Source organism: Coregonus lavaretus, assembly GCF_964263955.1.
Source record: "Coregonus lavaretus genome assembly, chromosome: 25".
In the NCBI taxonomy this organism is placed as follows: Eukaryota; Metazoa; Chordata; class Actinopteri; order Salmoniformes; family Salmonidae; genus Coregonus; species Coregonus lavaretus.
In genome coordinates this window covers 5,462,687-5,534,775 of record NC_140012.1, presented here as the reverse complement: position 1 = coordinate 5,534,775, position 72,089 = coordinate 5,462,687, and the positions used below count along the sequence as shown (strand labels likewise).

At 42.7% G+C, this 72,089-nt stretch overlaps 2 protein-coding genes across 3 annotated transcripts; both read right to left on the bottom strand.

Annotated features, from left to right (window-relative positions):
* Positions 1-31,663: 31,663 nt before the first annotated feature.
* Positions 31,664-32,452, bottom strand: LOC311100514 (C-reactive protein-like; the record flags this gene model as incomplete). Its single annotated transcript, XM_084141434.1, has 2 exons — positions 31,664-32,274; positions 32,398-32,452. The coding sequence occupies 2 exons, from the start codon at positions 32,450-32,452 to the stop codon at positions 31,664-31,666; spliced, it is 666 nt and encodes a 221-aa protein (XP_083997560.1).
* Positions 32,453-44,944: 12,492 nt separating this feature from the next.
* On the bottom strand, positions 44,945-66,053 carry LOC311101139 (E3 ubiquitin-protein ligase CHIP-like). Of its 2 annotated transcripts, none has more exons than XM_084142207.1 (9): positions 65,750-66,053; positions 64,952-65,089; positions 63,861-64,091; positions 63,421-63,619; positions 58,169-58,334; positions 53,271-53,349; positions 53,027-53,083; positions 46,443-46,559; positions 44,945-46,088 (listed from the first exon to the last, which is right to left on the bottom strand). In XM_084142207.1, exons 3-9 carry the CDS (start codon positions 63,972-63,974, stop codon positions 45,963-45,965), a joined length of 858 nt encoding a protein of 285 aa, XP_083998333.1. In that variant the 5' UTR covers positions 63,975-64,091; positions 64,952-65,089; positions 65,750-66,053; the 3' UTR covers positions 44,945-45,962. The 2 variants fall into 2 exon arrangements, with proteins under 2 accessions (XP_083998333.1, XP_083998332.1); XM_084142206.1 differs by lacking the exon at positions 65,750-66,053 and adding an exon at positions 65,225-65,619.
* Positions 66,054-72,089: the final 6,036 nt, after the last annotated feature.

Here is a 72,089-nt window from a genome sequence, read left to right as displayed (position 1 = left end):
CCATGCTCATGAAAAGAAAGTGTCCTCCCTCATCTTAAAAGGCACTGACTGCCACTGGTGTCTACAGTACATTATCATACCAAGTTGCCTTTTAGACTCACACAGGGAGCAGATAATACTAAATACTTTTTTCTTACTTGAGCAATTATTGGAAGGCTTGTATCTCTGTATACAGGCCTACTAGGGTAGCACTCCCTATTGCTGGTAAATCTACAGTACCATCATGAAAACATGTCAGCTCATCTATTTCACCTCCAAGGGCCTGAAAGTTGCCCTAGACATGCCATGCTTCTTGAGGTAACAAGCATATTCCATTTATTTCACTTGGCCCTTACAGCCACACTTGAGGGCTTGGTTTTAAGGGAGTTATGGGACGAAGTGGAAGTCCCAGCACTGAGCTAATTGGCACAGCTATTTCGTAAATCTATACAGTGTTGCCACAGTGAGGGAAAATATGACTCCTGCAGAGCTTGGGAACATTGCCATTATGTTGAGTGTGGCTCTTGTTGCGTGACATAATTTGTCTTCAAGGAAGCTCTACTGGTGTTGCAACTAGTGTTCTGACTGCTGTGTTTTCAGTGGCTGCTCGAGCTATAGGATGTTTTCAAGTTGAACCTTATGTCTATATGTTAACAAGGGCTATCGCAGACATTATGGGAGGGTTGATGGAGCACTGAGGTGCTACTGTGCGTCGAGTGTGTGTACGACTCCAGCGGCATCTCTGTTTTGGAGAGGGCCTCCTCTGCACTCCTTTCTGTCCCTGTGTGTTGCTGAGACGGAGAGGCTAATGCACAGTGGCAGCTCCCCCCTCGCAGCCACGGGCCTGCCCAGAGCCACTGCAGATGATAGTTTTAATTGCTTTCAATCTTTCTGGCTAGTCCCTGCCTACTGGTGTAGAGTGCTTGTGTGTTTTTGTGTGTATTGATTGTGTGTGTTGATTGTGTGTGTGTTTGTAAATCTATTATCCTAATAGGAATGAGTGGATATGTGTGCATTGTATTGGCAGCGAAATAAAGAGAAAGAAAACCATCCAGATGTTTGTAAACAATATTGTCAGGATATCATGTATAATGTGCTGATCAAAGTTCATTATAGCCATTACAGTTGATTTTGCGATAACACATTGATGACACTCAAACTCAATGAATGTAATATCATACTGAATAAACAATTAAATGCAAAACATTTCTCAAAGAAATAATAAGATCATATATTAATATTTTTTCCATTTTCAAAGGCTATGTGTGTTTATAAATAATTCACTCTGTGGTTTTCATGCGAAGACCTCAAAACACACACACGTCCGTAAAAGCATTTCAGGCCCGGCGAACTATACAAAACCAACCCGTAAATAATTCAGTGAGAATGTTGAGCTGACATAACAGCCTGCAATTAAAAGGGACAGTCATTTACTACATGTGCCTGGGAGAGATGTTTTCCTCACGTCGATTCACCCACAGTCAATCATTATGTGTGTTAATCCAAGGGCAAAAATCATTTATTTCAGATCATGCACCTGTTATATTGGATTTACAAATCTTAATAGTTGACAGTATATATATACAGCTGCGGAAAAAAAATAAGAGACTACTGCAAAATTATCAGTTTCTCTGGTTTTACTATTTATAGGTATGTGTTTGGGTAAAAATAACATTTTTGTTTTATTCTATAAACTACTGACAACATTTCTCCCAAATTCCAAATAAGAATATTGTCATTTAGAGCATTTATTTGCAGAAAATGACAACTGGTGCAGTGTTGTCAGACCTCGAATAATGCGAAGAAAATAAGTTCATGTTAATTTTTAAACAAAACACTACTAATGTTTTAACTTAGGAATAGTTCAGAAATCAATATTTGGTGGAATAACCCTGATTTTCAATCACAGCTTTCATGCGTCTTAGCATGCTCTCCACCAGTCTTTCACATTGATGTTGGGTGACTTTATGCCACTCCTGGCGCAAAAATTCAAGCAGCTCGGCTTTGTTTGATGGCTTGTGACCATCCATCTTCCTCTTGATCACATTCCAGAAGTTTTCAATGGGGTTCAGGTCTGGAGATTGGGCTGGCCATGAGAGGATCTGGTGGTCCTCCACCCACACCTTGATTGACCTGGCTGTGTGGCATGGCACATTGTCCTGCTGGAAAAACCAATCCCCAGAGTTGGGGAACAATGTCAGAGCAAAAGGAGGCAAGTTTTCTTCCAGGACAACCTTGTACGTGGCTTGATTCATGCGTCCTTCACGAAGACAAATCTGCCCGATTCCAGCCTTGCTGAAGCACCCCCAGATCATCACTGATCCTCTTCCAAATTTCACAGTGGGTGCGAGACACTGTGGCTTGTAGGCCTCTCCAGGTCTCCATCTAACCATTAGATGACCAGGTGTTGTACAAAGCTGAAATTTGGACTCATCAGAGAAGATGACCTTACTCCAGTCCTCTACGGTCCAATCCTTATGGTCTTTTGCAAACCTCAGCCTGGCTCTTCTTTGCTTCTCATTGATGAAGGGCTTTTTTCTAGCTTTGCACGACTTCAGCCCTGCCCCTAGGAGCCTGTTTTGAACCGTCCTCACCGTGCACTTCACCCCAGCTGCCGTTTGCCATTCTTTTTGTAGGTCACTTGATGTCATCCTACGGTTGTTGAGTGACATTCGAATGAGTTGGCGGTCATCCCGGTCAGTAGAGAGTCGTTTTTCGCCCTCTGCCGGTCTGTAGCTTTGTTGTCCCCAATGTCTGCTGCTTGACCTTGTTCTTATGAACTGCCGTCTTTGAAATTTTAAGGATGGAAGCAACCTGACGCTCACTGTATCCCTTTGCCAGTAAAGCCAGAATTGAACCCTTCTTTTCCTCACTCAAAACTTTCCTTTTCAACTCTTTTGGCATGGTCAATAGTTATTTTTTGATTAATATTACTTTTGAGGTACTATTAGCACTGTTTTTGTCATCCAGCTGGTCCTATTGCAAGAGGATAGTGATGACCACAGCAGTGGTTTTTATACTTTTCCTCGTTAAATAAGATTTGGTTCATGTGATCACCTAATCAGTACCTAATTCAGTAGAAAAAGGTGTGCCTGTGTTGGAATTCAACAGACACTGGAATGGAATGGCTGTCATACATGCAGAGATGCTGATTTAAGAAAAATTTGCAGTGGTCTCTTAATTTTTTTCCACAGCTGTATATAAAGGAGAGAATACAGAAAGACTCTTGACTTTTTAGCATTGAAGGCACATATTCATAGGGTCCCAGCTAACAACAAATGTTCCTACAACTTTAGAGAACGTTCCCTTTAGTCTCATTAGATCATTAACTAACGTTTTCATGATGAATTAACCCAGAATGTGGTTACCATGTTCTCAGAACTTAAGATATTGATGTTCTAGACACATTTCATGGTAACGTTGCAAGAACGTGGTAACCAGTTTTCTGTGGGTTAGGAGAATATTCCATCAACATCCCACCAGACATACACAGAACATGGTTGCCATGTTCTCAGAACATAATACACTATATATACAAAGGTATGTGGACACCCCTTCAAATTAGTGTATTTGGCTATTTCAGCCACACCCGTTGCTGACAGGGGTATAAATTCGAGCACATTGCCATGCAATCTCCATAGACAAACAGTGGCAGTAGAATGGCCATACTGAAGAGCTCAGTGACTTTCAATGTGGCACCGTCATAGGATGCCACCTTTCAAACAAATCAGTATTTCACATTTCTGCCCTGCTAGAGCTGCCCCGGTCAACTGTAAGTGCTGTTATTTTGAAGTCAAGGAGCAACAACAGCTCAGCTGCGAAGTGGTAGGCCACACAAGCTCACAGAACGGGACTGCCAAGTGCTGAAGCGCGTAGCGCATAAAAATCGTCTGTCCTCAGTTGCAACCCTCACTACCGAGTTCCAAACTGCCTATGGAAGCAACGTCAGCACAATAACTGTTAGTTGGGAGCTTCATGAAATGGGTTTCCATGGCTGAGCAGCCGCACACAAGCCTAAGATCACCATGCGCAATGCCAAGTGTTGGCTGGAGTGCTGTAAAGCTCGCCGCCATTGGACTCTGGAGCAGTGGAAACGCGTTCTCTGGAGTGATGAACCATTCTTCACCATCTTGCAGTCCGACGGATTAATCTGGGTTTGGCGGATGCCAGGACAACACTAGCTGCCCGAATGCATAGTGCCAACTGTAAAGTTTGGTGGAGGATGAATAATGGTCTGGGGCTGTTTTTCATGGTTCTGGCTAGGCCCCTTAGCTCCAGTGAAGGGAAATCTTAACACCACAGCATATCATGACATTCTAGACGATTCTGTGCTTCCAACTTTGTGGCAACAGTTTGGGGAAGGCCCTTTCCTGTTTCAGCATGACAATGCCCCCGTGCACAAAGCGAGGTCCATACAGAAATTGTTTGTTTAGATCTGTGTGGAAGAACTTGACTGGCCTGCACAGAGCCCTGACCTCAACTCCAACGAATACCTTTGGGATGAATTGGAACGCCGACTGCGAGCCAGGCCTCATCGCCCAACATCCGTGCCCGACCTCATTAATGCTCTTGTGGCTGAATGGAAGCAAGTCCCCGCAGCAATGTTCCAACATCTAGAAGAAAGCCTTCCCAGAAGAGTAGAGGTTGTTATAGCAGCAAAGGGGAGACCAACTCCATATTAATGCTCATGATTTTGGAACGAGATGTTCGATGAGCAGGTGTCCACATACTTTTGGTCATGTAGTGTATATTAATGTTCTAGTTAAACGATAACGTTGCAAAAACATGTCCAAACATACACAAAACATGGTTGCCATGTTCTCAAAATATAAGATATTATTAATGTTCTAGACACGTTTCATGAGAAAGTTGCAGAAACATTCGGTGTCCAGGTTTCTGAGCGTTAAGTGAATATTCCATTAATGTCCCACCAAACATTCACAGAACTTGGTTGCCATGTTCTCAGAACATAAGATATTAATGTTCTAGACACGTTTCATGGGAACGTTGCAAAAACATTAATGTATCCCTAAAAAAGTAATTACACATCACCTCTTGTTACTGCTGCCGAGCCAATCAAGGCCCTGATTGGTGAACCACTGATCCATTCACCGCTCTTTGTCTGTTGGCAAGGTCAGGGATACTCACACACACAGTGCTTTTAAGATACAGTGTTTTCAACCTACATATTTGACACACATGATTACATTGTGCATGTTCAATCAATAAGTCATTATTTTATCAACATGTCCTCACCTGTGATTTGTACTCACAACCTCTTGGTTCATGAAATTTTAATCTTCCTGCTGCGATGTTCCTGCTACACATGTCTGTGTAAGGTATCAGTTAATATGACTATTCTCTCATCATTGATTTTATTTACTTATTTCAGCAATTTAAAGGCATTCTGTATACAGTGCCTTGCAAAAGTATTAATCCCCCTTGGCGTTTTTCCTATTTTGTTGCATTACAACCTGTAATTTATATGGATTTTTATTTGGATTTCATGTAATGGACATACACAAAATAGTCCAAATTGGTGAAGTGAAATGAAAACAATTCTAAAAAATAAATAACGGAAAAGTGGTGCGTCATATGTGGTGCGCCCTTTGCTATGAAGCCCCTAAATAAGATCTGGTGCAACCAATTACTTTCAGAAGTCACATAAATAGTTAAATAAAGTCCACCTGTGTACAATCTAAGTGTCACATGATCTGTCATATGATCTCAGTATGTATACACCTGTTCTGAAAGGCCCCAGAGTCTGCAACACCACTAGGCAAGGGGCACCACCAAGCAAGCGGCACCATGAAGACCAAGGAGCTCTCCAAACAGGTCAGGGACAAAGTTGTGGAGAAGTACAGATCAGGGTTGGGTTATAAAAAAATATCAGAAACTTTGAACATCCCACGGAGCACCATTAAATCCATTATTAAAAAATGGAAAGAATATGGCACCACAACAAACCTGCCAAGAGAGGACCGCCCACCAAAACTTACGGACCAGGCAAGGAGGGCATTAATCAGAGAGGCAACAAAGAGACCAAAGATAACCCTGAAGGAGCTGCAAAGCTCCACAGCGGAGATTGGAGTATCTGTCCATAGGACCACTTTAAGCCGTACACTCCACAGAGCTGGGCTTTACGGAAGAGTGGCCAGAAAAAAACCATTGCTTAAAGAAAAAAATAAGCAAAGACGTTTGGTGTTCGCCAAAAGCCATGTGGGAGACTCCCCAAACATATGGAAGAAGGTACTCTGGTCAGATGAGACTAAAATAGAGCTTTTTGGCCATCAAGGATGGTGCAAACCCAACACCTCTCATCACCCCGAGAACACCATCCCCACAGTGATGCATGGTGGTGGCAGCATCATGTTGTGGGGATGTTTTTCATCGGCAGGGACTGGGAAACTGGTCAGAATTGAAGGAATGATGGATGGCGCTAAATACAGGGAAATTCTTGAGGGAAACCTGTTTCAGTCTTCCAGACATTTGAGACTGGGATGGAGGTTCATCTTCCAGCAGGGCAATGAGCCTAAGCATACTGCTAAAGCAACACTCAAGTGGTTTAAGAGGAAACATTTAAATGTCTTGGAATGGCCTAGTCAAAGCCCAGACCTCAATCCAATTGAGAATCTGTGGTATGACTTAAATAATAATAATGTGCCATTTAGCAGACGCTTTTATCCAAAGCGACTTACAGTCATGCGTGCATAAATTTTGTGTATGGGTGGTCCCGGGGATCGAACCCACTACCTTGGCGTTACAAGCGCCGTGCTCTACCAGCTGAGCTACAGATTGCTGTACACCAGCGGAACCCATCCAACTTGAAGGAGCTGGAGCAGTTTTGCCTTGAAGAAAAGGCAAAAATCCCAGTGGCTAGATGTGCCAAGCTTATGGAGACATACCCCAAGAAACTTGCAGCTGTAATTGCTGCAAAAGGTGGCTCTACAAAGTATTGACTTTGGGGGGGTGAATAGTTATGCACGCTCAAGTTTTCTGTATTTTTATCTTATTTCTTGTTTGTTTCACAAGAAAAAATATTTTGCATCTTCAAAGTGGTAGGCATGTTGTGTAAATCAAATGATACAAACCCCCCAAAAAATCAATTTTAATTCCAGGTTGTAAGGCAACAAAATAGGAAAAATGCCAAGGGGGGTGAATACTTTCGCAAGTCACTGTAGTTGTCTAATGTTGGTGGGGCATATTAAACTGTTTTAACAATACTTCTGAATCACTATGATCAATAAAATAGTGTTCTTTAAACAAAGTTGAGATTTACTTCAAAGTGCATTCACCCTATTGCTTGTACATATCGAGTTGTTTCAGATTCCTAGGGAGGAGGGGTTAGGGTTTCTTCTGGACAGGGCCTAACTATACTGGCCCAATAAGCACATGCCCTAGAGATATCCCTTATTGGGACAGTGGTTAGGGTGTTCGTCGTTGGTGCTGGTGGCCTGGGGTTGAGACCAGCTAGGGGAGTCACCCTATTGTCACTTTCTTATCAATGTATGTTAATGTTATTATTTGGCAACAGTTGCAACACAATTACAGTGCATTCGGAAAGTATTCAGACCCGTTGACTTTTTCCATATTTGATTACGTTACAGTGTTATTCTAAAATGCATTAAATTACATCAATCTACACACAATACCCCATAATGACAAAGTGAAAACAGGTTTTTAGAAATGTTTGCAAATGTATTTTTTTTTTAAACACTGAAATACCTTATTTAGGTAAGTATACAGACCCTTTGCTATGAGACTCGAAACTGAGCTCAGGTGCATCCTGTTTCCATTGATCATCCTTGAGATGTTTCTACAACTTGATTGGAGTACACCTGTGGTAAATTAAATTGATTGGACATGATTTGGAAAGGCACACACCTGTCTATATGAGGTCCCACAGTTGACAGCGCATGTCAGAGCAAAAGCCAAGCCATGAGGTCGAAGGAATTGTCCGTAGAGCTCCGAGACAGGATTGTGTCAAGGCACAGATCTGGGGAATAGTACATTTGAAGGTCCTCAAGAACACAGTGGCCTCCATCATTCTTAAATGGAAGAAATGTGGAACCACCAAGACTCTTCCTAGAGCTGGCTGCCCAGCCAAACTGAGCAATCGGGGGAGAAGGGCCTTGGTCAGGGAGGTGACCAAGAACCCGATGGTCACTCTGACAGAGCAGAGTTCCTCTGTGGAGATGGGAGAACCTTCCAGAAGGACAACAATCTCTACAGCCCTCCACCAATAAGGCCTTTATGGTAGAGTGGCCAGACGGAAGCCACTCCTCAGCCCACTTGGAGTTTTCCAAAAGGCACCTATAGGACTCAGACCATGAGAAACAAGATTGGCTTCGGGACAAATCTCTGAATGTCCTTGAGTGGCCCAGCCAGAGCCTGGACCTGAACCCAATCAAATATCTCTGGAGAGACCTGAAAATAGCTGTGCAGCGACGCTCACCATCCTACCTGACAGAGCTTAAGAGGATCTGCAGAGAAGAATGGGAGAAACTCCCCAAATACAGGTTTGCCAAGCTTGTAGCGTCATACCCAAGAAGACTCAAAGCTGTAATCGCTGCCAAAGGTGCCTCAACAAAGTACTGAGTAAAGGGTCTGAATACTTATGTAAATGTGATATTTCAGTTTTTTATTTGTAATAAATTCAATGACTATAGTTCATTCTTACATGTTATATGTTTGAGCTGCTTTTGAAAGCAAAAGTCGAATTGAAAACATTACTGGCATTGTTGAATTCAATTTTCATAATATCAAACTAGGACTGATGGTTTGGTTAGCTAAACTAGCAAGTCTGTTTGTTTGGTTACCAAGGCTACTGCTGTCACTATCTAGGAAACTTGCCATCTACTTCATTGGATGTTGAACACATTTCTAGTGCCAAATGAACAAATATGTTAAATTATAGCCATGGTATAAAAGGGATAATCAACTCGTGGCTCTATGCGTTCTGCTGAAAATAAGGCAACTCCGTGGAAGGTGAGTTCCACTCCTCTAGCGAGTCGTGGAACACACCTTCCACGTCATTCATTATTTTCCATAGAAAGCATAGCCTCTTGTTGATTATCCATTACATATTCTGAGAACATTGTAACCACGCTCTAGATAAATTCTGTTTGACATTAAGGGAACGTTCTCCTTACTTTAACACCAAAAATGCTAAAAAGGTTTTGAGAAGGTTTTTGCTAACATAGATAGAATGTTCCCCTAACTAACAGAAAACTGGACACTCAAATATTAGGGGAACGTTACAAAAACGTTCTCTCTCCTTAGAATTGTTAGTTGTGGTTACAGTAGTTCTATAGACCATTTCCTAACTTCAGAACCTATAAGACAACCCAGGTGTCAGGGTTGTAGTCCAATTTAGGCCTATATTAAATCTGGACCGCAGATGATCCACGCTATAGCGCCATTGAAATTTAGAGACAATGTACCCGCATTCGCGGAGACTGCATTCACGGTAAACACTGTATATGTCGGCTCAATCAGAAAATTACCTTACGTTATAACGCGGATCTTCCGTGGTCTGGAATGAATCTAGTCAAATGAGGCAATGATCAGAAAACAGTGATTGAGTCTAGGCATTTTCTTGGTGAATTTGGGGAAGTGAAAACAGATTTAATAGTGAGAGTCATATTCAAGTCCTTATAGGAATGACATTGGATTTTAGGGATGTATTGGAGAGGAGAATACTTTTTAAGACTAGAGACGATTATGAGTGTTCATTGAGAGTCCAGGTTCTAGGACTACTAGGCTTCACTTAATGTAATAAGTGGTGATGTAGTGGCGCTCCCAGCGCCATGCGCCCTGGCATGCCTCATAGAGACTATAAGTTAGTGCCTCTGCCCGTCACCAAAAAAACAGACCTACTTTCCATTACGTGCATATACACCCCCCACCCATGCGTACAACATCCCCCCACCCCTTCACGTCCACACACCACACACACAGTGAGTGTACTCTCCTCTTCTCCTGAGGATGGAGTGGAGTGGAGCGCAGCTCTTCATTCTGACCGGGGGGCATATTAAGCCCCTAACATTGCCACAGAGGCTAATCTCCATCCATTTAGAGGGCTACAATATTTAATCAGGGGCCCTGCCTCGCTCCCAGCGCCACGCGCCCTGGCATGCCTCATATGTTTGTTTACAGGAGAGGGAGGCCAGCCCAGGAGCGAGGGGAATTCACTGCTAAAAGTCCCACACAACGCAGTCGACCACAGAGCTGCTTTGCTGCTTTTCCCTGGGTCCGTCTTCCCGCAGAGGAGATGGAGATGGGAGGAAATTACTGGACTTCGTTAAGATTAGATAACTATCCTTCTAGTAGTGGACGATGCAGTGTCTGAGAGATTTCATACCATAAAAGCTACTTGAAAACTATTAATCGCCCCTAAATGAAAGTTGTCTGTTCGCTTTTTTCGAACTAAAAGCAAAACATGCACTTGTATTATATGTTTACTTCACTTTTAAAGTAAAAGTATGAATGTCAACCTTTAATTCTTGTATGTTTGGAAACAGCCACACAGACATAATTTTGCGACCAAAATTTGTCCTTTACTGTAAAATGGTTGTGATTATTGCGATAACTTCTTACAAATCATATCAACTGCTTAGATACAACCACACCAAAAACCTTCAGAATCAGTATCTAAAGCACTGTTTACCAATCCTGGTCTTGGGGACCTAAACGGGTGCAGTGTCTTTTCTTGAGGTGATGGTCAGGGGGCCGGAACATAATTACAAATCATTTGTAGACTAAATTGACCGCAAAAAGGCCAAACAGATATAATATTTGACTAAAACATAATGATTTCAAACCTTGCTTGCATTTGTATACGATCACGTACAGTGGGCAGCGGTCTAAGGCACTGCAGCTCAGTGCTAGAGGCGTCATTGCAGACCCTGGTTCGATCCAGGGCTGTATCACAACCGGCCGTCATTGGGAGTCACGTAGGGCAGCGCACAATTGGCCCAGCGTCGTCCGGGTTAGGGGAGGCCGGGGTAGGCCGTCATTGTAAATAAGAATTTGTTCTTAGCTGACTTGCCTAGTTAAATAAAGGTTAAATTAAAAATTTAATTAAATAAAAAATTATACAGTGCATTCAGAAAGTATTCAGACCCTTTGACTTTTTCCAAATTTTGTTACGTTACAGCCTTATTCTAAAATGGATTAAATCGTTTTTTCGACCCTCATCATTCTACACACAATACCCCATAATGACAAAGCAAAAAATGAAATATGACATTTACATAAGTATTCAGACCCTTTACTCAGTACTTTGTTGAGGCACCTTTGGCAGCGATTACAGCCTCCATTCTTCTTGGGTATGACGCTACAAGCTTGGCACACCTGTATTTGGGGAGTTTCTCCCATTCTTCTCTGCAGATCCTCTCAAGCTCTGTCATGTTGGATGGTGAGCGTCGCTGCACAGCTATTTTCAGGTCTCTCCAGGGATGTTATATCGGGTTCAAGTCCAGGCTCTGGCTGGGCCACTCAAGGACATTCAGAGACTTCTCCCGAAGCCACTCCTGCGTTGTCTTGGCTGTGTGCGTAGGGTTGTTGTCCTGTTGGAAGGTCTGATGTCCTGAGCGCTCTGGAGCAGGTTTTCATCAAGGATCTCACTGTACTTTGCTCCGTTCATCTTTCCCTCGATCCTGACTAATCTCCCAGACCCTGCCGCTGAAAAACGTCCCCACAGCATGATGCTGCCACCACCATGCTTCACCGTAGGGATGTTATTGGCCAGGTGATGAGCAATGCCTGGTTTCCTCCAGACGTGACGCTTGGCATTCAGGCCAAAGAGTTCAATCTTGGTTTCATCAGAGAATCTTGTCCCTCATGGTCTGAGAGTCCTTTAGGTGCCTTTTGGCAAACTCCAAGAGGGCTGTCATGTGCCTTTTACTGGGGAGTGGCTTCAGTCTGGCCACTCTGCCATAAAAGCCTGATCGGTGGAGTGCTGCAGATATCGTTGTCCTTCTGGATGTTCTCCCATCTCCACAGAGGGACTCTGGAGCTCTGTCAGAGTGACCATCGAGTTCTTGGTCACCTCCCTGACCAAGGCCCTTTTTTCTCGATTGCTCAGTATGGCCGGGCGGCCAGTACTAGGAAGAGTCTTGGTGGCTCCAAACTTTTTCCATTTAAGAATGATGGAGGCCACTGTGTTCTTGGGGACCTTCAATGCTGAATAAATGTTTTGGAACCCTTCCCAGATCTGTGCCTCAACACAATCCTGTCTTCAACCTCATATCTTGGTTTTTGCTCTGACATGCGCTGTCAACTGTGGGACCTTATATAGACAGTTGGGTTTCTTTCTAAATCATGTCCAATCAATTGAATTTACCACAGGTGGACTCCAGTCAAGTTGTAGAAACATCTCAAGGATAATCAATGGAAGCAAGATACACCTGAGCTCAATTTCGAGTCTCATAGCAAAGGGTCTGAATACTTATGTAAATAAGGTATTTCTGTGTTCTATTTTTAATACATTTGCCAAAATTACTAACAACCTGTTTTTGTTTTGTCATTATGGGGTATTGTGTGTAGATTGATGAGGATTTTAATTTTATTTAATCCATTTTAGAGTAAGGCAGTAGCGTAACAAAATGTTTAAATGGTGAAGGGGTCTGAATACTTTCTGAATGCACTTTATATCTCTCTACTATGCGTGGGAATACTATGGAACAGATGGTGTTTTTACAGTCTTCTGTGTCCAGCAATACAAATATTTATTTTTGTAGAACCTTTTTGGGGTTGGTTTGCTCAGAAAACTTGGGGGGCGAAATTAAATCACCAAAGGGCCAAATTCGGTCCGCGGGCCACCAGTTGGGGAAACCTGATGTACAGGCTTAGTACATTATAAATGTACTATACTAATTATACTAATGTACTAAGTATACCTAAAGGTATGTGCTGTGCCTAGCTGCCCTGAAGGTATTCCACTGGATAGCACTTACCCACTCCCTCTCACACTCACACATTCAACTAAAGGTCAGGCTTCACACAAGAAGTGTGAAAAGCCTGGATGGAAAAGGGATGGTGGTGGTGCTGGTGTGTGCGTGCGACACTACTACCCTGATACCAGTGGGGAGAGTGATGAATTCCAGTAAGGCAGTGATTTTGTGTTTTTGAAACATACAATTTGCCATTGCTAAGTCGCAGAGCGGTAAGAGTGCCAGGAGGGCAGTCATAGCAGCGCCTGCTCCCTGATTCAGACTGACTCTAATGGGGAGGTCTGGTGAATTTTCCACACAGCCCAGAGGGGGAGGAAGAGACAGCATACAGCATAATTTTTTTTGGGGGGGGGGGGTTGCCTGATTTGCATGTTATTTTGGCATTAATACGTGTCATATATCAGTTTGCAAACAATGTTAAAAAATAAATCATTGACTTAATAAAACCACATACAAACATGGTCTCTTTTTTGCTTTCTTGAGTAAGGCAGCTCCAAAATGCAGCTGTTTCAGCCTAGCTCAGTGCTTTCTGTGGTGGTGGGGGAGCCAGCGGAAAATACAGAGCGTAGGGGTTGGTAATGTTCTCTAGCTACGCCATGATTGGCTCAGTGTTCTGTCACTCATGGGGACACTACGTCACCGCAAAATCTATGGGGAGAGCTCGAAAATTCAAGCCCCTTGGGTGCTGCCATAGATTCACATTAGAAGTGCCCATCCAAAAAGGCTCAAGGTCATTGGCCACAGATAAAATGACGTCAAATAACATTACATCTACCGTAGCTTTGATTGGACTGATCATGTCAACATTATACTTTCAAAATCTTAGCTAGCAAGCTAGACAAGCTGGCAAATCCTTTTCAATCCTTGTCATATGAAGAGAAATTATAGATAACACTTATCGGTTAAAAGGATAAACATTCACTTGCAACACCATGGGCCAGAAAAGGTTGAATACATTGGCCATGCTGTCAATCCAGCATAACTTCTGCTGCGTTCAAAACAACTGGAAACTCGGAAGTGGGAAATCTCAGACTTCAGTGAGTTCAAGACAACTGGGAACTCAGAAAAAAACGATCTCCAACTGGGAAAATACGTTTTGAACGGTCATACAACTCGGAATTCCAAGTTGGGAACTCAAGCCTCTTTCTAGAGCTCCGACCTGAAGATCACTGACGTCGTGATTCAACATATTATTTTTTCAAAGTTCCCAGTTGTCTTGAAAGCACCATAAAATTTGCCCACAAGAAGGACCGCCGCACTACCTTCCTGTTCAAGTGAGCACAGCACAACAAGGTGAGTCCAAAAATGTATTGTATGCTGCTGCATAAATGATGAAATATGCCAGGGAGATATGTATACTGTAACTAAGAAAGTAATACTAAGTGTATGTTGTGTAGTAAGCTGTTAGTAGCCCCTGTGCCTCACCCTACTAATTGGGCCCTTTTCCCCCTCATAACTTAGCCTACTGTTCTGACTTGGTGGTGCACATGTAGCCAATAGCCTGTTTTATAGACATGTCATCATCAAATGTTGTAAGAGCTTTCATTGTCTGCTTATATGCCCCTTTTATTTATCCTACGGTTCTGAGTTGGTGTACAGGGAGAATACTGTAAGAACGGCCCATGTTCTGAATTCTATCGCTGTACATTTCAAAAGTGTTGAACAAATATTTATATTGACCACGTCCGTCTTAGCTCGCTCATTAATGTCTTAATTGAAATTATGGATGGCGTCTTATCCGCTCATTGTTCCCTTATGCCATAGTTTGTACATCTCAATTTTCAGTAGAAACCACATTTGTTTAAGCAAGTCAGCCATATCAGCTATGTTTTTTAAAAAGGCAGTAAATGAGGCTGAATGAACTGTTTCGCCACAGGTTTCTTGTAAATGTGAAGTTCTGTAAAATTGACCTGACACATACGGTGTTTCAAGTACTTGTGATTTTGGCATGTTGAAGACAAGAATCACTTTAGAGACATAGGTAGTTAACATAGGTAGATTACTGCACTGATCATGTATACAGGGCCAGTCCTGGCCATTCTGAAACTCTAAGCAATACAAAAACATTGCCCCCCCATTCAAGAATAGTCCCAGTAAGGTACTGTGGACCTGGTCATTACCAAGGGGCTTTCTACTGACACATCCTCTGTTGTTGATGTTGCTTTATCTGTGTATATTTTACTACCTTGTTACCCATAGCACAGGGTAATACTGAACACAATATTAAGAAACGCAATCTTACCTCTGAAGTTGCTATAGATTTTATTGAGTGGATGAACAATACTCCATCACCTATTCTGCCTTCCTCTTGTGATGATTTAGTTGATAACTTTAATAGCAAATTAAGGGCAACCATTGATGCCATAGCTCCAGTAAAGTTTAAAAAGGCCACATCCAAATGGATGAATGAGGAAACGAATCAATTTAATAGAAATTGCAGAAAGGCAGAGTGGAAGTGGAGAAAGTCAAAGTTGCAGGTCCATTATGATATTCTGAGAGTGCAACTTGGCATATAAAGTACCAGTCAAAAGTTTGGACACACCTACTCATTCAAGGGTTTTTCTTTATTTGTAAAAAACGTTTACATTGTAGAATAATAGTGAACACATCAAAACTATGTAATAACACATATGGAATCATGTAGTAGCCAAACAACTGTTAAACACCTCCAGGCTGTGTAAGGGCTATGTTACCAAGAAGGAGAGTGATGGAGTGCTGCATCAGATGACCTGGCCTCCACAATCCCCCGACCTCAACCTAATTGAGATGGTTTGGGATGAGTCGGACGGCAGAGTGAAGGAAAAGCAGCCAACAAGGGCTCAGCATATGTGGGAACTCCTTCAAGACTGTTGGAAAAGCATTCCAGGTGAAGCTGGTTGAGAGAATGCCAAAAGTGTGCAAAGCTTTCATCAAGGCAAAGGGTGGCTATTTGAAGAATCTCAAATATAAAATATATTTTGATTTGTTTAACACTTTTTTGGTTACTACATGATTCCATATGTGTTATTTCATAGTTTTGATGTCTTCACTATTATTCTACAATGTAAAACATTTTAAAATTAAAGAAAAACCCTTGAATGAGTAGGTGTGTCCAAACTTTTGACTGATACTGTATAACAAGGCAATTAGAAATGCCAGACGGGCAAATTTTTCTAACTCGATCACTAATAATGCGAATAATTCGAGAGTGCTCTTCTCGACCATTTATGGCCTGATAAATCATACCCCCGCAAACATCTGTGAACTTTCCTCCACATCTAAATGTGATGAGTTTGTGATATTTCAGAGATAAGATAACAAACTTTAGGCTGGGTATCAGTCATGCCAGACCTGATGAAAAGATTGATGATATGTGCCCTAGCCTACCACGCAAAGGCACTATGGATGTATTGTCCCTGGTTGACACAGACATGCTCATTGAAGTCATATCACAACATCAGCCTTCTACCTGCCTTCTCGATCCAATCCCCACCACCTTCTTCAAAACAGTTTTTAACTGCATATCTGAAGAAGTGCAAGCTCTTGTTAATCAATCCTTGTTCAAAGGCACATTCCCCACTGCACTAAAAAGTGCTATGGTGAAACCCCTTCTGAAGAAAAGTAGATTCTAGATTCTTCAGCTCTTAGCAATTTTTGGCCAATCTCCAACTTTCCATTCTTCAGCAAAATTCTGGAGAAATTGGTTTTCAAACAGCTACATTATTTTTTAAGTGCCAACTGTATTTATGTTTTCGTGCCAACCACAGCACAGAGACAGCCTTAGTTAAAGTGGTAAATGATCTTGGAGCCAACACAGATGCCAAACAGCTCTCTGCCCTTGTACTCTTGGATTTAAGTGCTGCATTTGACACTGTTGACCATGATGTCCTTCTGGACAGACTAGAGAGGTGGGTTGGCCTCTCCGGTCCAGTTTTAAATTGGTTTAGGACCTATTTAATCTCTACGGGATCGGTGTCCCGTATACGGGACGGTTGAGCTAACATGTGCTAATGTGATTAGCATGACTGTTGTAAGTAACAGCAAACTTTCCAGAACATAGACATGTCTTATATGGGCAGAAAGCTTACAATCTTGTTAATCTAACTGCACTGTCCAATTTACAGTAGCTATTACAGTGAAAAAATACCATGCTATTGTTTGAGGAGAGTGCACAACAACAAAAAACTTATCACGGCAACTGGTTTGATACATTCACCTCTGAAGGTAAATAATGTACTTACATTCTGTATTCTTGCTATGATTTGTAATCCTAAGGGTCCTAGAGATAAAATGTAGCATAGTTTTGTTTGATAAAATCCATTTTTATATTCAAATGTAGGAACTGGGTTCTACAGTTTGAACCCCTGCTGTCTCTGGCTCCACACCCACCCTGCCCGGCCATCTAGATGTGTGAAAGTTAGTGTATAAGCAAATGATCCATCATGTATGACATTCCTGGGAGTGTGTAAATGTACATTTTGTATTACCATATAATTTTTTTATGTTCTCTGTAGTTATGTACTTAAAAAATATATCAATTGACCAATTCAGCACATTTGGGCAGACTTGATACAAATTAGTCCAGTATTGCAATGCTTCACTGGATCAATCTGAAACTTTGCACACACACTGCTGCCATGTAGTGGCCAAAATCTAAATTGCGCATAAACTGCAATATGATATTGTGGCCTTTCTCTTACATTTTACATTTTTACATTTTAGTCATTTAGCAGACACTCTTATCCAGAGCGACTTGAGTGCATACATTTTTCACACTTGTGGGTACTGCTGTTTTAGTGAGTGCTTGGTGTCTGTCACTGTTGCGACATCAGCACCTATTCTCAGAACCCCCAGTTTTATGACTGTATCTTTGCCCAGGAGTGCTTCTCCATTTCCTTTGATTACAATGAACTCTGCTTGCTCAGTTATGTTGCTGGTTGTGATTTCACCTTTGAATGTACCCTTGACTGATAGTGGTTCACTAGAACAATACGAATACAATTTGTTCTCTGTCATAGGGTCATATGAGTGACACTATTTTATCTAACTTCAGTCTTTACCATGTATTCTCATCTATCACACATTGCTAATTGCATCTGAGTCAATCAACATTCTCATTTCAACTCCCTGTGTCCAAGTTCGGTTTTCACTTTAAAGTTTAAATGTTTGTGAATGATATTGTTACATTGGGACTAAGTATGTTGTCATGTTACTTACTCCCCTTCCGGGGGGGTTGAGCCCCCCTTAATCTGGCAGATAAAACAATAGAGTGTGCGCTCACATTGGGTCTGATCATGGTCCATCTGTGCCTTGATACTGGAGCAAGAGCACCATCACTGTTCTGTACAACAGCACTCTAGTAGTGATGTTAGTAAACTGAGATTATTCGAGAACCCTATATCTGTTGTCGCGTCGTCTAAGCCTCTGGGTGAGTATCTTTTCTACCTTCTATAACGGGACCTGCTAACAGCCTAGCAAACGGCTAGCCATTCACAAAAGTAATAACAGCGAGATAAACATCTACATAAAGCACAACGATATCTCTGAACTCTAAAGAATGCAGAATTCAAATACAAAATCATTTGTTTAGCTTCTATTCTGTGGCTGCATGAAATAGCAAACATAATGTGAAGTCAGCAATTGCATTTATTTACTTCATCTTATTGTGGCTCAAGCCAACTTGTACTCTATGATTTAGCGACGTGGACTTCAGCAAGTGCTCGGCTCGTTCTCGACACTGTGTGCATCACTGAGGTATGTGCACCTGTATGTGAGATTAAATCTGCACTCACCGTGAGGTATTGCACCGCCTACCAGGAGAAATGGCATGAAAAGTGTGTGTCTCATTTCTTCAACCTAGAAGGAAACGAGGCAAATTGGGGTTGCAGGATTTTGGGCAGAACATAACATTTCCCATGTAACCGTGTTTTATTACTGGCAGGCAATGCATAACTTTCTAAATATCTGTATCGCTAGCTAGCACAGGAGCCTCTTTGCACCTCGCGTTGGAGCTTCCAGAACCGACCAGAAGACTTCTCCAGAACTGTGTTTGTTGATGAGAGTTGTACCCAACCATTTCCAGAAGATCATATCACAGTGAGTGAAAACGTGGATGGTAGCTGAAACGCTAACACAGATGAAAGGGGTTACCATAATCTTTGTAACTAGCTAAAGTTAGATAGCTAGCATTACACAGCTAGCTAACGTTAGCGCTTGTGTCTTTCTTAGTTAGCTAGCAAAACAAGCCATACCTATCGGCCGTGTGTAGGACAGGTTATCTACTAGCTAGCTTGCTCACAAGCAGGAAACGAAAAGTTAACTTGATTCCTATTGTTTTAACATTACGTTCCCAGACAGTGAGGTTATGGTGGTAAATCATTGACATAATGATTTGAGCGTGTAGAATAGATTTGTAGTTGTAAAAACAATTTGCAAATGTGTAACTGATGAGTTGTGAACATAAAATAATCTGTAGTTGTAAACACATTTGCAAATGTGTAACTGATGACAAATTTGTTGTTGAAATCGCATTCGCAAACTTGTAACTTAATAATTGGGATCAAAAAGGATGGCTCACCCCTCACAGTTCTGGGTGACTTCAACCTCCCTACGTCTGCCTTTGACTAATTTCTCTCTGCCTCCTTCTTTCCACTCCTCCTCTTTTGACCTCACCCTCTCACCGTCCCCCCCTACTCACAAGGCAGGCAATACGCTTGACCTCATCTTTACTAGATGCTGTTCTTCTACTAATCTCACTGCAACTCCCCTCCAAGTCTCCGACCACTACTTTGTATCCTTTTCTCTCTCGCTCTCCTCCAACACTACTCACTCTGGCCCTACTCAGATGGTAATGCGCCGTCGCAACCTTCGCTCTCTCTCTCCTGCTACTCTCTCCTCTTCCGTCCTATCATCTCTTCCCTCTGCTCAATCCTTCTCCTTCCAATATCCTGATTCTGCCTCCTCAACCCTCCTCTCTTCCCTTTCTGCATCCTTTGACTCTCTATGTCCCCTATCCTCCCGGCCGGCTCGGTCCTCCCCTCCTGCTCCGTGGCTTGACAACTCATTGCGAGCTCACAGAACAGGGCTCCGGGCAGCCGAGCGGAAATGGAGGAAAACTAGACTCCCTGCGGACCTGGCATCTTTTCACTCCCTCCTCTCTACATTTTCTTCATCTGTTTCTGCTGCTAAAGCCACTTTCTACCACTCTAAATTCCAAGCATCTGCCTCTAACCCTAGGCAGCTCTTTGCCACCTTCTCCTCCCAGCTGAATCCTCCTACCCCCCCCCCCCCCCCCCCCCCGCTCACACTGCTTCTTTCTCCCCTCTCTCTCCAGATGAAATCTTGCGACTTGTGACGGCTGGCCGCCCAACAACCTGCCCGCTTGACCCTATCCCCTCCTCTCTTCTCCAGACCATCTCCGGTGACCTTCTCCCTTACCTCACCTCGCTCATCAACTCATCCTTGACCGCTGGCTATGTCCCTTCCATCTTCAAGAGAGCGAGAGTTGCACCCCTTCTCAAAAAACCAACACTCGATCCCTCTGATCTTTCTTTTCTCTCCAAAAATCTTGAGCGTGCCGTCTATAGCCAACTCTCTTGCTATCTCTCTCAGAATGACCTTCTTGATCCAAACCAGTCAGGTTTCAAGACTGGTCATTCAACTGAGACTGCTCTTCTCTGTGTCACGGAGGCTCTCCGCACTGCTAAAGCTAACTCTCTCTCCTCTGCTCTTGTCCTTCTAGACCTGTCTGCTGCCTTTGATACTGTGAACCATCAGATCCTCCTCTCCACCCGCTCCGAGTTGGGCATCTCCGGCGCGGCTCACTCTTGGATTGCGTCCTACCTGACCGGTCGCTCCTACCAAGTGGCGTGGCGAGATTCTGTCTCTGCACCACATACTCTCACCACTGGTGTCCCCCAGGGCTCAGTTCTAGGCCCTCTCCTATTCTCGCTATACACCAAGTCACTTGGCTCTGTCATATCCTCACATGGCCTCTCCTATCATTGCTACGCAGATGACACACAACTAATCTTCTCCTTTCCCCCTTCTGATAACCAGGTGGCGAATCGCATCTCTGCATGTCTGGCAGACATATCAGTGTGGATGACGGATCACCACCTCAAGCTGAACCTCGGCAAGACGGAGCTGCTCTTCCTCCCGGGGAAGGACTGCCCGTTCCATGATCTCGCCATCACGGTTGACAACTCCGTTGTGTCCTCCTCCCAGAGTGCGAAGAGCCTTGGCGTGACCCTGGACAACACCCTGTTGTTCTCCGCTAACATCAAGGCGGTGACCCGATCCTGTAGGTTCATGCTCTACAACGTTCGGAGAGTACGACCCTGCCTTACACAGGAAGCGGCACAGGTCCTAATCCAGGCACTTGTCATCTCCCGTCTGGATTACTGCAACTCGCTGTTGGCTGGGCTCCCTGCCTGTGACATTAAACCCCTACAACTCATCCAGAATGCCGCAGCCCGTCTGGTGTTCAACCTTCCCAAGTTATCTCACGTCACCCCGCTCCTCCGCACACTCCACTGGCTTCCAGTTGAAGCTCGCATCTGCTACAAGACCATGGTGCTTGCCTACGGAGCTGTGAGGGGAACGGCACCTCCGTACCTTCAGGCTCTGATCAGTCCCTACACCCAAACGAGGGCATTGCGTTCATCCACCTCTGGCCTGCTGTCCCCCCTACCTCTGCGGAAGCATAGTTCCCGCTCAGCCCAGTCAAAACTGTTCGCTGCTCTGGCACCCCAATGGTGGAACAAGCTCCCTCACGACGCCAGGACAGCGGAGTCACTCACCACCTTCCGGAGACACTTGAAACCCCACCTCTTTAAGGAATACCTGGGATAGGATAAAGTAATCCTTCTACCCCCCCTTACCCCACCCCAAAGAAAGAAGAAAAAACATATTGTAAAGTGGTTATCCCACTGGCTATCATAAGTTCAATGCACCAATTTGTAAGTCGCCCTGGATAAGAGCGTCTGTTAAATGACGTAAATGTAAATGTAAAAAGTGCATCTGTACACCTACGCAAGTCAATTTCGCGCGCTCAGACGTTTGGCAGTGCTTTGGCGCCCTACCGTGACAAAAATATTTCTACATGCAAATGTTTAGCGAGTACGACTTCCTCCCGATTTGGCCCGTACCTGGCACTATCTAGGGGCCTCTGCCTTGCTAGCACACATGTCCGCCTCCTGAAGCGTCTTACCAGTCGGAGCCACGCGAAAAGCTAGCTATTCACTCACGCAAGTGGGGACACTTCAGGCTGAGGAGTACGTTTCACGCACCCCATGTTGAAGCACATCTCTTGCATTTCAAAGATGATGGAACAAAAAAGAAATAAAAAACGCATGTTTTTTTGTTTGTATTATCTTTTACCAGATCTAATATGTTATATTCTCCTACATTAATTTCACATTTCTACAAACTTCAAACTGTTTCCTTTCAAATGGTATCAAGAATATGCATATCCTTGCTTCAGGTCCTGAGCTACAGGAAGTTAGATTTGGGTATGTCATTTTAGGCGAAAATTGAAAAAAATAGTTAGATCCTATTCGGCTATTTCAGCTACCCCCGTTGCTGACAGGTGTATAAAGTCGAGCACACCGCCATGCAATCTCCATAGACAAACATTGGCAGTAGAATGGCCTTACTGAAGACCTCAGTGACTTTCAACGTGGCACGGTCATAGGATGCCACCTTTCCAACAAGTCAGTTCATCAAATTTCCAAACTGCCTCTGGAAGCAACATCAGCAGAAGAACTGTTCGTCGGGAGCTTCATAAAATGGGTTTCCATGGCCGAGCAACCGCACACAAGCCTAAGATCACCATGCGCAATGTCAAGCATCGGCTGGAGTTGTGTAAAGCTCGCCGCCATTTGACTCTGGAGCAGTGGAAACACGTTCTCTGCAGTGATGAATCACGTTTCACCATCTGGCAGTCCGACGGAATAATCTGGGTTTGGCGGATGCCAGGAGAATGCTACCTGCCCAAATGCATACTTCCAACTGTAAAGTTTGGTGGAGGACGAATAATTGTCTGAGGCTGTTTTACATGGTTCGGGCTAGGCCCTTTAGTTCCAGTGAAGGGAAATCTTAAGGCTACAGCATACAATTACATTTTAGACGATTCTGTGCTTCAAACTTTGTGGCAATAGGTCGGGAAGGCCCTTTCCTGTTTCAGCGTGACAATGCCTCCATGCACAAAGCAAGGTCCATACATAAATGGTTTGTCGAGATCGGTGTGGAAGAACTTGACTGGCGTACACAGAGCCCTGACCTCAACCCCATCAAAAACCTTTGGGATGAATTGGAACGCCGACTTCGAGCCAGGCCTAATCGCCCAACATCAGTGTCTGACCTCACTAATGCTATTGTGGCTGAATGGAAGTGAGTCCCTGCAGCAATGTTCCAACATCTAGTGAAAATCCTTCCCAGAAGAGTGGAGGCTTTTATAGCAGCAAATGGGGGACCAACTCCATATTAATGCCCATGATTTTGGAATGAGATGTTCGACAAGCAGGTGTTCAAATACTTTTGGTCATGTAGTGTAATTCAGAGAAAATACATATCACATGTGGCATTCCACAAGATTCAATTTTGTTCACAGCATAGATATTCACTGCTACACAAATTATACACAACTTTACATTTCTGTGTCACCAGAGGATTTTAGCTCCACTTATGAATTATTATACTCTATTAGTGATTTAAAGACTTAGATGGCTCACAACTTCCTCCAGCTAAATCAAGACAAGACCGGGCCTCCCGAGTGGCGCAGCAGACTAAGGCACTGCATCGCAGTGCTAGAGGCGTCACTACATACCACGGTTTGATCCCGGGCTGTGTCACAGCCGGCCGTGACCAGGAGACCCATGAGGCGGTGCACAATTGGCCCAGCGTCGTCCGGGTTAGGGGCAGGTTTAACCAAAGATAACCCTGAAGGAGCTTCAAAGCTCCACAGCGGAGATTGGAGTATCTGTCCATAGGACCACTTTAAGCCGTACACTCCACAGAGCTGGGCTTTACGGAAGAGTGGCCAGAAAAAAGCCATTGCTTAAAGAAAAAAATAAGTAAACACGTTTGGTGTTTGCCAAAAGGCATGTGGGAGACTCCCCAAAGATACGGAAGAAGGTACTCTGGTCAGATGAGACTAAAATTGAGCTTTTTGGCCATCAAGGAAAATGCTATGTCTGGCGCAAACCCAACACCTCTCATCACCCCGAGAACAACATCCCCACAGTGAAGCATGGTGGTGGCAGCATCAAGCTGTGGGGATGTTTTTCCATCGGCAGGGACTGGGAAACTAGTCAGAATTGAAGGAATGATGGATGGCGCTAAATACAGGGAAATTCTTGAAGGAAACCTGTTTCAGTCTTCCAGAGATTTGAGACTGGGACAGAGGTTCACCTTCCAGCAGGACAATGACCCTAAGCATACTACTAAAGCAACACTCGAGTGAGTTAAAGGGAAACATTTAAATGTCAAAGCCCAGACTTCAATCCAATTGAGAATCTGTGGTATGACTTAAAGATTGCTGTACAGTGGAACTCATCCAACTTGAAGGAACTGGACCAGTTTTGCCTTGAAGAAAGGGCAAAAACCCAGTGGCTAGATGTGCCAAGCTTATAGAGACATACCCCAAGAGACTTGCAGCTGTAATTGCTGCCAAAGATGGATCTACAAAGTATTGACTTTGGGGAGGGTGAATAGTTAAAGTTGAAGTCGGAAGTTTACATACACCTTAGCCAAATACATTTAAACTCAGTTTTTCACAATTCCTGACATTTAATCCTAGTAAAAATTCCCTGTCTTAGGTCAGTTAGGATCACCACTTTATTTTAAGAATGTGAAATGTCAGAATAATTGTAGAGAGAATGATTTATTTCAGCTTTTATTTATTTCATCACATTCCCAGTGGGTCAGAAGTTTACATACACTCAATTAGTATTTTGGTAGCATTGCCTTTAAATTCTTTAACTTGGGTCAAATGTTTCGTGTAGCCTTCCACAAGCTTCCCACAATAAGTTGGGTGAATTTTGGCCCATTCCTCCTGACAGAGCTGGTGTAACTGAGTCAGGTTTGTAGGCCTCCTTGCTCGCACACACTTTTTCAGTTCTGCCCACAAATGTTCTATAGGATTGAGGTCAGGGCATTGTGATGGCCACTCCAATACCTTGACCTTGTTGTCCTTAAGGCATTTTGCCACAACTTTGGAAGTATGCTTGGGGTCATTGTCCATTTGGAAGACCCATTTGCGATCAAGCTTTAACTTCCTGACTGATGTCTTGAGATGTTGCTTCAATATATCAACATAATTTTCCTTCCTCATGATGCCATCTATTTTGTGAAGTGCACCAGTCCCTCCTGCAGCAAAGCACCCCCACAGCATGATGCTGCCACCCCCGTGCTTTACGGTTGGGATGGTGTTCTTTGGCTTGCAACCCCCCTTTTTTTCCTCCAAACATAACGATGGTCATTATGGCCAAACAGTTCTATTTTTGTTTCATCAGACCAGAGGACATTTCTCCAAAAAGTACGATCTTTGACCCCATGTGCAGTTGCAAACCGTAGTCTGGATTTTTTATGGCGGTTTTGGAGCAGTGGCTTCTTCCTTGCTGAGCGGCCTTTCAGGTTATGTCGATATAGGACTTGTTTTACTGTGGATATAGATACTTTTGTACCTGTTTCCTCTAGCATCTTCCTAAGGTCCTTTGCTGTTGTTCTGGGATGGATTTGCACTTTTCGCACCAAAGTATGTTCATCTCTAGGAGATAGAACGCGAGGTATTGGCTGATTTTCCCATGATGTCAAGCAAAGAGGCACTGCGTTTGAATGTAGGCCTTGAAATACATCCACAGGTACACCTCCAATTGACTCAAATGATGTCAATTAGCCTATCAGAAGCTTCTAAAGCCATGACATCATTTTCTGGAATTTTCCAAGCTGTTTAAAGGCACAGTCAACTTAGTGTGTAAACTTCTGACCCACGGGAATTGTGATACAGTGAATTATAAGTGAAATAATCTGTCTGTAAACAATTGTTGGAAAAATGACTTGTGTCATGCACAAAGTAGATGTCCTAACCGACTTGCCAAAAGTATAGTTTGTTAACAAGAAATTGTGGAGTGGTTGAAAACCTAGTTTTAATGATTACAACCTAAGTGTATGTAAACTGCCGACTTCAACTGTATGCACGCTCAAGTTTTCTGTTTTTTTGTCTCATTTCTTGTTTGTTCCACAATAAAAAATATTTTGCATCTTCAAAGTGGTATGCATGTTGTGTAAATCAAATGAGACAAACCCCCCAAAAATCCATTTTAATTCCAGGTTGTAAGGCAACAAAATAGGAAAAATGCCAAGGGGGTGAATACTTTCGCAAGCCACTGTACCCAGTAGGTCCCTCAGGTCCTCTGGCACTGGCCTTTTAACTATCCCAAAACCTAAGACCAAGAGACATATAGAGGCATCCTTTCGTTATTTTGCCCCCAGCCTCTGGAATAGCCTGCCAGAGAATCTGAGGGGGACGGAAACTGTGGACATATTTAAAAGAGATTCTAAAACACACCTTTTTAGCTTTTCCTTAGGGTGCTTTTTAGTCATTCAGTTTTTATTGTTATTCTTTAGATTTTTGTTTGTTGTGTAGCAAATATTTCAGTTTTTATTTTCATTGTATTCATTTTTTCCTGTGAAGCACATTGTGTTGCATTCCATGTCTGAAATGTGCTGTATAAATAAAGCTTGATTTGATTCATAAAGAGTCACATACAGTGGGGGAAAAAAGTATTTAGTCAGCCACCAATTGTGCAAGTTCTCCCACTTAAAAAGATGAGAGGCCTGTAATTGTCATCATAGGTACACGTCAACTATGACAGACAAAATGAGATTTTTTTTCCAGAAAATCACATTGTAGGATTTTTAATGAATTTATTTGCAAATTATGGTGGACAAAAAGTATTTGGTCAATAACAAAGGTTTCTCAATACTTTGTTATATACCCTTTGTTGGCAATGACACAGGTCAAACGTTTTCTGTAAGTCTTCACAAGGTTTTCACACACTGTTGCTGGTATTTTGGCCCATTCCTCCATGCAGATCTCCTCTAGAGCAGTGATGTTTTGGGGCTGTCGCTGGGCAACACGGACTTTCAACTCCCTCCAAAGATTTTCTATGGGGTTGAGATCTGGAGACTGGCTAGGCCACTCCAGGACCTTGAAATGCTTCTTACGAAGCCACTCCTTCGTTGCCCGGGCGGTGTGTTTGTGATCATTGTCATGCTGAAAGACCCAGCCACGTTTTATCTTCAAGGCTGAATCCCGGTTTCAACTGTACCGGGCAGATGGCAGACAGCGTGTATGGCGTTGTGTGCAGGGAGCGGTTTGTTGATGTCAACGTTGTGAACAGAGTGCCCCATGGTGGCGGTGGGGTTATGGTATGGGCAGGCATAAGCAAAGGACAACGAACACAATTTGATTTTATCGATGGCAATTTGAATGCACAGAGATACTGTGATGAGAACTTGAGGCCCATTGTCGTACCATTCATGTTTCAGCATTATAATACACTGCCCCATGTTGCAAGGATCTGTACACAATTCCTGGAAGCTGAAAATATCCCAGTTCTTCCATGGCCTGCATACTCACCAGACTTGTCACCCATTGAGCATGTTTGGGATGTTCTGCATTGACGTGTACAACAGCATATTCCAGTTCTCGCCAATATCCAGCAACTTTGCACAGCCATTAAAGAGGAGTGGAAATACATTCCACAGGCCACAATCAACAGCCTGATCAACTCTATGCGAAAGAGATGTGTTGTGCTGCATTAGGCAAATGGTGGTAACCAGATACTGGCTGGTTTTCTGATCCCACAGCCCTACCTATTTTGTAAGGTATGTGTGACCAACAGATGCATATTTGTATTCCCAGTCATGTGAAATCCATAGATTAGGGCCTAATTAATTTATTTCAGTTGACCGATTTCCTTATATGAACTGTAAATCAGTAAAATCTTTGAAATTGTTTCATGTTGCGTTTTAATATTTTTGTTCTGTGTACATAAACGATTTTAACAATAAACATTATTAAAGTGACCAGGGTTCAATGACTATGTACATGGGGCAGCAGTCTCTAAGATGCAGTGTAGAGTACCGGGTGGTAGTCGGCTAGTGACTTTGTAAGGTGCAGGGCAGGGTACCGGGCGGAGGCCGGTTAGTGATGACTGTTCAATAGTCTGAAGCCTGGAGATAGAAGCTGTTTTCAGTCTCTCATTCCCAGCTTTAATGCACCTCTATTGTTCTCTTGCTAGATGGTAGCATGGTGAACAACCCAGTAACCAACCAATGCATGTAAAATATAATACAATTAGATATGAATACTTTTTTATATTACTCCAAAAAATGTTGACCATTGGGAACTGTATATCGTGTTATACAGTATGCCTTGTTAGGATTAAACAGTCGTTGTTTTATGAGAACAATAGCAGGCTTAACATCCACATTTTAATGGGATGAAAATTTCTGCAAGAAAGCTCTTTAAAAATTATCCATCTGTTCATTGCTCACATGCCAGAGCTCACATGGATAGCTCGTAGCACTGTCTTGCTTATGCAAATATGTTTTGCCTGGAAATCTATTTGAAGTTGCTCGAAGGAATCCAGAACGGGCCTCCTTCTGTCTCCCCCACCGGCTCTGCGGGCCTCCATTGCGCCATCTATCTCCTCTCGTGTGGAAGACATTTCACCAGCTCACACACGCAGGGACGAGCTACGAGCCGCATGCGCCACAACACGCCGCCTCAGACGGCCCCACCATGGGCGATTATGCAGATCTCACAGGCCGCCGCTGCTGGCTCTCTCTGGCTCTGTGAGCATGACAAGGCGCCCCACAACTGTTTGCTCAGTTGTATAATACAAGCTATAGACCCTATTCAGAGGACAAAGAGTAAATAATTTAAGGCCTACTTTTTTATTAGAGTTGGCCATAAAGAGGTGAAATAGGCTCTACAAGCAATGTTTAGGGGTTGTAGGTGAACCTAACTTTTAGGTAAAAGGTCAAATGTGTTGTATTGTTGCTTAGAAATTGAGGGGGGGGGGGGGGGGGGGTCAAAACATCCATATGTGACAATTTTTTTACATCAATTTGTGAAGTTTTTTGGTGACAAACTAACGGGATGAGACCAGGTTGTACATAATCCTATAAAATAATGTTTTAAACAAATATGCTGATAGTTGATTGTGTATAAAGGGTTTTAATTAGTAAAATAAAATAAAAATAGTGCCTCGATATCGAACAAAAAAACTAAAGGTTGACATTTAACATGCCATAAACCTAATGAAATATAATGATTTGTTCAGAAATATTCCAAAAATATTCTTAAATCACTCATCTCTACTACAATATGGGATGCATTTATAGTTAATTCATAGTGCATCCGATCTAAAAAAAAATAATAATTTAAAAAAAAACTTTACTTAACTTAAAAGTGAACCTTCCATAAGTAGAAGTAAAGATGATATGGTGGTATGGGTGTCGGTGTGTGTGTGTGTGTGTGTGTGTATAGGCTGGAAGACAGCTAGCACTCCTCTTGGGCAGGGATGCGATTGGAGAAAAAGGAGGAGAGGAGAAAGAGAGCCATGTGGTTGGAACCAGAGGGCTGAGGAGCCTGCCTGGGCAGATGGTCCACAAAGGTGTTACCACACAGTGAGCGGGCAGCGCGATTGATGCATTGCAACATTCAAGAAGGTGGAACATTTGGCTGCTGACCCGCAGTCAGAACTCATTCGCCTTCCCTTCCTCCTTATTTAGCTGCTGCTTCGAGAAAGCCGACGGGACTTTGGGTCCAAATAAGCACACACACACACACACACACACACACATTCGGAACGCTGCACTTTCCCACCCTCTGGGGAGCCTAGGCTGTGTGTTCACTGAAAACTTCTCCTTCCTCTCTAAGGAGGTGGAGGGGAGGAGGGAGAACATGTTCATAGTGAACAACAAGCATACTACTACAGTGCATGGTGGCTACTAAGTCTGCACAGGGACTTCAGGAGACATGCTTTCTCTCAGTGGTCAACGTTACCAGGACTTTACCCTATACTACATTATTGTCACGTGAACAAAAGTCTATACTGTTTCTGTGGTGTTGTTCCTTTTGAGTTAGAACATCATTCACAACGTATAGGCTAATAAACATGTACATATGTACAATTTCATTTTGGAACAACAATTTAAAAGAAGAATACAAGTTAAAACAATGGAATAAAATATACCAACAAAATGTGACCTTGTGAAGGTCTCACCAGCATTATAGGTAGGCTATAATGCAAATAGGATGCTCAAAAAGTTCAATGACCTATTTTCTCTTAAACAACACATACTTTTAGTGATGCACATGCCAGCATTTAATTTCAGACCCAAAAGCATTCTTACATCAGTTTAAACATAGACACTTTATGAGGGAGTGTGCTAACCAAAGGCAACATTATGGCAATGGTTAAATATCGCACAGTTAAATTATTAAGTATAAAAATAATGAATCGTCCTTCTCTTTTATGCTTTCATTCACACCCTTTCACGCTCACTTGTTCGCTCATCCTGTTTTCCATAAAGAATTGTAAAAATAGGGTAACACTATTGTTAATTTTTAAGAATAAAATCAATATCAAAGAATTAAAAGGACATGCTTGATTTTAACATTGCAGCTCTAATGTAAAACAGATTCAATTAAGCCATTAGTGGGAACAAAAGCAATTGAAATCTTGAGCATAAGAATGTCACACCATTTGTGTGTTTGTGTGAGGGGACACACACAAACACACTCTAACACACACATCATCTTTTAGTTGTAATGTTTGTATAATTATTTTGTTGTATTGTTTGTATATCGTTGTATTATACATTTGTGGGACTGTCCTTGTGTATCAGTGCTTTGTTACTTGTCATGTTGTGTTTTTTGTGGACCCCAGGAAGAGTAGCTGCTGCATTTTCAAAAGCTAATCGGGATCCAAATAAACAAATATGTAATGTCTTATTCGTTGCTCACTGAATAAAGACTAGCATATACTGCCACCATGTGGTTAATTCGGGTACATCAACAATAAATTCCATTGAAATTAGTGCTCACCAGCCACGTGACAAATGTATAAAGCCCTAGGAGCCTGGCATACAAGGCCACATAAAAAAGAAAATCATGCTGAGAGCAACAAATACATAAGCTCTGTAACTAAATAACAGCTTAATTTTCATACTGTACGTAAATTGTACTGAACATTTATGATAATTAGCAGGTTGCAAGAGGCGACCAATAAACTTCTACTGTGAAATAATAGTTACCACATTTTCACATCTTGTTCCATAAGTTAACATAATGACTGCAATGCTTATAAAATATGGTTAATCTCACCATCCATGCAGTAGGTGAATGGACATACTGTATCCATCCTATGAATAGTGAATTTCTAAAGAATAATTGTGTTGAAAGAGGGTAGTGCTATACATGTGCCTGCCTGGTGAAGGATCTTTAGGAATCAACTGGTTTTGATCTGCATAGACTATTTAATGCTCACAAAATGTAAGTCGATAATTTCTTATGAACCACTGATATTTTGTGAGTGAGCATAGTTCATTGACTACATAAGGTGTGAAGGTGACTAAATCTAGAAGACCAAACTAAACAAAAAGGTAATTAGAAGTCCGGCACAGACACACAAATGGATCACATCCACATTTGTTCGCGATTCCACTCCGAGTCAGTCATCATCCACCACCATCACATTCCCGTTCAGCTGGTACTCAATGGTGGCCCAGTCAAAGATGTTTCCCTTGGTTATCTTATGTCCGTAATGCAGGGCTTGGATCTGTCTCCTCGGCAAGACATAGTCCCACATGTTGAGGTCGGTCACCTCCCCCACAAAGCTCTGCAAAGCCTCCAGGTCTCCAAGGTGTTTGTCCGCATCTTGCCCCAAGAGGACGGTCCCCTTGGGCCGGATAGTGTGGCCCGGCTTGTACACCTGGTAGGTACTGCGGCGGCCATCCACCCAGAAGGCAGCCAGCCCGGTACGGGACTCCCAGGTGAGGCAGAGACTTGTTCTGAAGGTGGTGATGGGCGGCAGGTGGAAGAAAGCGCCATCGCCGCTCAGGTAGAAGGCGACGCGGCCATCTTTCTCGCGCCACACGTTGAGCTCGTCGTAGTCAGGGGTGCGGTAGGCGAACAGGATGATCTGCCGCTCGCCTTCCAGCTCAGTGGCCACGCGCATACACAGCGTGAATGCGCGCAGGCCCATTTCCTTCTGGGGGATGAGCGCCACGAAGCTGAAGTCCGTCTCATACGGGAAGACCAGTACCTTCCTGCCCAGGCCAACTGTAAACAACACCACAAACAATACCAACAACAATAACATTATCATCATCATCATCATCTTAGAGCAGTCACTGGTGAAGATGACAATGGTATTGTAGCAAATTAACTGACTGGGACTTTAACCTGGGTTCCTGTGACTGTCAGTCCAACACCTTCCAAACCTCTTGACGGTCACCATGTTGTACTACGGTGACAGCAGTATAAAAACAGATTTACATGAGAGCATTTAGGACATATGACTTCTCTCTGAGAAGTGCAACATTGAAAAACATGAGTTAAAAGGGAATTTTTCACTTGAGGAGGTACAGTGAGGGAAAAAAGTATTTGATCCCCTGCTGATTTTGTACGTTTACTTGAATAGAGTTTTTCTGGATTTTTTTGTTGTTATTCTGTCTCTCACTGTTCAAATAAACCTACCATTAAAATGATAGACTGATCATGTCTTTGTCAGTGGGCAAACGTACAAAATCAGCAGGGGATCAAATACTTTTTTCCCTCACTGTATGCACACGTAATGCTTTGAAAGTAACATGATATGAGCTATTGAATCTACTATTTGGGATTTTACCAACAACAATTGTATGACATTACTTTCTGTATCTTCAATAAAAAGTCATGTGATACAAAGAAATAATCATAACTGGTAGTATCCTAAATTATTCCTTATTTTCCATAGCCTACCAACCAAAACATACCTTCACTTGCTGAGGTGACACCGACGATACCCAGTAGGACTATTGCACTGGCAGCTATCTTTTCACTTGAGATTATCTACCACAACAAATACATATCATAATGGCAAAAGATGCCACTACTACAGTCATTGTGAAAATAATAAATAGTAGTAAATACATAATATACTATAAACTGCATAGCCTGCTAACGAAATGCCTCAACACACACAAAACACTAACAGTATTGCTCTTACCATGTTGATTTAAGGTTGTTATTCCACTGAAAGGCCTTGTGATGCTAGGTCACTGTCACGCCTGTCTATTCTTAACACCATGGGACTCCTCATCCCTCCTAGTACCAGATCGTTACATCACTTCAATAGACGGGTGTGCTGACAATGGATCCAGTGTGTGTGACGGGGCTTGGGTCTGGGTGACACTGGTCTGTTTGTGTTGACTGACACACGTGTGCGGACGTGCACACACACACACACTTTGGCTCCCATTCCGGAACATGTGATTGTGGGTGTGTGTGCCTATCAAGTCATGTAATGACTGTGTTTTGAGTTAGGGTGGCTTCTAAGGTTGAGCAACCTCATGGTCTCTTGTGTATGTAAGTTTTGTTTTGACCTTTACTGATTTCTGATTGACAGGTTGATTCACTTACATACCACTTTATTGTCCATCGAAGCGGAACTCGTCTTTTTGCAGTCTGCTTTTTAATTCCCAACCTCGGCAGGACACACACAGACCTCAGATGCTGGAAGCAGCTCATGCAGCACTCCTGGAGCAGGTTAGGGCAGTGCTTTTCAAACTTTTCCTAATCTTGATCATTTTTTTGAACACTCACTTATAAAACGTGACCTGTGGAATGCTCATGGAATTTTGACTTGGGTGCACCAGTGCCGTTCAAATAAATACATTTAATTTCACATGGTTACATCTACACTGAGTGTACAAAATATTAGGAACACCTGCTCTTTCCATAGACTGACCAGGTGAAAGCTATGATCCCTTATTGGTGTCACTTGTTAAATCCACTTCAAATCAGTGTAAATGAAGGGGTGGAGACAGGTTAAAGAAGGATGTTTAAGCCTTGAGACATGGATTGTGTATGTGTGCCATTCAGAGGGTGAATGGGCAAGACAAAATATTTAAGTGGCTTTGAACAGGGTATGGCAGTAGGTGCCAGGCGCACCAGTTTGAGTGTGTCAAGAACTGCAACACTGCTGGGTTTTTCACGCTCAACAGTTTCCCATGTGTATCAAGAATGGTTAACCACCCAACAGACATCCAGCCAACTTGAGACAACTGTGGGAAACATTGGAGTCAACATGGGCCAGCATCCCTGTGGAAAGCTTAACACCTTGTAGAGTCCATGCCCCAACAAATGTAGGCTGTTCTGAGAGTAAAAGGGTGTGCAACTCAATATTAGGAAGGAGTTCCTAATGTTTTGTCCACTCAGTGTATATTGTTGATGTTTTAAATCCAGTGCGCTCAGGCATGTTGTTACATTTGAATAAATTGAGGGACACGCAATTTTATTCTGATTAGGTTTAGTTGTACCACAGCCTCTGCCATAGAAACAAACGGAACCTGGCTTTGTTTCCGTGGTTGCACCTTTACAATGCAGAAAACAATTAGTCTCTAGCTCAAACCGTTCAAAACGAGATACCTATTTTACCAGAGCTACATTTAATTTTTTGCACAGATTCATGGGAAGCTCTTAAAGGGGTACACACAAATGAATCATCATGAGTAAGGAAAAATGAAAATAGTTCAAATAAACCATATTTAATCCATAAAAAACATTTGTCGAAGAAAATAGATGATTTTGCAGTATGGTTGAGATGTGATGGAAGTAATTACCACTAAATAAATTAATAGGTACATAACAGCCTGAATTTTAAATGGATAAAATGTAGATAACATTTTTTTAAACGAAAAGCTAAAATGTCTTGAGTCAACAAGTATTCCACCACTTTGTTATGGCAAACCTAAATACAGTGAGGGAAAAAAGTATTTGATCCCCTGCTGATTTTGTACGTTTGCCCACTGACAAAGAAATGATCAGTCTATAATTTTAATGGTAGGTTTATTTGAACAGTGAGAGACAGAATAACAACAAAAAAATCCAGAAAAACGCATGTCAAAAATGTTATAAATTGATTAGCATTTTAATGAGGGAAATAAGTATTTGACCCCTCTGCAAAACATTACCTAGTACTTGGTGGCAAAACCCTTGTTGGCAATCACAGAGGTCAGACGTTTCTTGTAGTTGGCCACCAGGTTTGCACACATCTCAGGAGGGATTTTGTCCCACTCCTCTTTGCAGATCTTCTCCAAGTCATTAAGGTTTCGAGGCTGACATTTGGCAACTCGAACCTTCAGCTCCCTCCACAGATTTTCTATGGGATTAAGGTCTGGAGACTGGCTAGGCCACTCCAGGACCTTAATGTGTTTCTTCTTGAGCCACTCCTTTGTTGCCTTGGCCGTGTGTTTTGGGTTAATGTCATGCTGGAATACCGATCCACGACCCCTTTTCAATGCCCTGGCTGAGGGAAGGAGGTTCTCACCCAAGATTTGACGGTACATGGCCCCGTCCATCGTCCGTTTGATGCAGTGAAGTTGTCCTGTCCCCTTAGTAGAAAAACACCCCAAAAGCATAATGTTTCCACCTCCATGTTTGACGGTGGGGATGGTGTTCTTGGGGTCATAGGCAGCATTCCTCCTCCTCCAAACACGGCGAATTGAGTTGATGGCAAAGAGCTCCATTTTGGTCTCATCTGACCACAACACTTTCACCCAGTTCTCCTCTGAATCATTCAGATGTTCATTGGCAAACTTCAGACGGGCCTGTATATGTGCTTTCTTGAGCAGGGGGACCTTGCGGGCGCTGCAGGATTTCAGTCCTTCACGGCGTATTGTGTTACCAATTGTTTTCTTGGTGACTATGGTCCTAGCTGCCTTGAGATCATTGACAAGATCCTCCCGTGTAGTTCTGGGCTGATTCCTCCCCGTTCTCATGATCATTGCAACTCCACGAGGTGAGATCTTGCATGGAGCCCCAGGCCGAGGGAGATTGACAGTTATTTTGTGTTTCTTCCATACTTATTTCCCTAATTAAAATGCAAATCAATTCATAACATTTTTTACATGCGTTTTTCTGGATTTTTTTGTTGTTCTTCTGTCTCTCACTGTTCAAATAAACCTACCATTAAAATGATAGACTGATCATTTCTTTGTCAGTGGGTAAACGTACAAAATCAGCAGGGGATCAAATACTTATTTCCCTCACTGTAAGTTCAGGAGTAAAAATTTACTTAACAAGTCACATACGTTGCATTGACTCACTCTGTGTGCAATTATAGTGTTTAACATGATTTTTGAATGACTACCTCATCTCTGTACCCCACACATACAATTATCTGTAAGGTCCCTCAGTTGAGCAGTGAATTTCAAACCCAGATTCAACCACAAAGACCAGTGAGGTTTTCCAATGCCTCGCAAAGAAGGGCACCTATTGATAGATGTGTAAAATAAAAATAAAAAGCAGACATTAAATATCCATTTGAGCATGGTGAAGTTATTAAATACACTTTGGATGGTGTATCAAAACACCAAGTCACTACAAAGATACAGGCGTCCTTCCTAACTCAGTTGCCGGAGAGGAAGGAAACCGCTCAGGGATTTCACCATGAGGCCAATGGTGACTTTAAAACCCTTGCAGAGTTTAATGGCTGTGATAGGAAAAAACTGAGGATGGATCAACAATATTGTAGTTACTCCAAAATACTAACCTAATTGACAAAATGAAAAGAAGGAATCCTGTACAGAATACAAATATTTCAAAAACATGCATCCTGTTTGCAATAAGGCACTAAAGTAAAACTGCAAGAAATGTAGCAAAGAATTTATCTTTACAGTGCATCGGAAAGTATTCAGACCCCTTGACTTTTTCCACTTTGTTACGTTACAGCCTTATTTAAAAGTGGATTAAATCATTTTTTCCCCCTCATCAATCTACACACAAAACAAGTTTTTAGTAATTTTTGCAAATGTATTAAAAATCAAAAACGGAAATATCACTTTACATAAGTATTCAGCCCCTTTACTCAGTACTTTGTTGAAGCACCTTTGGCAGTGATTACAGCCTCGAGTCTTCTTGGGTAAGACGCTACAAGCTTGGCACACCTGTATTTGGGGAGTTTCTCCCATTCTGCTCTGTAGATCCTCTCAAGCTCTGTCAGGTTGGATGGGTAGCGTCGCTGCACAGCTATTTTCAGGTCTCTCCAGAGATGTATGATCGGGTTCAAGTCCGGACTCTGGCTGGGCCACTCAAGGACATTGAGACTTGTCCCGAAGCCACTCCTGCATTGTCTTGGCTGTGTGCTTAGGGTTGTTGTCCTGTTGGAAGGTGAACCTTCACCCCAGTCTGAGGTCCTGAGTGCTCTGGAGCAGGTTTTCATCAAGTATCTCTCTGTACTTTGCTCCGTTCATCTTTTCCTCAAACCTGACTAGTCTCCCAGTCCTTGCCGCTGAAAAACATCCCCACAGCATGATGCTGCCACCACCATGCTTCACCATAGGGATGGTGCCAGGTTTCCTCCAGACGTGACACTTGGAATTCAGGCCAAAGAGTTCAATCTTGGTTTCATCAGACCAGAGAATCTTGTTTCTCATGGTCTGAGAGTCCTTTAGGTGCCTTTTGGAAAACTCCAAGCGGGCTGTCATATGCCTTTTATTGAGGAGTGGCTTCCGTCTGGCCACTACCATGAAGGCCTGATTGGTGGAGTGCTGCAGAGATGGTTGTCCTTCTGGAAGGTTCTCCCATCTCCACAGAGGAACTCTGGAGCTCTGTCAGAGTGACCATGGGGTTCTTGGTCACCTCCCTGACCAAGGCCCTTCTCCTCCGATTGCTCAGTTTGGCCGGGCGGCCAGCTCTAGGAAGAGTCTTGGTGGTTCCAAACGTCATCCATTTAAGAATGATGGAGGCCAGTGTTCTTGGGGACCTTCAATGCTGCAGACATTTTTGGTACCCTTCCCCAGATCTGTGCATCAACAGAGTCCTGTCTCAGAGCTCTACGGACAATTCCTTCGTCCTCATGGCTTGGTTTTTCCTCTGACATGCGCTGTCAACTATGGCACCTTATTATGTCCAATCAATAGAATTGACCACAGGTTGACTCCAGTCAAGTTGTAGAAACATCAATGATGATCAATGGAAACAGGATGCACCTGACCTCAATTTCGAGTCTCATAGCAAAGGGTCTGAATACTGTAAATAAGGTATTGGTTTTTTATTTTTAATAAATTCGCACACCAAACAATTACATGGTCTGCTTCATCATTATGGGGTATTGTGTGTCGATTGATGAGGGGGAAAAAATGCAAAACTGAAGGGGTCTGAATACTTACAAAGTGTTATGTCTGGGGCAAATCCAACACAACACATCACCGAGTACCACTCTTCATATTTTCAAGCATGGTGGTGGCAGCATCATGTTATGGGTATGCTTTTCACCAGCAAGGACTAAGGAGTTTATGATAAATAGAAATAAACAGAATAGAGCTAAGCACAGTCAAAACCCTAGAGGAAAAACTGGTTCAGTCTGCTTTCCAACTAGTGCTGAGCGATAGTGCTTTTTGAGGTCAGTTCGGTAATAAATTTCAATATTATTATTTTTTATAAAATGCACTATGCATTATGTGGGTTTAATGCTGTAACACAGAACAAAACAATTAATAAAAGTCCCATGATGGTAGTGGCTGCCCATTACTGCTTATCACTTATTAACCATAATTTATTACCGACATTTACATTTTACATTTACATTTTAGTCATTTAGCAGACGCTCTTATCCAGAGCGACTTACAGTTAGTGAGTGCATACATTATTCTTTTTATTTTATTTTTTCATACTGGCCCCCCGTGGGAATCGAACCCACAACCCTGGCGTTGCAAACGCCATGCTCTACCAACTGAGCTACATCCCTGCCGGCCATTCCCTCCCATACCCTGGACGACACTGGGCCAATTGTGCGCCGCCCCATGGGTCTCCCAGTCGCGGCCGGCTACGACAGAGCCTGGATTCGAACCAGGATCTCTAGTGGCACAGCTAGCACTGCGATGCAGTGCCTTAGACCACTGCGCCACTCGGGAGAGTAAATTAACGACTTTACTTAAATAAAATATTTAAGTTGTGTTTATTACGTTTGTTTTATTTGATTACTTGATTTAATTCCAAGTCATCATCTCATATCTATAGAGCTGCTGCCTATGCTGTCTGACAAAATCACTAGTTTAGTAGTTCTTCAAAGTAAATAAGGCATACTTTTATGACTGCTGAATACCAACTATGAATCACTTAGATCATGTCTGTTCAGGTATAAATAACTGTTCTTTATGTATCGCGCATTCTTCTGGCTCTTACGTAGCGGACCTAAAAGAAACAGACCGGACACGTAGGCGTGCAATACATTATGGTCATTGTACACTGAACAAAAATATAAATAACATGCAACAATTTCAAAGATTTTACTGAGTTACAGTTCATACAAGGAAATCAGTAAATTAATTAGGCCCTAATCTACGGATTTCACATCTGGTAATACAGATATGCATCTGTTGGTCACAGATACCTTTAAAAACAAATAGGGGCGTGGATCAGAAAACCAGTCAGTATCTGGTGTGACCACCATTTGCCTCATGCAGTGCGACATCTCCTTTGCATAGAGTTGATCAGGCTGTTGATTGTGGCCTGCGGAATGTTGCCACACTCCTCTTCAATGGTTGTGCAAAGTTGCTGGATATTGGCGGGAACTGGAACACACTGTCGTACACGTCGATCCAGAGCTTTGTACACTTTGCTTTACAGCTTTGTGTACAGATCCTTGCGACATGGGACCATGCATTATCATGTTGAAACGTGATGATGCCGGATGAATGGCACGACAATGGGCCACAGGATCTCGTCATGGTATCTCTGTGCATTCAAATTGGCATCGATAAAATGCAACTGCGTTCGTTGTCTGTAGCTTACGCCTGCCTGCCAATACCATAACCCAACCGGACCATGGGCCACTCTGTTCACAGTGTTGACATCAACAAACCGCTCGCACACACGACACCATACACACTGTCATCTGCCGGGTACAGTTGAAACTGAGATTCATTCATGAAGTGTATGAAAAATGTATGCACTCACTAAAAACTGTAAGTTGCTCTGCAGGTGAAGCCGGATGTGGAGTTCCTGGGCTGGCGTGGTTACACGTGGTCTGCAGTTGTGAGGCCGGTTGCACATACTGCCAAATTCTCTACAACGACGTCGGAGGCGGCTTATGGTAGAGAAATTAACATTCAATTCTCTAACAACAACTCTGGTGGACATTCCTGCAGTCAGCATGCCAATTGCACGCTCCCTCAAAACTTGAGACATCTGTGGCATTGTGTTGTGTAACAAAATTGCACATTTTAGAGTGGCCTTTTATTGTCCCCAGCACAAGGTGCACCTGTGTAATGATCATGCCGCTTAATCAGCTTCTTGATATGCCACACCTGTCAGGTGGATGGATTATCTTGGCAAAGAAGAAATGCTCACTAACAGGGATGTAAAGAAATGTGTGCACAAAATTTGAGAAGAAATAAGCTTTTTGTGCGTATGGAACATTTTAGTCTCATCTGACCAGAGTACCTTCTTTCATATGTTTGGGGAGTCTCCCACATGCCTTTTGGCGAACACCAAACGTGTTTGCTTATTTCTTTCTTTAAGCAATGGCTTTTTTCTGGCCACTCTTCCGTAAAGCCCAGCTCTGTGGAGTGTACAGCTTAATGTGGTTCTATGGACAGATACTCCAATCTCTACTGTGGAGCTATGCAGCTCCTTCAGGGTTATATTTGGTCTCTTTGTTGCCTCTCTGATTAATGCCCTCCTTGCCTGGTCCGTGAGTTTTGGTGGACGGCCCTCTCTTGGCAGGTTTGTTGTGGTGCCATATTCTTTCCATTTTTTAATAATGGATTTAATGGTGCTCTGTGGGATGTTCAAAGTTTCTGATATTTTTTTATAACCCAACCCTGATCTGTACTTCTCCACAACTTTGTCCCTGACCCGTTTGGAGAGCTCCTTGGTCTTCATGGTGCCACTTGCTTAGTGGTGTTGCAGACTCTGGGGACTTTCAGAACAGGTGTATATATACTGAGATCATGTGACAGAACATGTGACACTTAAATAAAGTCCACCTGTGTGCAATCTGACTAATTATGTTACTTCTGAAGGTAATTGGTTGCACCAGATCTTATTTAGGGGCTTCATAGCAAAGGGGGTGAATACATATGCACTCACCACTTTTCCGTTATTTATTTTTTTGAATTTGTTGAAACAAGTTATTTTTTTCATTTCACTCACCAATTTGGACTATTTTAGTGTATGTCCATTACATGAAATCCAAATAAATTTTAAATTTAAATTACAGGTTGTAATGCAACAATATAGGAAAAACACCAAGTGGGATGAATACTTTTGCAAGGCACTGTATCTCTAGAGAAACTGCAGCACAATGTGCGCATTGAGCTCACAGAAAGAAAAGAACAAAATGGAATTCAAATAATTGAACTGATGTTGGTGAATTAGTTTTTAAAAAACCGAAAAATAACCGACATTTCGGTTAATCGCTCAAATCAAGATTTGATTTGATTTTGATAGTAGCGTTTAAAATTTTATTTTTTACAAATGTTAGAATTTTTCATCAACTTTGACAGAGTATTTTGTGTAGATTGTTAAAAAAGACAATTAAACCCATTTTATTCCCACTTTGTAACCACAAAATGTGGAAAAGGTCAAGGGGTATGAATAGTTTCTCTAGGCATGTGCTGCAGAATTTTTTCTCCCATCAAGGTGTGCTACGGTTCCTAAAAGGTTGGGAACCACTGGGTTAGTGGCCCATTAGATGTGAGCAAAATCAGATTAACATTTTACAAGGAGACAAAGGAACAACAAACCAAGGTCAAGTGTATTATTAACATATCTACATTTAATACAGTTGGTTTTTGTTCAAGCTCTCCATACATCTTCAAACACCCAAATCGGTTTCATCAAGAAATAAAATCAGAAATCCACAACTTAACAGTCTGCACCCTCACCCCAACAAAACTTGCAGTTCACTAAATTCACATACATTTAGTTGAGGGGAAAGGGGAATTTTTGTAAACTAATTAAGAAAAACTGAGAAATATCTAAACGCAATCTGTCAATTTGTCAGATTTCCAAGCTCCTAGTCGAGGTACTGGAACATCGATTGTGGTGATTGTCCCCCTTCCAGCATTTCTAACCATAGGCCAGATCAAAATAAGGCAAGACACTTTCAAACTATAAAATTAGAAGGTAGATGATACTGAAAATATTGAGAATTTGACCAGCTTAGACAATTAAATGAAGTTGTTATAGACTTACATTTTTAAGTTGTGACTACCTACTACTACTACTACTACTACTACTACTACTAGGTTGTAATAATGTAAGCATGTATGAAAGGGCTTTTCCAATATAATGTAATGGAGGGGGAAAACTATTCTTTGCGAAGCAGACCTGACTGCGTAGCCCTTTACACTCGTAACCGTAGACAGGTTGAAAATGGCAGATTTAGGCACTGATAAACACCTAAATGGGAAAATGCAGTGGTTATACAACGGGTGGGTCTAATCCTGATTGGTTTAAACCGCATTCCAGCCGGTGTCTATTCCACAAGTTACCACCGGCTAAATCTATGACGTTAAAATACCTATTTACTCTGTTCTACCTGATTGCACAATCCACTGTCTCATCAGCCCAGCCAGGCAATTTATAAACTTGATCTCCACTATAAAAAGCATCCAGACATTATCTCCCATTTCTTTTATACTAACATTTAGTTTTCAACAGCGGAGATTTGTATAAACCTTGCTGTCTGTCTCTCCGACATTTGCAACATTGTTTCAATATTCAAATTCTATCTCCAGCTGTCCCATAGTAATGTTGAACGTGTCGGGAGTCAGGATGAGAGACAGGCAGGCAGCTTTTCTCAGCTAGTCGAAATCACGAATCAGCATCATTTTTATGGATATATAAAAATAACTGTCAATAGAAAACAGGTAAAACGAAATGAAGTGCAGCTAGTTTGCCATCTTTACAGCTTCAGTTTGAAGTGATTGTGTTAGCTGTGTTGTTGGCTAACTCCTGGGTCGTGTCTCTGGCAACCAAACTGATGGAACGAACGACCAGCCGGCTTGGGTAGCAACCCTAGATTTGTGTCGGGACTATATCTTGTGGAAGGATGAAATAGTATGAATAAATTAATCAAAATATGTCAATCATTAATTGAATTTGTTGGTAACCCGTTGTATAAAAGTGAGAATGCCCTCAAAGCCGGTGTTTGGAGGTTATATTGGCACATTTTGCCGGCACTCGACTTTGTCTCGGGGCTAACAGCACCCGCGCCAATATATCCTCTTAACACCGGCTTTTGAGGGCATTATCACTTAAACATGCTATACATGACGTCAGAGCTCTGGCTCTGCACTTCGCAGCGCTGTATGGGTTTTGACTGACAGCTGTTCTTAACTTGAGCACTTCGCGCGACAAGAAGTTGCCCCCACCCCTCCCACTAATTGGCCAACATTTGCAATTTTTTTGCTGTCTGAGGGAAATGCTGTAATTTAAGAACACTATGTATTTTGAAAGATGACACATTGAGGATTATATTAAATACCACTGATGTCATACAAGCAAGCCAAACATGTGCACTTCACATTCCATATCATAAAACTCATGTCATATAGTGTCAACGTTTATGATCACTATGTTTGATGTACAGTTACAAGATTACATGTTTCATACCCTTGGTTATTCTGAACAGAATGAGACCGTCTGCCTATTGTGAAGAACATTTGCCGCGGCACACACACATGAATGCACTCATGACTCCTTTCTATGTGCACCAAAATTATGATCGGTCTCTCTGAATTGCATTGTGAAAGCCTAACACTGTAATATCATATTTTATAAATTAGCTAGACATGCTGGCAATAGAACAGGCTTTCAAATGATGCCCACCTGAGCCAGATTGAGATTTATAATGGGACCATTTTTGGTTTGTGTAAACTGTAATTGTGTGAGGGCGGGGATGCACGGTTGTGTTTCAAATAAAACTACAACTGTGCTTGCTCTAGTTCCTCAACTGCACAGCTAGAAGAGCTAAAAAAGTGCATTGAAATTACTTATGAACTGTGCACACGTTGGAGGTGTGTGGCCACTGAGACACCAGTGAGTCCTCTCACTCAAACCCTTGTCATTTGTTTGTCTTATGTTGTACCTACCCCACATTTATTCAGGAATATTCTTATCATGTTACTGAATTTATCCAGAGTATTTTCATATTTCATTATCAACAAATGCAGCAAAAATAACAGTAAATGAAAAATTCACAAAATCAACAGTGGTATGTTTGGATTCAGTCTTGTGTCAGGTAAACTGTTATGTCCTCACCTTTGGTCTAATAATTTTCCCATAATGTTAAAACTGTTCCCTTTCAATTCCCATTATGGCTATGCATATGCTTTTCATATTTATTCTGTAAGAAACATTTCAATTTAGCCATATCCATATAGGCCAATTGACACGAGTGTAAAGGGTTAACCTCAGCAGACCTCATGCTTAGCACTGTAGGGAGTCCATTGTCATGTCAATCACATACTGTTGTGGCAGGTGCCCTACTAGCCAATTGCCAAACACATTGTAAATGCGCACAGACGCATTGTTTTGTCTCTAAGAACAGCAAGTACAGCACAGTCTTTCAAAACATATTTCAAGAACTTCAAACCCACAAAGAAAGCAAAGATGACCTTCTCATACCATCAATATGCAGATATTATTTGAACCATTATAGAGTGAATAGAAAAGACCATGTAGTGTCTCTCTGCTTTCCACTGATTAACAGTCTATCATTCACATCTTACAACTCGTCGTGAAATAAAATAGGTTTAATTTATTCACTCTCACTATAAGCGTACATTCAACACAGTATAACTGCCCGCTATGTGGGACTGATATAATGCAATAGAGGTCAGTTGACCATCGGTCGGAACATTCTAGTTTGTATGACCTCATGTTATAACTCCCCAGCAAAGGCAAATGACTTGATAAATACTGATTTGGTTGGTCAGTTTCTTTCATAATCCATCTCACATTTGATATTGTCTTGCATAAAAAAATCCACACTAGATTGTTTGAAAACTAAACCAACGCTTTGGCATTGACCAGGACCACCAACACTGAATTGTAGGAAATAAGTAATTACGGTAGGTACAACTAACTATACTACTAACTCATAATTTTTTCAAAAATCAAAGTAAACAAAATAATACTGGAGTAAAGAGCAAGATAAAAGGCCAATATTTTCATAGTTTGGATAGATAGTTTCGATGTTATTTGAGAGGAGATTGGAAGCTTTACATTAGAGGGTTCTGAGTGCAGAGTGAAGTGTTCAGTGAGGATTGTGGCACACAGAGACAGAGAGAGACAGAGACAGAGACAGAGACAGAGAGAGAGAGAGAGAGAGAGAGAGAGAGAGAGAGAGAGAGAGAGAGAGAGAGAGAGAGAGAGAGAGAGAGAGAGAGAGAGAGAGAGAGAGAGAGAGGAAGAGACAGAGTCAGGGAGAAAGAGCGAGACAGAGAGCGCTGGAGACAGGGAGAGCGAGAGAGACCTGAGAAACATGGCCCCCGATTCTGAGGGAGAGAGAGGACTATCAGAGGAAGGGAAGAGAGAGAAAGATTTAGAGAGACTGATTGGGAAGGAGAGAGGAATCACCTTGAGCTATGGCTGTCATTTGGCAGTCCAGAGTATGGCCCCCCCTGTGTGTAAAGTGCATGTCCTGGAGGGAATCTGAATTCTGCCATGTCTTCTTTTTTTTTGTTTTTACACTTCTGGTGTGGGTCTCAGCTCTGGGCTGTGTGGGTATCTGAGCCATGGGGGGTTATGGGAGTTCAATAGTCCTCCACCCAACCGTTCTCCTGGATAAAGGCGTCAATGACCTCCTTCATGGCCAGGTTGGGGATCAACTGGTCCTGGGTCAGAGGACTCCGGGTGACCGGGTCAAAATGGCCCACTCGCTACAGAGGATGGAGGAAAAATGTTATGATTGTTTGAGGTATTGGTGTTGCTGTGAGAAGGTAGCTTTCATTATTATGATATTTTGTATTTCACTCATGATTTACAGTTTACGTTGGACAGTATTACCTCTGTGGATGAGTGGATGGTAGTCTAGCAACTGCAGGTGTATTTATAGGTATATGAATAGATTATCATTTAGCAGTAAGTGATTGGTAGTTGGTAGTGTGGATGAATAGAACATAGAATGTAGGTGAGAGGATAGAACAGTATGTCTATGAATGGTCAACGGTTTACCTATACTTCTGTTGAGTAGAGGTCTATGTGTATGACCATGAAAGGATGGTATACAGTACCTGTAGGTGCTCCTCAATATCTTTGCGGTCGTAGGTGATCCCACTGGGGGTGATGCAGGGCTCCCTCATCAACTCAAAGCTGATCTTTCCACATAGGTAGTCAGGGATCTCCCGCTTCTGTGGGGTTCAGAACAATATACATACATGAAGATGATACATGTATGTACATCTAAATACTTCCCTCTAGACACCATCTATATCATATTCATTAGGTACCAAACGGAAGAAAACTGACTGAAACAGGGACGGACTACCTGAACTTGTCCAATAAGAAACTAGTGATGTGGGGGGAAAAAAAATCGATAGATATCGCAATATTATGTTTGGACGATATTATATTGATACTTTGAAACAAAGTATCGATTTGTAAAATTAAAATACACTTATTTTTTTGCTAGGTAGCATTAGCTAGCATTAGCTAGCACTAGTAGTCTGTACCTGCACCAAAACGCTGGTATTTTTCATCCTATACCTTGTTCTCCAGCTTCTTTTTAAATAGTGAGCCAACATGTTTTCAGCATGTTTTCCACAACTGATCAAAACTAAATTTATCATGCTCTCATCTCTCTGCAGCAGACATATAGGGAGCAATATGTTTGGAACATCAAATTGCAATATCGAATGATAATAGGGTAAATCCATATGAATCCCTTTTGATTTAAACAAAACTTTCCATACATGTTTGTCCATGGTAGATGTGTTCAGAAAGTGAGACTTTTTGGATCTAAATGCCAAAACATTTAGAAAATATAGGTGCTCAAAGTTCCCCCATTTTGCATCCTCCACCATACCATGAGACATCCATGTCTTTATTACTGGAAAATATAAGTTTGACATCATTTAAAAGCTTACAAAACTACTTATTAATTTATTTTAAACAAATATTTGTATAACCTTTAACGTAAATTATCTAAAAACGTGTAAACTCCTGATTTCTTCCATACTTGCATATATTGTAGCTTAAACCCTATTTTACATCATCTGAAGTTGTGTCAACTTTGCACCATGTCTTGAATATTGAGGCATTCAATTCCAAAAAGTCACTGTGAGAACAATGGGCAAATACAATGAGTGTACAAAACATTAGGAACACCTGTTCTTTCCATTAAATAAACTGACCAGGTGAAAGCTATGATCCCTTATTGATGTTACCTGTTAAATTCACTTCAAATCAGTGTAGATGAAAGGGAGGAGACAGGTTAAAGAATAATTTTTAAGCCTTGAGACAATTGAGACATGGATTGTGTATGTGTGCCATTCAGAAGGTGAATGTGCAAAACAAAAGATTTAAGTGCCTTTGAACGGGGTATGGTAGTAGGTGCCAGGCACGCCGGTTTGAGTGTGTCAAGAATAGTAACGCTGCTGGGTTTGTCACGCTCAACAGTTTCCCGTGTGTATCAAGAATGGTCCACCACCCAAAGGACATCCAGCCAACTTGACACAACTGTGGGATGCTTGGAACGCTTTCGACACCTTGTAGAGTCCATGCCCCGACAAATGTATTTATTTAACCTTTATGTAACTCGGCAAGTCAGTAAAGAACAAATTCTTATTTACAATGACGGCCTACCAAAAGGCCTCCTGTGGGGACGGGGGCTGGGATAAAACATTTTTTTTTTTAGGACAACACACATCACGACAAGAGAGACACCACAACACTACATAAAGAGAGACCTAAGACAACACAGCATGCCAGCAACACAACATGCCAACAACACGGTAGCAACACAACATGGCAGCAGCACAAAACATGGTACAAACATTATTGGGCAGTCAACAGTACCAAGGGCAAGAAGGTAGAGACAATACATCATGCGAAGCAGCCACAAGTGTCAGTAATTGAGAATTGAGGTTGTTCTGAGGGCAAAAGTGGGCGCAACTCAATATTAGGAAGGTGTTCCTAATGTTTTTTATGGAAGGTTCCATTCAAATCAAAAGGGTTGCTGTCAAAAATGATCAATTCAAATGGATTTACCCAATACATATAGAATGGTGAGAATCCCAATTCATATCGTATCGGCATTTAAATATCGTGATATCGAATCACGAGGTCCCTGGCAATTCCCAGCCCAATTAGAATTACTTATTTTCGTTTTCAATTGTAAAACGTTTTGTGGTGTGCCCTAATGAACAAAACCCAGTATAGCAGTTTGAAACACCAAATGTTGAGGCAAGACGATGACAATTACATGCACTAAATCAACATTTTTACATTTACATTTTAGTCATTTAGCAGACGCTCTTATCCAGAGCGACTTACAGTTAGTGAGTGCATACATTTTCATACTGGCCCCCCCGTGGGAACAACAATGTATAGGCCCCAAATAATCCTTCATAACAAGCCTCGACAGGCAACTTGAGGTGGTGGTTGCCATAGAAACGGCTTGGACTGGAAATAGGAGACGGAGGGGCTAGTCTATTTTGGTAACGATAACACTGGCACCTCGAAGTGTCAAAGTAAGGTGGCGGGTCAAATCCAGCTGATCACAGAAACAGAGTGTGGACAGATTGTATACGTTTCTCAAAAATATTTTTTTTATATATAAAAAATATTTGTTTATATATTTTATAAATACATTTTAAGAATAAGATCGAATATGTATTGTTATTTCAGTAATGCATAGAGCTCTGTGTAGTGCTATATCTAACAATATTGAAAAATATGTAACATTCAGTGAAATGACCATTAGTCTGGATTGAAAGTTGCTTATAATAAAGTGCAATAGTAATGGCGTCTTTTTGTAGGCAGTAACTCCGTAATGGCTAGTTGGCCAAAGCTTTTTTTTTTTTTAGGGTTTTTGTATAAATGCTGAAAATAAGGTCTGTGGTAAACACAGGCATAGGAGATCTTTAAAATGTTGTTCTATGAGATAATCTTCAGCTTGCGTCACCTTTTGTGAATTTTGAAGCATGTATGTAATCAAAACAAGCACATAAAGGGTTCATAATTCATGTTCACTGACTGATAAGATCTTCTAAGCCTGTGTTAACCTCAGACCTTATTTTTGACGTTTATCCCAAAACCACATTCTTTCCCCATTAATTCCCCCATAGGAATGGCCGAACGAACCAAGTTTCAAGTTAATGTCACATGCACAGTGAAATGCCTTTCTTGCAAACTCAAAACCCAACAATACAATAATCAATAACAACGTATTACTAGAAACACACACAAGAAATAAGAATATGAAATAAACAAAGTAGGTAAGCAAGCATACTATATACAGGAAATATTTAAAAAGTCAGTTCCAATACCATATTTACATGTGCAGGGACTCTGAAGTGATGGAGGTAGATACACTACATGGCAAAAAGTATGAGGACACCTGCCCGTCGAACATCTCATTCCAAAATCATGGCATGGCCATTAATATGGAGTTGGTCCCCCTCCACTCGTCTGGGAATGCTTTCCACTAGATGTCGGAACATTGCTGCGGGATCTTGCTTCCATTCAGCCACAAGACCATTAGTGAGGTCGGGCACTGATGTTGGGCGATTAGGCCTGGCTCGCAGTCGGCATTCCAATTAATCCCAAAGGTGTTCGATGGGGTTGAGGTCAGGGCTCTGTGCAGGCCAGTCAAGTTATTCACACCGATCGACAAACCATTTCTGTATGGACCTCGCTTTGTGCACGGGGGCATTGTCATGCTGAAACAGGAAAGGGCCTTCCCCAAACTGTTGCCACAAAGTCAGAAGCAAATAATCGTCTAGAATGTCATTGTATGCTGTAGCGTTAAGATTTCCCTTCACTGGAACTAAGGGGCCTAGCCCGACCAATGAAAAACAGCCCCAGACCATTATTCATCCTCCACCAAACATTACAGTTGGCACTATGCATTGGGGCAGGCAGCATTCTCCTGGCATCCGCCAAACTCAGATTCGTCCGTCAGACTGCCAGATGGTGAAGCGTGATTCATCACTCCAGAGAACGCGTTTCCACTGCTCCAGAGTCCAATGGCGGCGAGCTTTACACCACTCCAGCCAAAACTTGGCATTGCGCATGGTGATCTTAGGCTTATGCGCGGCTGCTCGGCAATGGAAACCAACTTCATGAAGCTCCCAACGAACAGTTCTTGTGCTGACATTGCTTCCAGAGACAGTTTGGAACTCGGTAGTGAGTGTTGCAACCGAGGAACGTATTTTTAAGCGCTACGCGCTTCAGCATTCGCCGTTCCCATTCTGTGAGCTTGTGTGGCCTACCACTTTGCGGCTGAGCCGTTGTTGCTCCTCGACGTTTCCACTTCACAATAACAGCACTTACAGTTGACCGGGGCATCTCTAGCAGGGCAGAAATTTGACGAACTGCCACATTGAAAGTCACTGAGCTCTTCAGTACGGGCCATTCTACTGCCAATGTTTGTCTATGGAGACTACATGGCTGTGTGCTCGATTTTATACACCTGTCAGCAACGGGTTTGCCTGAAATAGCCTAATCCACTAATTTGAAGGGGTGTCAACCTACATTTGGCCATGTAGTGTATTAATAGGGGTAAGGGGACTAGGCAACAGGATATAAACAGAGTAGCAGCAGCTTGTATGTGAATGGGTGTGCAGAGTCAGTATAAATGTATATGTGCATATTATGTGTGAGTGAGAAAATGTTGGAGTGAGTGTTTGTGTGTGCGTGTGTGTGTGTGTGTTGGAGTAAAGGTGTGTGAGTGTGTAGGGCCCTGTAAGTGTGCATAGAGAGTTTGAAATAAAAGGTAAATAAAGATACAAGGTTAATTCAGATAGTCCTTGTAGCTATTTTGTTAGCTATTTATCAGTCGTATTGCTTGGGGATAGAAGCTGTTCAAGAGCCTGTTGGTGTCAGACTTGATGCACTGGTACATCTTGCCATGCAGCAACAGAGAAAATAGTCTATGGCCTGGGTGGTTGGAGTCTTTGACGATATTCTGGGCCTTCTTTTCACACCGCCTGATATAGAGGTCCTGGATGGCAGGGAGCTCGGCCCCAGTGATGTACTGGGCTGTCTGCACAACCCTCTGTAGTGCCATGCGATGGAGGGCGGTGCTATTGCCATACCAAGCGGTGATGCAGCCAATCAATATGCTCTTAAGGGTACAGCTTTTGAGGATTTGAGGGCCAATGCCAAACTTTTTAAACCTCTTGAGGGCGAAGAGGCATTGTCGCGCCTTCTTCACGACTGTGTGTTTGGACCATTTTAAGTCTTTAGTAATTTGGACACCGAGGAACTTGAAGCTGTCTACCTGCTCCACTGCCGCCCTGTCGATGTGGATGGGGGTGTGCTAGCCCCCCCCCACCCTTTCCTGTAGTCCACAATCAGCTCCTTGGTCTTGCTGACGTTGAGGGAGAGGTTGTTGCTCCAGCACCACACTGCCAGGTCACTGACCTCCTTCCTGTAGGCGGACTCATCATCGCCGGTGATCAGGCTTACCACCGTCGTGTCGTCAGTGAACTTGGTGCTGGAGTTGAGCGTGGCCACACAGTCATAGGTGAACAGGGCGTACAGGAGGGGACTAAGCACACACCCCTGTGGGGCCCCTGTGTTACGGGTCAGCGTCGGCCTCGGAGTGCGAGATATCACTCAATCCTCTGGGTCGGTGACGGCCCTCACACTTGGCTCGATGTTGTTGTCAAAGCGTGCATAAAATGCATTGAGTTTGTCTGCTAGAGAGGCATCGTTGGGCAGATCACGGTTGGGTCTTCCTTTGTAATCCGTAATGACTATAGCCCCTTCCACATGCGGCAGGCGTCGGAGCTTGTGTAATATGATTCCACCTTATTCCTAGATTGTCCTTTTGCTCATTTGATGACTCTGCAGAGGTCTTCTTGTACTTATTCCTGTCTTCGGCCGTAGCATCATGGTGGGCCACGATAGCTCTGTTTTCGGTAGCCCTGTTCTTTAGTTTAGCGCCAACCTCTGCGTTAATCCAGGGCTTTTGATTGGCGAAACCTCACCGTGGGTACAACGTCGCCGATGCATACAGGTGGTTAGCTCGTCAATGTTATTGGTGGATTCTCTAAACATATTACAATTAGCACTAGCAAAGCAGTCCTGTAGCATAACCTCTGATTCTGGCGACCATTTCTCAATGGAGCGAATCACAGGTACTTCCTGTTTCAGCTTCTGCGGATTCATGATCATATTTGCCGCATGGCAATGGAAGGCCTTGTACGCTTGCTTGTGGGTAGAATAGCAGTGGTCTAGGACTTTATTGCCCCTAGTGGCGTTGGAGACGTGTTGATGGAAGTTGGGCATTACGTGTCTTAGTGACTACAAATTAAAATTGTCTGCAACCAGAAAGGCAGTTTCTGGGTGTAGGTTTTCCTGCTTGTTTATAGTCTTGTACAGTTTGTTAAGCGCCAGCTTGTTATTTTTATTGTCCTGAGGTGGAATGAATACATCAGTCACGATAACAGCTGAAAACTCCCTCAGGAGGTAGAAGGGTCGGCATTTGACCATCAGGTACACTAAGACAGGTGAACAGTGGGTTGACACTTCCACCGCGCTGGAATTAGCACACCAGAGGTAACCCATTTCCATTTTTTAGGACTACAAGCTGGCGAGCTCTATAGCAGTAAATGGTGTGTTCAGCTAAATAAAATGTATCATTACTCACTTTTCTCTTCTCGTCCACTTGTGAAAAGAGCTCATCCATGTCCATAAGGAACTTGTCCTATTTAGGAAAAGAGCAGAGAGTTGGTGAGGCTAGCACAGAGCATTAATACAAATACCCCTCAATATCAATGGGATATTGAGAAATGGGCTATATGAAGGCAATTCAGTTACACAACGCCAGTGCTCAAATACTTAAGGCGAGTGGTCCCTGAATATAGACATAGGAGAATATGGACATAACCCACATGTTTTGATTTGATCTTGACGACATCACCTCCACTCTGATTGTCCTCCTCTTTGTTTTCCCGGCAATCCTCCACTTCCCTGAGAAAATATGAAGATGTACATTCAACAATAGGGCTGTGACAATCATGGAATTTTGGGTTACGGTTATTTGTCAGGCAAATGTCCATGGTCACCGTTATAAACAGAAAAATTAAAAGGCACACTTTTCTCGTCTCAACCCTGTCTGCTGCGCTCAGGGGGGGACGACTACCCCCTCTCATTGAAGCCACGGAAGTTCAAGGCCGACCGCGGTACTGCAGGCAATGTTAGCAGAAAACAGAATCCCCATTATAGTGAATGGAAAAATATAAATCTTCGTGCAAAAAATACATACAAATGTTTATAAGACAATCATGGTACCAATAATTGCTCTTAATACACCAAAGGTATGTCCTTCAACCAATTATTTTAAAATCGCACAAAGAAGAATTAAAGATAATTTAGGTGCAGTACCATGGACTGCCTTCAACTTGAGTTTCTCAATGAGAGGGGGCAGCATTGGGCTAGCCTGCAAAGTCACTTCCTGGAGTAGCTCAAACTGCAAATGTGATGTCTCCATGAGATGCAATCTGAACCAACTTCACTTGGCTTCAATGCGCTATTGAGTCTTCACATAGGAATGAATGGTGTCACCATCGAGAGCATCCTGACTGGTTGCATCACCGCCTCGGCCTTCGACCGCAAGGCACTACAGAGATTAGTGTGTACGGCCCAGTACATCACAGGTGGTGTCAGAGGAAGGCCCTTAAAATTGTCAAAGATTCCAGCCACCCTAGTCAGACTGTTCTCTCTGCTACCGCACGGCAAGCGTTACCAGAGTGCCAAGTCTAGGTCCAAAAGTCTAGGTCCAAAAGGCTCCTTAACAGCTTCTACCCACAAGCCATAAGATTGCTGAACAATTAATCAAATGGCTACCCGGACTATTTGCATTGACCCCCCCCCCCCCGCTGCTACTCAATGTTTATTATCTATGCATAGTCATTTTACCCCTACCTACATGTACATATTACCTCGACTAACCTGTACCCCCGCACATTGACTCGGTACCGGTACCCCCTGTACATAGCCACATTATTGATATTTTATTGTGTTACTTTTTTAACTTCAGTTTATTTAGTAAATATGTTCTTAACTCTTATTTTTCTTAAAACTGCATTGTTGGTTACGGGCTTGTTGTAGTCGGCGCATTTGACAAATCAAATTTGATCTGTGATCAATGGACTGTCCATGCATATATACAGTTATTAGCTGCAAGGCAGCACCACAGAGTTTCTAAAGCCAGTGGCGCAACATCGCGAGACTTGCGGGAAGGCTTGCGAAACAGACCAGGCCGGGGTTTGAAAATTAAATGCGAGAAGTTAAAATGTTTCCTTAGATGTTAATTTTCTCGAAATCTAAAAAGGCGCAGCCTAGACTCAAGCCAATGTCTAAAATAGTTGAACATGTTATTAGTCCAACCTCGTGAAAGTGACAAACTGACATGATTTAATTTTAGTCAAAAACAACTTCACATCGAAGGAGTGCCTTTGATTTGACAGCCTGAACATGCGCAGTTCGGTGCAAGACTACCATTAGAAACACGTCATCGTGTCTACGCATAAGCTTAGCTATCCATTGCATACAAGTGTGATCAGGGATTTCTATTGGAGAAGCAGTTTTAGCCTATCTACACACTGTACCATCTTTGGCACCAAACAAGTCTATCACACAGTGGTCATGCAGTTGCAGTGTGCAGCTGTTGCACACATACAATATATTATATTTACTAGCCTAGCATGGATTTCAACTTTGGTTTTCATCACTTTGTCTCAGACTCACATTCACTTACAGTGGGGAGAACAAGTATTTGATACACTGCCGATTTTGCAGGTTTTCCTACTTACAAAGCATGTAGCGGTCTGTAATTTTGAACTCGTTACCTGTATAAAAGACACCTGTCCACACACAAACAAACAGACTCCAACCTCTCCACAATGGCCAAGACCAGAGAGCTGTGTAAGGACATCAAGGATAAAATTGTAGACCTGCACAAGGCTGGGATGGGCTACAGGACAATAGGCAAGCAGCTTGGTGAGAAGGCAACAACTGTTGGCGCAATTATTAGAAAATGGAAGAAGTTCAAGATGACGGTCAATCACCCTCGGTCTGGGGCTCCATGCAAGATCTCACCTCGTGGGGCATCAATGATCATGAGGAAGGTGAGGGATCAGCCCAGCACTACACGGCAGGACCTGGTCAATGACCTGAAGAGAGCTGGGACCACAGTCTCAAAGAAAACCATTAGTAACACACTACGCCGTCATGGATTAAAATCCTGCAGCGCACGCAAGGTCCCCCTGCTCAAGCCAACGCATGTCCAGGGCCGTCTGAAGTTTGCCAATGACCACCTGGATGATCCAGAGGAGGAATGGGAGTCATGTGGTCTGATAGGGAGTCATGTGGTCAAAAATAGAGCTTTTTGGTCTAAACTCCACTCGCCGTGTTTGGAGGAAGAAGAAGGATGATACAACCCCAAGAACACCATCCCAACCGTGAAGCATGGAGGTGGAAACATCATTCTTTGGGGATGCTTTTCTGCAAAGGGGACAGGACGACTGCTCCGTATTGAGGGGAGGATGGATGGGGCCATGTATCGCGAGATCTTGGCCAACAACCTCCATCCCTCAGTAACAGCATTGAAGATGGGTCGTGGCTGGGTCTTCCAGCATGACAACGACCCGAAACACACAGCCAGGGCAACTAAGGAGTGGCTCCGTAAGAAGCATCTCAAGGTCCTGGAGTGGCCTAGCCAGTCTCCAGACCTGAACCCAATAGAAAATCTTTGGAGGGAGCTGAAAGTCCGTATTGCCCAGCGACAGCCCCGAAACCTGATGGATCCCTGCTGCAGTGTGTGCAAACCTGGTCAAGACCTACAGGAAACGTATGATCTCTGTAATTGCAAACAAAGGTTTCTGTACCAAATATTAAGTTCTGCTTTTCTGATGTATCAAATACTTATGTCATGCAATAAAATGCAAATGAATTACTTAAAAATCATACAAATGTGATTTTCTGGATTTTTGTTTTAGATTCCGTCTCTCACAGTTGAAGTGTACCTATCATAAAAATTACAGACCTCTACATGCTTTGTAAGTAGGAAAACCTGCAAAAATCGGCAGTGTATCAAATACTTGTTCTCCCCACTGTATAAATGTCCACACTCAACAAGAATGACATTTGGTAGTTAAATTCAGCAGAGATGGTGGCTTTTAGCATCGTTTTTTCATCTTTACAAACCGGACAAAACGTAAAGCCAGAGCACTATGCATAAGGTAGTACAGATAGATCATGTTCCAACATCAAAAGGGAGATGGAGACAGAATAAGGTAGAAAAAACATTGTTTATAATAATCATTCATTTCCACTACTGTTATCATATATTTACTTAAAAATACAATAAAATGAACGTCAGAACGGTTATTTTATTAATGGGTCTTCATCAATAATCGTCGGTTACACAGTTTTATACAATTACCGTTCCAGCCCTATTGAACAAAAGAGAAAATGCAACGGCAAATTGTAATGCATTAACCAGATTCATTCCTAGAACCAGACTCATTCCCAAGATTTGCATCAACATCTCAACAGTTGTATTCTCACTAGGGCTGACCCCATTTAGTCGACTTGGACGATCAACAGTATTTTTTTTAGGCGAGCAGTAGCAAATATATATATTTTTTTTATGGCACACGAGACACCAGCCTGATTCGTGACTGTCTCAGTGGACTAATCCATTGCGGAGGCAGCGGGGATGGCACAATGCAAGAAGAAGGGGAGTGTGGCTAAGATGCACGTCTCTCTCCAGAATGCATTCTCTCCCGCCAATTCATGCACGTTCATTGTTTCATAACTTCATTGTGTGAATTGTTTGCCCTTGGATTGTTAGTGTCTATCAATTCCCCATGACATATCACCAGTAGTACATTTACTGTTAATTCCCATAATTTCTCATCTAAAATGTTTGTTTGATTACGGTAATTTCCAGGAACGCATTCAATATATTATTATTGCAGTCTTATACCGTTCTCATTGTCGGAGTGGAAACATTGTTTGCAGAGCGCACAACCTATGCTACACCTGTGAGAAACAAATGTTGGTTTATTTCATTCCCTTTACGAGTTTTGTCAATTTATTCATTGTCTTTTGTTTGGAGCGCTCCTGTCAATGATAAGTAAGGACGGGAACCTGATTACGCATAGAAGTAGGCCTAGGCTATAAATGTGCCCATTTGGGGATCTGATAGTATTTCTGATTGTCTTAACACCACTGAGCTGTGGAGCTTCTCAAAGTAATGTTTCTTCACCTCTAACAGTAAGTCAACAAAGTCTGAGAATAGTTCCTCAATGTATTTGAAAAATCTTTCCAGCTCTCTGCCTTTTGATAACCACTTGGTGTGAAAGGGAGTGGGAGGAGGATGGTCGGATACAGGTTTTCTGGCTATCTTGATCTGAGTCATGTGTCTTATTTCATCAAAGTGTGCTTTAAGCTTCAGACAAGCTCAATGCATATAGTTGATTTTATTAAAACACATAGTGTGTCTATATATGGAAAAATACACGTTTTTAAATTTCGAGCATCGATTGGTCGAAAGGACATACTTTTTTTTTTGTCGGGGACAGCCCTAATTATCACACATGATTATTAATGTGTAGCAACTCATTTAATTTCATACAAGGGGGTTCTGGCAATGAACTCGTATGCAATGAACTCTTATGCAATGAACTCGAATGCTTCTCTAAAGGAATAGGAATATCAGTGCAGACGTTTTGCTCATACAAAAGTATCAACCCAAAAGCCTAGCTCCCGGTCCCTCCCTCACCTCTCCTTCTCTGCCAGGATAAGTTTGGTGAGATAGGCGTGCAGCTCGTTCTCCTGGTTGATGCGCTTCTCCTCAATGCCATTCCAGCGCTTCTTCTTGGCGACCCGCAGGGCACTTGGGATGTCGTCTCCAAAGTTCAGCCTCTGCTCCTTGGCCAGGTTGTAAGCTGCCGACAGAACGGGTCCAGACATCAATGTTGTCCATTGAAAGTAAGAGCATAAAACAGTAATGCTGCCTCTTTTCTATCTACAGATCTTAAACATTATACAAGAGAACATTGTAGTTACACTACATCATTCAAAACAATTGCAGTTTAGTACCATATCCTCACAGAGTTGCCTAGTACTGGGTATAGTTCGAATGTGGCAGATAGCATTCTAAATTGCACTCAACCCACTACTGCACATCTTCAGTGCATTCGGTAAGTATTCAGACCCCTTCACTTAGTACACATTTTGATACGTTACAACCTTATTCTAAAATGTATTAATTCATTTTTTTTTCTCAATCTACACACAAGACCCCATAATGAAAAAGCAAAAACAGGCTTTGCTAATGTATTATAAAAAACTAAAACAGAAATACATTATTTACATAAGCACTCAGACCCTTTGATATGAGACTTGAAATTGAGCTCAGTTGCATCCTGTTTCTATTGATCATCCTTGAGATGTTTCTACAACTTGATTGGAGTCCACCTATGGTAAATTCAATTGATTAGACATGATTTAGAAAGGCACACACCTGTCTATATAAGGTCCCACAGTGCATGTCAGAGCAAAAACCAAGTCATGAAGTCGAAGGACTTGTCTCTAGAGCGCCGAGACAGGATTGTGTCGAGGCACAGATCTGGGGAAGGGTACCAAAACATTTATGCAGCATTGAAGGTCCCCAAGAACACAGTGGCCTCCATCATTCTTAAATGGAACAAGTTTGGAACCACCAAGACTCTTCCTAGAGCTGACCGCCATGCCAAACTGAGCAATCGGGGGAGAATGGCCTTGGTCAGGGAGGTAACCAACAACCCGATGGTCACTCTGACAGAGCTCTGGAGTTCCTCTATGGAGATGGGAGAACCTTCCAGAAGGACAACCATCTCTGCAGCACTCCACCAATCAGGCCTTTATGGTAGTGACCAGACGGAAGCCACTAATCAGTAAAAGGCACATGACAGCCCGCTTGGAGTTTGCCAAAAGGCACCTAAAGACTCTCAGACCATGAGAAACAAGATAATCTGGTCTGATGAAACCAACATTGAACTCTTTGGAAGCATGGTGATGGCAACATCATGCTGTGGAGATGTTTTTCAGCAGCAGGGACTGGTAGACTAGTCAGGATCGAGGGAAAGATGAACAGAGCAAAGTACAGAGAGATCCTTGATGAAAACCTGATCCAGAGCACTCAGGACCTCAGACTGGGGCGAAGGTTCACCTTCCAACAGGACAACGACCCGAAGCACACAGCCAAGACAATTCAGGAGTGGCTTCGGGACAAGTCTCTGAATGTCCTTGAGTGGCCCAGCCAGAGCCCGGACTTGAACCCGATCTAACATCTCTGGAGAGACCTGAAAACAGCTGTGCAGCGACACTCCCCATCCAACCTGACAGAGCTTGACAGGATCTGCAGAGAAGAATGCAGGGGTGCCAAGCTTGTAGCGTCATACCCAAGAAGACTCAAGGCTGTAATCGCTGCCAAAGGTGCTTCAACAAAGTATTGAGTAAAGGGTCTGAATACTTACGTAAATGTGACAGCAGTTATTTATTTTTGTACTTTTGCAAAAAAAATCTAAAATTCAGTTTTTGTTTTGTCATTATGGGGTATTGTGTTGATTGATGAGGAAAAAATGATTTTTTAAAATCCATTTTAGAATAAGGCTGTAATGTAACAAAATGTGGAAAAGGTGATGTGGTCTGAATACTTTTCCGAATGCACTGTACATTGTGGGGGGCATTAAGTGTTTACCTGAATACTGAGGAAGGCATACAAAAACTGTCCATATAAATGTATTCATTATACACTGGGACACTTTGGGCACGATTCCGACCAGAGTTAAGCGCGCGTATTTGGAACGTAATTCCTTTTCTTTTCTCTCCATGTGTATTCTGACGAATTTAAGCATGAGAACAGCGTGCTATTCACCTACTATTCATTTTGGGTGGAGATCGAATAAATGACTGTGTGGCGGAGGTGTCTAACGATTCGCCGTATTCTGATCTTGCCTTAATTCTCTAATAATTCCACCACCTTTACGCACGAGGAAACCATGAATAAGGTTTAGCGAACCTACCGGCTCCAAGTGGAAAAAGCATTACTTTATTTTTCCCGATTGAAATAACACCATTGTCCATGCACTGTAATTTACAGCTTGATAAAAGCTATTGATAAGAGCTATGTAACTTAGTAAACTTTTTGGATGAGGAACTTGTAAATATAAATGACATTAGTTTTAGAAATATTTGACCTTATAATTGCTGGAGACAAAAGTGAAGCAAGTCATATGGCAGAAAACTAAAGCATATCAACTTTCCTACAGTAAAGTTTGTGCCATCATGCAGAATTTCAATTGTATGGCCTTTTAACTCGCAGGGATGGGAACTCTTGAATGTCTTAATTATAGCCTACCCCGACTTTCTCTATCTCCTATTTCTGTCATGTTAAATATTAACCACTATGAGTATCGACCGTCAGTTGGCTTAATAATAATAACACATATTCAACTGCCAATTTACTATTAGTTCCCTTCAGTTGGTAAAACCTACATTATCATTCCATTTAATTACATTGTTTGGTTTACTTTCATTTGCTTCCTCTGTAAACGCCGTCACAGCCATGTGGTTGTTGCTAAGGTTCATTAGTACCAGTTGACAATATATACAGTTGAAGTCGGTAGTTTACATACACTTAGGTTGGACTCATTAAAACTCGTTTTTCAACCACTCCACAAATTTCTTGTTAACAAACTGTAGTTTTGGCAAGTTGGTTAGGACATCTACTTTGTGCATGACAAGTAATTTTTCCAACAATTGTTTACAGACAGATTATTTCACTGTATCACAATTCCAGTGGGTCAGAAGTTTACATACACTAAGTTGACTGTGCCTTTAAACAGCTTGGAAAATTCCAGAAAATTATGTCATGGCTTTAGAAGCTTCTGATAGGCTATTTGACATCGTTTGAGTCAATTGGAGGTGTACCTTTGGATGTATTTCAAGGCCTACCTTCAAACTCAGTGCCTCTTTGCTTGACATGGGAAAATCAAAAGAAATCAGCCAAGACCTCAGAAAACAATTGTAGACCTCCACAAGTCTGGTTCATCCTTGGGAGCAATTTCCAAATGCCTGAAGGTACCACGTTCATCTGTACAAACAATAGTACACAAGTATAAACACCATGGGACCACGCAGCCGTTATACCGCTAGAGATTAACGTACTTTGGTGCGAAAAGTGCAAATCAATCCCAGAACAACAGCAAAGGACCCTGTGAAGATGCTGGAGGAAACAGGTACAAAAGTATCTATATCCACAGTAAAACGAGTCCTATATCGACATAACCTGACAGGCCGCTCAGCAAGGAAGAAGCCACTGCTCCAAAACCGGCATAAAAAAGCCAGACTACGGTTTGCAACTGCACATGGGGACAAAGATCGTACTTTTTGGAGAAATGTCCTCTGGTCTGATGAAACAAAAATAGAACTGTTTGGCCATAATGACCATCGTTATGTTTGGAGGAAAAAGGGGTAGGCTTGCAAGCTGAAGAACACCATCCCAACCGTGAAGCACGGGCGTGGCAGCATCATGCTGTGGGGGTGCTTTGCTGCAGGAGGTACTAGTGCACTTCACAAAATAGATGGCATCATGAGGAAGGCAAATTATGTGGATATATTGAAGCAACATCTCAAGACATCAGTGAGGAAGTTAAAGCTTGGTCGCAAATGGGTCTTCCAAATGGACAATGACCTCAAGCATACTTCCAAAGTTGTGGCAAAATGCCTTAAGGACAACAAAGTCAAGGTATTGTAGTGGCCATCACAAAGCCCTGACCTCAATCCTATAGAACATTTGTGGGCAGAACTGAAAAGGTGTGTGCGAGCAAGGAGGCCTACAAACCTGACTCATTTACACCAGCTCTGTCAGGAGGAATGGGCCAAAATTCACTCAACTTATTGTGGGAAGCTTGTGGAAGGCTACCCGAAATGTTTGACCCAAGTTAAACAATTTAAAGGCAATGCTAAAAAAATACTAATTGAGTGTATGTAAACTTCTGACCCACTGGGAATGTGATGAAATAAATAAAAGCTGAAATAAATAATTCTCTACTATTATTCTGACATTTCACATTCTTAAAATAAAGTGGTTATTCTAACTGACCTAAGACAGGGAATTTTTTACTAGGATTAAATGTCAGGAATTGTGAAAAACTGAGTTTAAATGTATTTGGCTAAGGTGTATGTAAACTTCCAACTTCAACTGTATATTTTTAAAATGCTAATTAAATCGTTATGGAGCGGAGCACAGACCAAGACATAGCAGTTTGAACCCGACGCATGGCGCAATACTTGGCTGTGTCATCACCTAGTTCCATGGTTAGTGCAGGCAATAGACGAGGGTCTAGCTATTGTACACTATTCTCTCTATTATAATTATCTATGTACACGACTCTTCCAACATTACCACAGGTTAAAGAACTGAATGTGGCCATTTTCAGAATGAATCAAATTACAGTTCTTTCTTTTGTGCATAAAGGCTCTCCATAAATACTTTCCTGACCCTAAAAAAATCTACAAGATCAGAGTATTTTAAAATCTACCAATTGGTGCTGAAACAGAGACGAATATGTATATATTTAGATGGCTTTCTTTAATTGATCCCTAATATTCTGAACCGTTCTCTCTATATATTCTATTGAGTCTGTCGACAAAAATACAAACTTAAAAGGTACACTGTATTTAAAGGGATGACTTAAGACAAACGTACTGAAAACCCTATTGAATGAAAACTCCATGAAAAAATCTGTTGGCCTGCCAGTGGGAAGGTTTTCAGCGGTTCAATTACACTTATATGGCGCGCGCAAGCGAACCACGCCTGCAAAGCCGTTACGCAACTTTATAAGGTTAGTCTGAATACCAACTACTGAGAAGTGCATAGGAAAGGCCTGCCTAAGAAAGGCGTCATTTCCTAAATCGGACCCTTAGTGAATACAGGCCCAAACTTAATCTGTGTCTACGAAACTGGCCCAGAGGGTTGGTCCTGACCTCTCTGCAGGTTGCCGATGGCCTCGTCATAGTTCTCCAGCTCCAGGTGACACTGGCCCAGGAAGAAGTGGGCCTTGACCGACTGGGGGTCCAGTTCCAGCGCGTGCTTGCAGTCCGCCAGGGCTTTGTCGTGCTGCTGCAGCTTCACGTGGCACAGAGCCCGGTTGGTGTAGTACACCGCCACTGACGGGTTCCGGTTCTGTTGGCAGGATATATAAACACACAGGCGCAACCACGCACATGTTAGGCCTACATATTGCACAAGCTACTGTTGTAAGGGTGCATTAGGCCAAGCTACTTCTATTCGGACATCAGTCTATTCACAGTAGGTTAATAAGACAGTGTCAAGATCTCAAGTCATATAGCCGTTCAAAGCCATCTGAAATGGTGTAGCCATTTTACATCATCACTCCCATTAAGAGCAGCAGCTCGCTACTCACTATGGCTTTGCTGTAGCAGGTGGCAGCTTCCTGGTACTTGCGGCAGAGGAACAGCCGGTTGCCCTGCTCCTTCAGCTCCTGTGCTGTGGAACTCTTCTCTGGGCTGCCAGCCATCTTCTCTGGTGGCTCCTCGGCGCCCGCTGCGCGCTGTTTCCCTATCCTGTTCCCCGTCTCTCCGGCTGGCTAGATTTCAGGTGAAAGAATGTACCTGTTTTTTTGTCTTCTCAGCAACTAGAAAAGAAAGATAGGCAGCATCAGCAACAGTCAATGCGTTGCTGCTGCTTGTGGTGCAGTCGCTGTTGCAACGCATACATTGAGCCCTGACATTTCACTGGCTAGCTAGTTATGCATTACATTTACATTTTAGTCATTTAGCAGACGCTCTTATCCAGAGCGACTTACAGTTAGTGAGTGCATACATTTTTCATACTGGCCCCCCGTGGGAATCGAACCCACAACCCTGGTGTTGCAAGCGCCATGCTCTACCAACTGAGCTACAGGAGGCCCATAGTAGCTATGCATCATCATATGGTTGTGCAACTGTAACATGCTGAAGTCAATGGTTGAGACGCATTAAAGCCAGTCACCATCGGGCACACCACCTGGCCATGACCACACCGATAGGACTGTATTTGTCAAAATGCTGCTATACACCCAAATGTCAAAGCTACGCTAACTAGCTAATGGCTGACGTTGCTCCCTCCCTCAGTCCCTGTGTCACTGCAAAAAACAAGGTAAGTTAGCTAGCTAGCTGCGTTGGCAAAGACAGTGGACTTTCCCCATGGGTTTGCTGATATGGTGTACTGAGTCAAATGTCTGCTGCATTGCAACGTCCAAATCCATGCAAACCCCACAACATCCCCACGGCTAAGCAACTATGCTAACGCTAGCCCAATAGTGGACTAAAAGGAGACTAGCGTTACTCCTTTGTCCAAGGACCTTAGCTACATGTTCTGTTTAAAGGGCGAAATATTCAATCTAAACGTGAATCGATTCTCAATTGCGGTAACGTTACGGTTCTTGAAATAAATCATTCTACTTTCATATCACATCAAAATAATGTCACTAATGCAGAAAAAATACACACTTACTGTACACTGGTTTTAACACACAACCGTATTTTTCAGTGACAACACGTTCGTGGCGTCTGTCTTCCGTTTGCACACAGCAGGCGTTTTCGGGGGGCGCAGATAGCTAATTAGCACAGGTAGTCCACTCTGTCTTCCGACCTGTTTTCCGTAAACAAGCGATGTGAAATGGAAATATGGTGGTGTGGGAACATTAGCCCTATAAAGCTGTGTATCAATTTAAACTTTTGTTTTTTGAAAATGATTGATCACTGATATGAAAGATAAGGTCCTTACGCTTCCAAAAACGCATCATAAGCGATGCTTGTTAATGTTCAGACCGAGCGTCACGGCTCTTAACAAAACTCCCTCTACAGAATACGCCTTCATCCAATGATTTAGCTACAGTATGTCTAATGTAATGGAACTCAAGAGTCATGATGATCAAGTCAAGTGCTAACTACCGGCTAGCCAAGCTCAAATTTCGGTTATTAAAACTAGCTAGCTACTGATTAGTGTTGAGCTACACACAAAATAACCATCTTCAACCTCACATTTTCAAAATAATTTCATATACAGACGATTGATGTGCCAGTATCTTCCAATTTCAAGTCTTAATTGATTTGCTTTTCCCATTGAGCTGTTAGCTATGGCACAGCGCTAAGAGCTAACTAGTTTGTTGTCATACTGACGTCATGTATACTACGGAACCCCGCGAGGTACGCTTCAGTAAAAAAAAAAGTTGTAGGTTACTGAATGGTTGCGCTATCCAGAGACCTTGGGACGTCCCTCCCATAAACCCTATCCCTAACCTTACCTTACCTTAACCAAGTAAGACCAAGGAGCTGATCGTGGACTACAGAAAACGGGGGTCGAGCACACCCCCATCCACGGGCTGCAGTGGAGTGGGTCGAGAGCTTCAAGTTCCTCGGTGTCCAAATCACTAAGAACTTAAAATGTTCCATGTGCACAGTCTTGAAGAAGGCGCGACAGTGTCTCTTCCCCCTCAGGAGGTTGAAAACAAAGATATTAATAACGAACCCCCTTCTGTCTGTGTTGAAAAGGTTTGGCATGGGCCCTCAAAAAGTTCTACATCTGTACAATTGAGAGCATCTTGACTGGCTACGTCACTGCTTGGTATGGCAAGAGCACCGCCCTCGAGCACATGGCGCAATAGAGGGAGGGTCTACTTCTTCTTCTTCTATGATTTAAGGCGGTCCGCAAACAAACGTTAAAGGTGCATGCCGCCACCCACTGCGCTGGAGTGTGTGGTCAATCATTGTTTACAACATTTCGAAATCCTCCTACTCAACTCAGTACCTCTGAGGGAGGGTTTATCCTACGTGTTCTACAGATATACTAAATATTCTATCCAGTACCACATACTGTCCATAATGTCTATACATCCCATTACATATATATCTTTATACTCCGGACCAGGGGCGGTGTGTTCATTAAGGCGATATGGGCGACGCACTGCCAAACGGGAAAAGGAAGGGATTTTTTTTCTAATCAATTATATCACGGCAACAGTAGTTATCAGTGTTCTAATCTAGACGTCTGATCTGCCACTAAATGTCCAATCAGGCTAAAGTCGTGCTTCAAATGGCCCCGCCCCTTTTGGGGCGATTTCAGTCAGGTTGAAAATCGTCCCAGAAGTCTCTCATAGACTCTCATGTAAAATCTTTTTTTTTCAAATATCAGAGCTTTCAATACAATCTCTATGGGTTCCGGGAGGGCTTGCACTTACGCGCTTTCGTCATACGTAACATAACCATGAACGTAACTAAGAAAAGAGCGGGTAGCAGCGTCAATCAATTCACGTACTACTGTCAAGATGGCTAGCGTTCAGTGCAACTCGATTGTCTCTTTGAAAGAAGTTCCTTTTTGTCGGCGAACAAATCAAGATAAATTGGCAACGAAACAATTAGGACCTCCCAGACCAAATTTAATAATTCAACAGGTTTCTACTAAAGGGGGAAAGTCCTACACCCGAGGATTTTCCAAAAATTGGTACGAACAAAAAACCTGGCTAGCAGGCTGCGATGTAGCTAATGCAGTCTTCTGCTACCCCTGCTTACTCTTTCACCCTGAATGCGGCACGGCAGACAGCACCGCTTGGACAGCGACTGGTGTAACGGACATGCACCATCTTTCAGAAAAGATTAAGAAACATGAGCTGTCAAAGACCCACATGGATAGCTGTTTGAGATTGTCTGCTTTGGGGAGAGTGAACATTGCCACTCAACTGGATGAGGGATACAGGCTAGCTGTCCGCCGCCACAACGATGAGGTTAGCAAGAACCGCCACATCCTCAGCCGGCTAATCCAGTGTGTGAAGTTTTGCGGAGTGTTTGAGTTAGCTTTGTGAGGCAAAGATGAAACCGAGGGCTCCACCAACCCTGGTATTTTTCTTGGACTTGTCAACTTTGTGGCACAATTAGATGAGGTGTTTTATGGAAATGCATATTGTTTATGCAGTGTTGAGGAATGTGAAAGAACACCCTTGATTATTTTTACTGTGATAACTTATTTTGCTTTTGTAAGCCAACACTTTTGAGATCAGTCAATAAATGCTTCTGGTATTGACTTATATGCTGCCCCTGTCTTCATGTTGTTGCTGGACATATATTTTTTTAAATGTGTGTAGGTCACCTAAATCATCAGAAAAATTGCCCCCCCTGAGAATTTTTTCAGGAGCCGCCACTGCTCCGGACCCCGACATTGCTTGTCCTAATATTTACATATTTCTAAAGTCCATTATTTTACTTTTAGATTTGTGTGTAATGTTGTGAATTGTTAGATATTACTGCACTGTTGGAGCTAGGAACACAAGCATTTCGCTACACCCGCAATAACATCTGCTAAATATGTGTAGGCAACCAATCAAATTTGATTTGATTGGATCACTGGGGCTGAGCTCCCTGCCATCCAAATAAAGTCTAATCAAATTTGATTTGTCACATACACGTGTTTAGCAGATGTTATAGCGGGTGTAGCGAAATGCTTATGCTTCTAGCTCCGACAGTGCAGTAATATCTAACAATTACACAACATATACCCAATACACACAAAAAAGTAAGGAATGGGATTTAAGAATATATACATATATGGACAAGCAATGACAGAGCGGCATGGACTAAGATACAGATGAATATTATATACATATGAGATGAGTAGTGCAAGATATGTAAACATTATTAAGGTGTCTTGGAGGGCGGGTAGTTTGCCCCCGGTAATGCGTTCGACAGACCGCACCATTAAAAAAAAATAAAAAATACATCTGGAGAGCCCTGCGGTTGTGGGCGGTGCAGTTGCCGTACCAGGCGGTGATACAGCCCGACAGGATGCTCTCAATTGTGCATCTGTAAAAGTTTGTGAGGGTTTTAGGTGATAAGCCAAATTTCTTCAGCCTCCTGATGTTGAAGAGGCTCTGTTGCGCCTTCTTCACCACACTGTCTGCGTGGGTGGACCATTTCAGTTTGTCGGTGATGTGTACGCCAAGGAACATCCAGGACCTCTATATCAGGCGGTGTGAAAGGAAGGCCTGGAAAATCCTTGAAGACTCCAACCACCCAAGCCATAGACTGTTCTCTCTGCTTCCGCACGGCAAGCTGTACTGTTGCATCAAGTCTGACATCAACAGGCTCCTGAACAGCTTCTATCCATGCCATAAGACTGCTAAATAGCTTAATAAATAGCTAACAAAATGGCTACACGGACTATCTGAGTTGACCTTTGTATTTTTTTTCTTTTTTTTTGCTCTCTCTATGCACACTCACAGGGCCCTACACATTAAGCACACTGATATTACAACACACATACAAACACTCACTCCATAATTTGCTTACACACACATAATATGAACATACATTTATACTGACTCTACACACCCACTCACATACAATCATCATATACGCTGCTGCCACTCTGTTTGTCATATAGGGCTCCAGAGTGGCGCAGCGGTCTAAGGCACTGCATCTCAGTGCTTGAGGCGTCACTACAGACCCCCTGGTTCGATTCCAGGCTGTATCACAACCGGCCGTGATTGGGAGTCCCATAGGGCGGCGCCCAATTGGCCCAGCGTCGTCCGGGTTTGGCCGGTGTAGGCCGTCATGGTAAATAAGAATTTGTTCTTAACTGACTTGCCTAGTTAAATAAAGGTAAAATAAAAAAATAAAAAACATCCTGATACCTAGTCGCCTTTCCCTTTACATACACTATATATACAAAAGTATATGGACACCCCTTCAAATTAGTGGATTCGGCTATTTCAGCCACACTTGTGTTGACAGGTGTATGAAATCGAACACACAGACATGCAATCTCCATAGACAAACATTGGTAGTAGAATGGCCTTACTGAAGAGCTCAGTGACAATCAACATATAAACGTCATTGGATGCCACCTTTCCAACAAGTCAGTTCGTCAAATTTCTGCCCTGCTAGAGTGGAAACGTCTAGGCTCAACAACAGCTCAGCTGCAAAGTGGTAGGCCACACAAGCTCACAAAACGGGACCACCAAGTGCTAAAGCGCGTAGGGCGTAAAAATAGTTTGTCCTCAGTTGCAACACTCAGTACCAAGTTCCAAACTGCCTCTGGAAGCAACGTCAGCACAATAACTGTTCATCGGAAGCTTCAGGAAATGGGTTTCCATGGCCAAGCAGCCGCACAAAAGCCTTAGTTGACCATGCGCAATGCCAAGTGTCGACTGGAGTGGTGTCAAGCTCGCAGCCATTGGAGCAGTGGAAACACATTCTCTGGAGTGATGACTCACGTTTCACCATCTGGCAGTCCGACGGACAAATCTGGGTTTGGCGGATGCCAGGAGAACTCTACCTGCCCCAATGCATAGTGCCAACTGTAACGTTTGGTGGAGGAGGAATAATGGTCTGGGGCTGTTTTTCATGGTTCGGGCTAGGCCCTTTAGTTTCAGTGAAGGGAAATGTTAACGCTACAGCATACAATTACATTCTAGACGATTCTGTGCAACTTTGTGGCAACAGTTTGGGGAAGGCCCTTTCCTGTTTCAGTATGCACAAAGCGAGGTCCATACTGAAATGGTTTTTCAAGATCGGTGTGGAATAACTTGACTGGCCTGCACAGAGCCCTGACCTCAACCCCATCGAACACCTTTGGGATTAATTGGAATGCAGACTGCGAGCCAGGCCTAATCGCCCAACATCAGTGCCTGACCTCACTAATGCTCTTGTGGCTTAATGGAAGCAAGTCCCTGCAGCAATGTTCCAACATTTACATTTACGTCATTTAGCAGACGCTCTTATCCAGAGCGACTTACAGTTAGTGAGTGCATACATTTTCATACTGGCCCCCCGTGGGAAACGAACCCACAACCCTGGCGTTGCAAGCGCCATGCTCTACCAACTGAGCTACAGGGGACTATAGTGGAAAGCCTTCCCAGATGAGTGGAGGGGGACCAACTCCATATTAATACCCATGATTTTGGAATTAGATGTTTTGACGAGCATGTAGTGTATCCAGTATCCCTGCACAGTGTAAAAATTGTACTGGAACTGACTATGTATATAGTATGCTTACTTACTTTATCGTGTTCTTCAAATTTATTTTCTGTGTGTTTTTGTTCAATCTTATTCTTTTTATTATTACAGTATTATTGATTACTGCATTGTTGGGGCTAGAGCTTGCAAGAAAGGCATTTCACTGTACTTGTGACATTATTAAAAACTTGAAACAATTTAAAACGTCCACTTCAAATGGGGTGACATCAGAGTTGGGACGTCCCAAGGATCCCGGATAGAAGCCTACGTATCTGTCTAACATGTCATCTCAAATAATGTATGCTCATGCAATTTACAGGACTAATGCATGTAAATGATAAACGTTTTTATAATGTGTTCATTGATTCTGTATCATCAAAGTCAGGGTTGATATGATTGCCTGTCAGCAGCAACTGAGGCTCCCACGCCTAGCTTAACAAGGTTGGGCCTGACCAATCCCTGGATCCCCCTAATGTTGCTGGAAGTGCTGGATAGCCAGTATGGGGCTTTTCTGTTTGTTAAAAAGGATCTCAATGCTGGGCAGTGATTGGGGATACTGCCCTGCAAAGGATGCTGTAAACATAGAGATCACACAATGTAATTATATGGCTGTGATACTGATGAGTAGGCCTATTCTTAGGGAATAAATGGGTGATCTAGCTATAAAAGATCTATGGAGAAAAGAAGAACACTGAGGTAAAGAGCTGGAGCAAACACTAGTTAATCTGGCCTGGTAGGTTTCAATAACGCCTAATCTCTGATGCGACCTTAAAGGGAGTCATTGTCGAAGGGCAGTATTTGCTCCGACTTGTTCGAGGTCACATCGCTAGCATCGTGGCCTCATCCAGCGCTGTGCAACTAGCCCAGTCTCTCTGAGACTGTCCTTCCATGGAGAGCATACGACAGGAACGTTCTGAATGCTCCCTGGAGAACCAAATAACACGACTGCCCGGTGGGATATGTTCAAGCAGAAGAGAGGCATTCTGCATCTCCTGGAGACCCTGCTGTGTGTTATACTAATCACTGTGGTGGAACACAGCTTGGTGTGGAGCATCTTTGCCTGGTCGTTCTGCCTCCAGATCACCCCAGTGACCACCACTGCCAAGCTCTGCTTCAGGGAGTTCCTGGACAGGGATGACCTCACCGCCTGGTGCTACTGGACACCCTCCTAATCCTCTTGGCTTTGGTCATCTACGAACTGTTCTAAGTTAGTAGTGCGGGTCAGCTGTTTGTTCAGCCGCACACTCCCGCAATTGTTATTAACCCACCCGCAACCACCCGACTATATGTGATAAAGTGAACATCTGAGGCCCGCACCCAACCCCCTAATATAGAAAATGCACTGTAGGCTACAGTCAGAGACGGCATAATTTTTTTTTGACAGGGGGTGCAGGATTTGTTTTTTGCCTAATTTTATAAATGTTTCTGCTTATAATTTCCGACATTTTGGTAGGCTATTTGTTAGTCAACTTGTCTATAATTAGATACATGCATCTTCGGTAACATCACAACGCACCATATTTTAGCCTGCACATTTCAGCCTGCACAAACCATGTGATAAGTGTTAGCCAATTTAAAACCGACCACCTCATTGACACAATTCTGCTATAAAAGGCTCTGGAGTCAGATGCCCAGGCCCAATG

Bases quoted from the DNA above. Each gene is read 5' to 3' on its own strand.
- LOC311101139 (XM_084142207.1), bottom strand. From the start codon at position 63,974: ATGGCTGGCAGCCCAGAGAAGAGTTCCACAGCACAGGAGCTGAAGGAG. The intron at 53,350-58,168 runs GTGAGGGAGGGA...ATATTTTCTCAG, and splicing joins ATCCTGGCAGAGAAGGAGAG to GGAAGTGGAGGATTGCCGGG. The intron at 46,560-53,026 runs GTGAGTAATGAT...TGAACCCCACAG, and splicing joins AAGTGGACGAGAAGAGAAAA to AAGCGGGAGATCCCTGACTA.